We start from the raw sequence: 72,089 nt of genomic DNA, 5'->3' as shown, positions 1-72,089 counted from the left end.
CATATGGAGACATTGAGTTTCTCACCTCTTTTAGAGTTAATCGTGGTTAGCTATATTGTTCTCTGAGTCAATACAACAGTTGGCTCCCAAAATGGATATTAACATCTCCCAGAGTTACATATATTTTAATAGAGGTCACTTACCATCCCTTTATCTTTTAATGATTCAGAATTGGGACCCAATAGTCTCTACTGTGCTAGTCATAATTAATGTGTAATCGTAGGTTTAAAGTTAAAATTATGAATGTGTGAACTATTATGATGTCACAAATTATGGTTCTGCATACTGAATCATCACCTATATTAAATACGAATGAAATGTAGACAGAGAGACACATCCGCATGATACATTTGGCAGAAAAGCAGAGAATACTGATAAAACCACCACCATGAGGATGGGGAAAGTTCCTCTTAGAGTGTGAGTTTAAAATGCAATTTTAAATACTTGACTGAGAAAAGTTTAAGTAGCAAAGTGAAGAAGCAATTGTATTCAGTGTCTTCATCTGGCAAACTGGAATAACTAACTGCTATCCAGAAAGATCAGATTTTTTGCCCGCGGTCTCATAATTATTAGAGGCAGAAGCAGAATTAGACCTCAGGCCACCATGCTGTCTCCTGTGTTCAGTTTCATTTTCTTTTTTTTTTTTTTTTTTTTTTTTTTTGAGACGGAGTCTCGCTCTGTCGCCCAGACTGGAGTGCAGTGGCGCGATCTCGGCTCACTGCAAGCTCCGCCTCCCGGGTTCACGCCATTCTCCTGCCTCAGCCTCCGGAGTAGCTGGGACTACAGGCGCCCGCCACCACGCCCGGCTAATTTCTTTTTGTATTTTTAGTAGAGACGGGGTTTCACCGTGTTAGCCAGGATGGTCTCGATCTCCTGACCTCGTGATCCGCCCGCCTCGGCCTCCCAAAGTGCTGGGATTACAGGCTTGAGCCACCGCGCCCGGCCCAGTTTCATTTTCAAAACAGGATTGCCAAATTGTAAACTACAATACCACATTCCCACGGAAGGACTGTAAACCCAGTACTTTTGGCTGTTTTGGGGACACAAAGTGCAAGATAGCTGTTGTCTCTATTTTCTGTTTCCCTTTGAGAAAAGGCCAGGATGAGCATCCAGGTTTTCCAGAGGGAGCAGAAATACAGTGATATGTCTGAGAGGCAATATCCCCCCAACTCCTGACACTCAACAGCAAGTATAGTCTGTTAGACGTTGGCGATAAGAAAAAAAGTAGCAATCCATTGAGATAGGAAAGAGGTTATCCCCAGTTTGTCCTTGTTTCTCCTTCCTTCATAAAGATATAAAACATACCTGATCTACTTTATTTTTTGAGACAGGGTCTTGCCCTGTTATCCAGGCTAGAATGCAGTGGTGCCATCATAGCTCACTTCAGCCTCCAACTCCAGGGCTCAAGTGATCCTCCTGCCTCAGCCTCCCAAATGGGACTACAGGTGTATGCCACCCTGGTCAGCTAATTTTTATTTTTATTTTTTGTATAGCCAGGGCCTCCCTATGCTAGTCTCAAGTGATCCTCCTGCCTTGGCCTCCCAAATATGCCACCATGCCCAGGTGTATGGACTACAGGTGTATGCCCCCATGCCCAACTGATTTATTTTTATTTTTATTTTTTGTGTAGCCAGGGCCTCCTTATGCTAGTCTCAAGTGATCCTCCTGCCTTGGCCTCCTTAAACACTGGGATTATAGGTGTGAGGCCACTGTGCCCAGCCCTGATCTACATTTTTTTGAGCTCAAGCTGGGACATGATTTAAGTTTAAACTGATATCATTGCTTTGTTTGACTCAATTTCCTATGATGGTAGGTGAAAACAATAATTATGTGAACTCATAGGCATTTCTGAAAATATACAAGGCCTTGTGAGCTAGAGTTCAATTCTCATTTCTGGCTGCATGTTCCATTGTTATTAATAGAACTCATCATGCTCTGCCATGTCATTAAGTGATAAGTGGCATTAAATAATATGAAACTTGGAATTCCAATTTATGATGTTAGCCAATTCTTTTGCCTAAACAAATAAAAAATAATAAAAATCAATGATTATCTTCTGATCACACTTAAGGAATTTTAAAAGATCAAATCTAATGAAAACAAAGAGAAATACCTTGATGTGATTTAACCAAGAGAATGAAAAGGAAAACAATGTAATAATGTTTATCAAGCATATGGATGATTCTTGGGAGAAAAAAAGGTGATCAACACAATAAAAGTTTATCAGACATATATATTTCTTGACAGTAAGGGTTACTCAGTAGAGAAATGGCTGGACCATCTAATGTATACATTTTCTTTCTATTTGTTTGGCCAACTATTTACTATAAAACAACTTCCTATTTGGAAAGGATTGGTGAGGGCGTAAATAATAACGGGCCTTTATTTAGTAAAACTCCAATGTAAAAGATCATAAGAGCATCAATTTTCAAGCTGTGTTTCTGGATTTCAGAGTAGTTTCATCTATAGAACAAAGACTCGATGACAGATATTGAAATGAGATTCTTTGAATATTGGGCTATAAGGAAGTGCAATGTGGAGGAGGGTGTGGGATGCTTGTTTGCTGCAAGAGTGCTCTCCTTAGCACACTTGAGGCCAGGACAAACCAAACGCAATCCATAACTCAGTTGATAAATGGAGGGGTGTATTAATCCATTTTCATACTGTTATAAAGAACTGCCTGGTTATTTATAAAGGAAAGTGGTTTAACTGACTCACAGTTCAGCACGGCTTAGGGAGGTGTCAGGAAACTTACAATCATGGCAGAAGGTGAAGGAGAAGGCAGGAAGAAGTGCTGAGCGAAGGGGGAAGAGCCCATTATAAAACCATCTGATCTCATGAGAACTCACTCACTATCATGAGAACAGCATGGGGGAAACTGCCCCCTTGATTCAATCACCTCCACCTGGTCTCTCCCTTGATGCATGAGGATTATGGGGATTACAATTCAAGATGAGATTTGGGTGGAGACACAAAGCCTAACCGTATCAAGGGGGCACCACGTCCCCATTTCTCTCTATTAGTTATAACACTCAGGTATATTCATGAAGTCATGCAGACTTAAAGCCTTGCATATCATTTCAGAAACATATGTCCACAGTCTTTGGAAAGGAATTAAGAAGAACTAACATTTGCTGAGGACTTGCATCTACATAACACTCTACTGGGATCCTTCGTATACTTCAGATACACACATCAACCCTAGAAGGCAGGTATTACTATGATTCCCCATTTTTCTTGTGGAAAAGCTAATGTAGAGAGAGGTCACTTAACTTTACTGAGTTTGTAAGTAGCAGAGCTGAGATCTAAATGCAAATGTGAAACCTCCAGAGCATGTGTTTTTCTCACTACTCTTTGCTTCCTGTCTTACTATGTTTGCTTGAAAGGAAATATTTTTAACTAAGGGCAAAATGGCAAGCATTTAGTTGAACTACCGCTGGTGAGTTTTAAAGAGGATTTCTACATACGGTATTACAATTTTACTGAATTTCTTGGTTAGCGTGTTTAATATTCAGCTCCACAGAACTGAGGTATGCTTGTGGATTAATTATTTTTATGCAGTGGTGAATATTTTTAGAATCAAACTGTTATAATAGCTAAATTCAGGCATGTCCATATGCACTCAAGCGCACGCACACACACACATAGAACAGATTAAGAGACCTAATTTTATTGAAGGAAGCATCAATATTTATGCTTGGCAAAGTGTATAGACAGAAATTTTCAATTAAGTAGGCAGAATAAAATAGCAAAACTGAAGTTGAATCTAAACTAGTTTGAATGTTTAAGAATCAATGGAGTTAATAACATAGTTAACCGAAGATTGGGGATAAAAATCCTCTCTGTTTCACTTGGATGGAAAAACCTCCCAGCCCCCTTTTTCCACCTTGTGGAGCTGCATATTGATGATGGTATTATTGTGCCAATCAGGTTTTGGTTTGTGTCCTTAAGACACACACATATGTGACTTGTTTAAAGCAAATCACAATGAGAAAAGCACAATTTGGTAACATTGGTTTGACCATTCTTTCCACTGTCGATATTTCTGTCTCTTAATGCCTTGAGTCTATCTTTTTCTGGTTCCTGATTTTGGCTTCTGCTTAAGGATTAGCCCTCAAAATAACCTAGAATATGAGCCTAGAATCTTTCCACAGTGCCTAGCTCCCTTTAAACTGACTGGCTCATTCCACACAAAATCCTGCTATTAGTCGATTGAAAAGCTACCACTATCCGAAGTTCATTTCTGAATAAACAACAGTCCAAAACAGGAGTCCAGGCCATTTATCCATATCTTATCTCATTACTCTTCCTTATCATTTTTTTTGTAGACCTTCTCATCTTGATTCCAGTCATTCACCGCTGCTTTCCACCTTGTACTGGGGATAAGCAATCTAATATTTTATTTTGCTATAAATTGACAAATTATAACTGTATATATTTATGGGATAAAATGTGATGTCATGATATATGTATACAATTTGGAATTATTAAATCAAGTATATTAACATAGTTATAACCTCAAATATTTATCTTTGTTTGTGGAGAGAACATTTCAAGTTTACTCCCTTAGCAATTTTCAAGAATACATTATTGTGACCTACAGTCATCATTCTGTGCCATAAATCTCAAAAAATGTATTCTTCCTGTCTAACTGAATTGCTATACTCTTTGACCAACATCTCCCCATTACCCACACCCCCAGTATCTGGTAACTACCAATGTATTCTTTGTTTCTTTAAGTTCAATTGTTTTGGATTCCACGTGTAAGTGAAATCCTACAATATTTGTTTTTCTGTGCCTGGCTTATTTTACTTAGCATAATATCCTCCAGGTTCATCAGTGTTGTCAGAAATGACAAAATTTCTTTTGATTTTAAAAAGATAAGTTGTATTCCATTGTGTATATATACCACATTTTCTTTGTCCATTCATCTGCTGATGGACACCTAGGTTGATTCCATACCTTGGATATAGTGAATAGTGCTGCAATGAACATGGTAGTGCAAATATTTCTTTGAAATATTTATTCCAAATCCTTCGGGTATATAACCAGGAGAGGGACTGATGGCTCGTATGGCAGTTTTACTTTTTGTTTTTTGATGAACCTTCACACCATTTTCCACAATGATTGTACCAATTTACATTCTCACCAACAGTTTACAAGAGTTCCCTTTTCTCCGCATCCTCACCAACACTAATATTTTGTCTTTTGCTATAGTTGCCATTCTGACTAATATAAGGTAATATCTCATTGTGTTTTTAATTGGCTTGTCCCAATGTTTAGTGGTGCTGAGCATTTTTTCATATATTTGCTGGCCATTTGTATGTCTTATTTTGAGAAATGTCCATTTAAGTTCTTAGGTCATTTTTAAGTCAGTTTGTTCTCTTGCTGTTGAATTGTCTGAGTTCCTTATGTATTTTAGATATTAACTCTTTATCAGATCTTAACACACACACACACACACACACACAGAGAGAGAGAGAGAGAGAGAGACAGAGAGAGAGAGAGAATAGATCAAGGGACCTAATTTTATTGAAAGAAGCATCAATATTTATGCTTGGAAAAGTGTATAGACAGAAATTTTCGATTAAATTATTAACATCTGATAAACAGTTACTATAATTTTCATTGCCTACCTCGATAGAAGTAGCAGACACAGAATAACAATTATGTTTTTATTTCTCAATATATCCATATGTAGCTTCATTTTTTCTTTCTCTTGTCTAAATAAGCAGTACAATTTGGGTTCTTGTACCTGATGATATCAAGCACTATTTTATTTTTTTCTTTTTTCAAAATTTTATTTTAGGTTTGGGGTGCATGTGCATGTTTATTTTATAGGTACATTGCATGTTGCAGGTGTTCGGTGTGCAGATTGTTTTATCACCCAAGTAATAAGCATAGTACCCGATAGGTAATTTTTTGGTCCTCACCCTCCTCCTCTGTCCTCAAGTAGGTCCTCTGTCCTCAAGTAGGTATTTTTTTGGTCCTCCTCCACCCTCTGTCCTCAAGTAGGTCCTGTTGTCTGTTGTTCGCTGCCTTGTGTCCATCTGTACACAATGTTTAGCCCCCACTTATAAGTGAGATCATGCAGAATTTTGTTTTCTGTTCCTGTGTTAGTTTGCTTTGGATAATGGCCTCCAGGTCCATCTGTGTTCCTGCAAAGGACATGATCTCATTATTTTTTATGGCTACATAATATTCCATGGTGTACATATATGTACCTCATTTTCATCATTCAGTCTACCATTGATAGGCATTTAGGTTGATTCCATATCTTTGCTATTGTGAATAGAGCACTGTTTTAGAGCATGAATTTAAGTATCTGCCTATAGTTTGACTCAAGGAAATTCTGGGCAAGAGGTACCTCATACCACATTTAAAGCCTGTTGGACTTACCAACCTAGCTTATCTTTTGCCAAGCTTCCATCTAGGATTAATTTGGGTGCTCTGTCTGACCGCATCATTTGGATCACGAACAGTATGTACTACTTTCTTCATAACTAAAGAAGTGACTTTGTGTATGTCATGCTTTGCAGGCACTCAGGGTACTCTTATTTATGTAATTTTCATTGCTTACCCTATAGATGTAGAAAATACAGATTAGTAATTACATTTTTGTCTCTCAATATATCCATGTGAAGCTGCTTTTAAAGAATAAGCACTTCATATTTATTTACTTTCTCCTAACAGCAAAAGATTAGAAACTTCTGGGAATCCAAGGATGTGACTCAGTCAGCTACAGTAATGTGGCCAGTATTGCACGTTTCCAATGGGTTCCAATGCAGTTACTCAGATACTAGGAGAAGGATGAGATAAAATTAATTGAATAAACATTATACAGGAAATATATTATAATTGGTGTTAGCATTTTCTTTTCAGGGTAAAGGAAGCACCTAAAATTTTTCTAAAGTAATTTTCTTGTTTGTTTGGTTTTTGTTTTTTTAATGTTAACTCAATCTTAAATGTAAGCTGGAAACATATAGAATTGAAAACCCATTAGAAATTATTACATCCTTGGCTATTTTATTATTAATCAGTAAGAGGATTAAAAAAGTTTACCATCTATTACCTGACTAGACAACCAGTGGGAAAATAAAATTGCATCAAAATGTAATGTTGAATAATTGACATGTGTAGGCTGGTGAGGACTTTACTCACATGCCCTGCAATTATACCTTCATTATATCCCACTGATTCAAAGGATAAATCTCAGTGTAGTAGCAGCATTACACAAATAAGGTGGAATGTCACAGGTGAAATTAGGCCAATTAAGCCCATATAATTCTGAGACTAGTTAAATTTGTTCATACCAGATTGCTTGGTTAGTGTAAATCATATTTACCTGTTCATCTGATTATGATTTTACATTGTGTTTAGTCTTATCTAAATGAGTGGAAGTTAGGCTATGGACAAAAAGATACTGACCTTATTATTTTAGTTATTCCTAGCACTAGTTTTAAGGGCTTGTCCATTGACCAGGCTATAAGTTTTATCCCTGCTCCCTCATCAGAAATTGTGTCCATTGGCCAGGTGTGCTGGCTCATGCCTGTAATCCCAGCACTTTGGGAGACCGATGTGGGTGGATCACCTGAGGTCAGGAGTTCGAGACCAGCCTGGCCAACATGGTGAAACCCCGGCTTTACTGAAAATACAAACATTAGCCAGGCATGGTGGCACATGCCTGTAATAGCAGCCACTCAGGAGTCTGAGGCAGGAGAATCACTCGACCCCAAGAGGCAGAGGCTGCAGTGAGCTGAGATTGGGCCACTGCATTCCAGCCTGGGCAACAAGAGTGAGACACTGTCTCAATTAAACAAACAAACAAACAAACAAATGTGTCCATTGAAGCTAATGTTGTATAGAGTATCCTCTACCTGGGCCATCCTTCCTGTCACTCTTCCCTGACTCACTGCTACTCATCTTGTTTGTTTTGTTTTGTTTTTTCTTTGAGATGAGTCTCACTATGTCGCCCAGGCTGGAGTCGCCCAGGTTGGAGTGCAGTGGTGCGATCTCGGCTCAACGAAAGCTCCGCCTCCCGGGTTCACGTCATTCTCCTGCCTCAGCTTCCCGAGTAGCTGGGACTACAGGCGCCTGCCTCCACACCTGGCTATTTTTTTGTATTTTTAGTAGAGACAGGTTTTCACCGTGTTAGACAGGATGGTCTCGATTTCCTGACCTTGTGATCCACCCGCCTCAGCCTCCCAAAGTGCTGAGATTATAGGCGTGAGCCACTGCACCCAGCCACTGCTACTCATCTTTTAGGCCTAGAAAAAACCTTTCATTTCTGCTCCTTTCATGCTGCACCCCTCTGAGGTCCAGGTTAGATGACTCGAAAGGAATGTATGACAGCCAACAGTAGCGTAGCATGATTACGTTAGTCCCTCTCGGTCCTACACACAAGTGCTTTGACTGATGGACCCAGATGTCCGTAGGTGGGTCTTATCAAGGATAAAGAAGCACTTACCAACTTTTAAAACTCTTTTTATATACTCTTGTTTGTTTATTTTTAGTAAGTGAAACATTGCAGTTATTTATCTTAAAAAATTAATCTTCGATTTATAACTATTCATCTGTATATACTACATTTAAATAACTGGCTTAAACCCTTGGGCAGCTGCTCACGTGAATACATGGTTCAGGTTTCCCTTTCATGTAAATCACCCTATATTGTGTTTTACACTGTATTAGTCTGTTTGCATCACTGTAAAGGAATACCTGAGGCTATGCAATTTATAAAGAAAAGTTTAATTGGCTCATGTTTCTACAGGTTGCACAGGAAGTGCAGTGCCAGCATTTGCTTCTGGTAAGGCCTCAGGAAGCTTATAATCATGACAGCAGGTATATCATATGCTGAGAGCAGGAGCAAGAGAGAGAGAGGAGAGGCACCACACACGTTTAAACAACCAGATCTCAAATAAACCAACTGAGCAAGAACTCACGTATCACCCAGGGGATGGTGCTAAACCATTAATTAAGGATCCACTCCCATGATCCAATCAGCTTCCACCAGGCCCCACCTCCAACATAGAGAATTATATTTCAACACGAGATTTGGCGAGGACGAACATCCAAACCATATCATACACAAAGTCACACACCAGTGTGCTTACTTATCATTTATACCTGCCTTTGTTTATCATGTAAACTTCTTGAGGGCAGCCAAAGTGCCCTCACTAAGTCACAAAATAACTGAAACAAGGTTTGGCATACAGTAGATGTTCAGTGTTATAAGATGATTGAATGCAAAATGGCTAGCATTTCTTGGATGGTTTTTGTATGTAACATCATGCTAAGCACTATCCCATGCAGTTATGAGGTACTTTCTATAATTATTCACATTTTACAGATTAGGATACCATGAACCATAGATTCAAAATGTATAAGTTCACAGAGCAAGTAGGTAGCTCAGTGGGGATATGACCTATCAATATAATGCTCTAATCTCAAAGCCCTTGACTTTAAATATTATGAACAATGCCTCTGATATTTGAATTTCCCCCTCTAAGGAAAATGGAGACCTGGGACACTATAGCAAAGATTGGGCCTGTTGCCTCAGGAATCTTGGATAGGCTATCACTTTTCCTGAGGCTACAGCGTAAGAAACCATGGAGATGCTATCAAAGAAACGTTACCCTATGGACAAATGATGATGGAGATTGGCAGACTATCCCACTCAGCCATCAGACTGAAGGGGGTAGGCAAAGGGTAACTCCAAACACAAGACCATGCCAAGGGAACTGGTGAAGAGCAAGACGGGTCCAAACAGAGGGTTGAAGCCAGAGTATTGAGGGATCACTGAACTAGAAAGAGTGGCCGTGGCAGGGTGTGTTTTTGTAAAGATGCCAATCAGCTCAGACAGCTGAACAAGCATCCATCCATCCAGACTCATTTATTGAAAACCATCTCTTGATCAGCCACTGAAGATACAGAGCTACATAAGCCATAGATCCTGGAGCAATGGAGAAGGAGCTTCTATATATTTGCACAAACTTTGGTGCACAGTGGATGGTCACACTACCCTGCATCCATGGCTGCCTATCAGTAATTGATGCTAATAGCAGAGTCTCTCACTGAGCACTTAATATGTGGTAGGCACTGTTCTAAGAGCTTCTCATGCTTTAAAATCAATCCTCACAATAACTATTTGAGATAGGTATGAGTAGCATCATCATTTTCCAGATGAGGGAATGGTGGCATAGAGAAGTAAAGGGATTTGTCCAAGAACACACATGTAGTCAAGGTCAGAGCTGGGGCTGAAAACTGGGCAGTGTGACTCGAGTGTTTGAGCTCTTAATTTCCACATGCATTAACTCTCTGTCAATTATTCCCTAAGTTTCCTTTAATCCAATGACCTTTATTCATTCATCACATTTTTACTGAGAACATACTACATACCTAGCACTTGGCTGGATGCTAAGAATGTAGCAGTGAAGAAGATAGGCAAGGCTGTAACACCAATATAAAAGGACTGTAAACTGACCCATGATATTAGAGAAGGTAATGATACCCCACCTGCCCCCTGCATGACCCCAACAATGTCCCTTCTCTATTGGTAAAAGCTGCACCTGCTGCCCAGTAAAAGGCAATACTGAAGAGAAACTCCATCCACTTTCATGACTCAGACTAACTGGTAGGACTTTGGCTCTAGTTCCTTCTGTGCTGGGATTGGCTAACATACATACGTATATAATGACACATAATTCAGTCACTGTGTAAAATGGGATTCATACTGGAATATCTGATCTCTGGAACCAAAACATTTAACTCGACAGCAAGCATATTAATTGATAATCTGTGGTTTCACTATTGCCCTTAGACAAAAAAAAAAAAAAATGGCCTTTCTTGTTTAAACTAAAGATCATCAGTCTGCACCTCCTTAAGGCAGTCTGGGTCAGAGTCAGTATAAGACTAGATGGTGCACTTTAAAAGAAAAACATATGTCTACTTGAATTTGTATTTTGATACATTATTATGATAAATACTTAGCGTTGTTGAGTAGTTTCATAACATTAAAGCTGAGCTGATTAAAACATTTAGAGAACAAGGTAAATGGGTGTACAAACTGTTCTTGCTTTCAGGTTCAATGGTGAATAACTGAAAATTCAATTTTTAAGGATAACAATAGGAGGGAAGAAAGCACTACCTTTTGAAAAACAGATTTCAGCTGGACCATTCTATAGTGGAATGAATACAGGCTATTATCTTAAAAAAATGTATTTTACTTATCTCAGAATCAGATTCTATATTGCACCTCTCTGTACTTTGACTCATCTTAATCCCCATCCTGCCTCTTTTATTCTGGTTTTAATATCATTTTTAATATCAATTTTATTGGCTTTGGTATTAAGAAGCACAAATGCTAGAAATCAGTATCATATTTTGGATTAGCCAAAGTGAGGTACCTTTGAATTCAAATGCACAGATTTTGACATGGAGCTCAGGACAGGGGCCCCGGGAAATTTTTTTTTTTTTTTTTTTTTTTTTTTTGAGACAGAGTCTCGCCCTGTTGCCCAGGCTGGAGTGCAGTGGCCGGATCTCAGCTCACTGCAAGCTCTGCCTCCCAGGTTTACACCATTCTCCTGCCTCAGCCTCCCGAGTAGCTGGGACTACAGGTGCCTGCCACCTCGCCCGGCTAGTTTTTTGTATTTTTTTCGTAGAGACGGGGTTTCACTGGGTTAGACAGGATGGTCTCGATCTCCTGACCTCGTGATCCACCCGTCTCGGCCTCCAAAAGTGCTGGGATTACAGGCTTGAGCCACCGCGCCCAGACAAATTTTATATTATCCATTCAACACACATTTATGACAGGCCAGGCCTTGTGCTGTGGGTTGGGATACAAAGTTCAATAATATGTATTCCCTGGCTCAACAAACTTGCAGTCTAATGGGCAAGTAAGACACAATCAGATGACTGTAAGATGGGGTGAATCCTGAGAGATATCTGGAGCTGGGTTAGTTCCAGCAGGAGTGTTCGTCTGTGGCTGAGGTCCCCAGATGAGGACCATCACAAAACCATCCAGATAGGAGCCATAGGTTAAAGTAGTGGTAGTTAACGGGACCGGCTTTGGCATAAGCCAGATCAGTACGAAGGCTCTGTTCTAGGAAGTAGAAGCTATGAGGCCTTGGGCAAGTAATTAAATGTTCGAAGCATCTATTTCTGGAACTACTGAAGACTTTCATGCAGAGGAAGGATATACTCATATATCTGCTTTAGGGAGATTTCTTGAGCATCTGCATGGAGAGTAGAGGGTTGGAGGAGGCAAGCCTGGAGGCAGGAACAGAGAAGAGAGACCCGAGCTCTGTTGAGGAAATCAATGCCTCCAAATGCAGGCTCTTTTATATGCATTGCCCAGCATCTGGCACTGCTGGTGCTGACAATGATTCACCATATACAGTACTTACTTCAGGTTTGGCAAGTATCCAGGACAAGCGAGGAAATCTATTCCTCCTCTCTGCCCAGCACACAGGGCCCATTCAGTATCAGTTCTTTAGACTACGGCTGGGCTTCTTGCCCTCCAATCCCCGAGCTCCACCAGCCCTCGGGAAACGACAGGCCCTGGGAATCAGAGAGACAGTGCCCTTCCTCATCACGCTCAGCTGCCCTACTGTCTAGGAGATCATGAATTGTCCTGGAGGCAGCACTGCTTTCAGTGCATTTGCTAGGAGGGTCTCCTGGATGTAAACTCTGTCTGGCCCTAGCCCCCCAACAGGATGTGGGCAGCCTGCATCTCCGCCGGACTGGAGTCAAAATGCCAAAGCACAGCACCTTTGAGCTCCATGCCTCCAGGAGGGCTTGTCCCTGCGCGCTGGGATGGTGCTTGTTTGCAAGGTAGATTTTAAAGCAGTTTGCACTTCTACTGCTCTGTCTTTGGAGTTGCTCTTCAATAACAGTAACAACCAAAATAACGCCTATGCCTTTTTGTCTATTGAGGCCATTGAGGAATGCTTCCATAAAGAAACCTGTTTAACTTTTCTTAAACCAGCTTCTTCAATGTATTTGGCATTGAACTCTTTTCCCATACCTCTGATAATAGCTCTATTGAAATGACTTGAATAAATGCTGTAGTAATTAATCTAGGAGGGGTAGGAGGGATTCAGAAAGTGTGGTGTGAGGTGTGATGGAGAAGGCCTGGTTTGGGGTCAGCTTTGTACATTACCATCCATGTGACTGGACAAGTTAGTTAACTGTCTAAGCCTCTGTTTTCTTTTCTGTAAAACTGAGATAACACTCAGCCAGACACGGTGGCTCACGCCTGTAATCCCAGCGCTTTGGGAGGCCGAGGCAGGTGGATCACCTGAGGTCAGGAGTTCGAGACCAGCCTGGCTGACATGGTGAAACCCCGTTTCTACTAAAAATACACAAAATTAGGTGGGCGTGGTGGTGTGCACCTGTAATCCCAGCTACTCAGGAGGCTGAGGCAGGAGAATCACTTGAACCCGAGAGGCGGAGGTTGCAGTGAGCCGAGATCTCACCATTGCATTCCAGCTTGGGCAACAAGCGTGAAACTCCATCTCAAAAGAAAACAAACAGACAAAAAACTAAGATAACACTCGATTTGAGGATTGTCATGAGGAATATCTGAGATATACTACATAGATCTTCTGGTATATAACAAATAATTGGTAGTTATTATTCTGCAGTATGGGCAAGCATGAATCTGGGCTTCCAGGAATTACTTCTTCTAGTACAATTGTATTCACCCATTAAGGTTTTAGCTGCAAAACCTGCAATTGACCCAAATATGATCTATTTGCAACAGAACAACAGTAGGTTTATTTCAGGAGTTAGGGTAGAGGCAGAATATGGAATGGGGCTAAGTGGAAACTTGAATCTGTGCTTTCTAATAATGAACAATGCAGGCATACCTTCTAGAAAAGATCCCTAGTCTTCAAGTCCGGGATATTAATAATTAACAAATTTTGTCTGTTCATTGTTATTTCTGTTTTACTACTTACATAGGACAATAAGGCACTGGACATAAGCTATGAAGACATTTTGAATAAGGAAAGCAGTGTGATCTGGGGGGTCCTTTACATGCCTAAAACTTTTACCCACCTGCTGGCTGTTGCTAGAAATGACATATCACAAAGCTCGTTTTTCCATAGTTAGCTATAAAACTGCTGCATAGATGATGGATGGATGAATGGATGCACGGATGGATGGATGGCTAGATTCTGCACAAAGTTCCAGTGCTGTTACCTTGATAAATTGTCCCTTCGCAGACAACATTCCTTTTCTTGTGCGAAGATACCTATTTTGTAGCCTCCAACTCGTCTCTTTCCCCAGCTACAGGTCCCCAGTTTCTGCTGCTGTTGCCTACATGTCAGTCTCAGTCTCCCAGTCCTCTGACACTCTGAGTGCCTCACCGTTTTAAGCAGGTTCTTTATCCACAAATATCTCTGCTAGGGAAAGTCTAATTCACAGCTCATACTTTTCATCAGAGCTGTCAAATACATGCCATAGACACTGGACTCTCAGACACTCCTATTCCACTGGCCCTTGCCATTCTTTTGGAGTTCAGAGGTTAAAGGACAGGAAAGCTCCTAGTTCTGTGAGTGGGAGGGGAGTTAAGAGTGGGAACAAACGTCAGCAGATGACACTCCCTGACATCGCTTCCCCTTTCTCAGAAGTGGTGTTTTGTTGGTTGCTTTCCCACAGCTGAACTTGTCATAATGGAGCTCTGTTCTCCCAGGGCTTGTTAATTGCAGCATCGCTGGGTTAAAGAAAAAAAAAAAAGCAAGCCTTCAAGAATGTAGGGAATCTTGTCTTAATTCATTCTGATACCTAGTCCCTTACTGCAGTGTCAGTTTTCAATCTTATTTTTGATATACCAAAAATTATCAATTCAATGTCATACTGACATACTCAGATTTCCAATATTTAAATAAACCTTTATGCTAATTAAGTGTAAATTACATTAGCTATATCGGGTTACAGCACTGCGTATCATCCAACAGTTACATAATCTTTTGAATTCTGTCAAAACAGCGTTAGCTTTTTTTTCTTTTTTCAGGGGAATCTCTGTTAATATCTTGTGAATATCTAGGCCCCTCAGTGAAATTTTTTGACAACTAATTTTCTAGAGAAGCAAATACCAGTTATACTTGGAGTTGGCTTTGATCCTTTGATCTGGTGATGATGTGGGTGTGACAGTGGGGGAGGAAAAAGACTGAGTATAGTTCACTTGATGATTTATATAGCTCCTTTCACAGGATTAGAGTGAGAATCCTAAAGAAAACAGTATTGTTTGAAGCCATAATAATTAGGAGGTTTCTTTTTAGCTGGACTAAATTCCAAAGCTATCCCAGTGGCTTGGAAGTCAGAGAGTCCATTTCATTCTGTGCTTAAGAAGCATTCCTCTGAAGGAGTCCTGCTGATTCTGGGGATTAAGGAAGAACTTCCTGGTGGTAATTAATTAATTGCATGTAACACTTTAATTTAAAATGAGTCTCTCCAGTTTCAGAATAAATAAAATCCTCTAAACTGTGAAAGTAAAATTAAATGCTGATGGCCATATTGCCAACCCTGTCTGGGCATACAAGTGGATTTCTTTAGGACTCTCAGTACCAGCGCTGCCAGGACCATGGCCTGTACACTTAAGAGAATTCAGCTAAGTCCAAGAACAGACACTGATCTTTTAAACCAGGCTTTAATGCTCACCATGTGGATTGCCAAGGTTCCAGTTAGGGGAGGGATGGAGCTTGGCAGATCCATTACCAATAGCAGGACTCAGCCCATGTTGTCCTCTTCTAAACCAAAGACAGGCCAGCAGCATTTGCTTCTTTATCAGGTGAATTCTCTCAAGGACCTCAGGGCCTCTGTGGGGAGCAGAGGTCACTACAGGGTAGCAGACAGAGCATTTTCATGCTATGAATCTTAACCATTTGGTATGCAAGCTCATTTGTGCATTCTTATTATTCCTGTGAACTAAATGCTCCCAGAAAGCGAAGTTCCCCTTGTCTATTTCCAGGCCCGCACAAGTGCTGCTTACAAGGCGGGGTGGGGGGGGCGGTCCTCCATCTACTAACTCCTAACCATGCTGCAGCTCTGAGGCCTTTCCTGAGCCTACTAGACAGAATACAAAATTTCATTGGAATTTACTCACCTTTAAGAGGTGTCAAGAACAAGCACCTTGCTCTATTTTTCTGGCCCCAATCTTGGTCCATTTGCAGACTTTTATCTGGGCTTTTGGTCTGTGGTAGATGAGGACATGCCAGTTCTGCTTCTAGACTGTGCTATAAGCCCTCCTGTCTTACAACACTGCCTGCACCCACAGAAGTATTGTAAAAGTCTCCATAGCAGGGTACTGGTTAACTAAGGAAAGTACTTGAAGCTTTTCTGTCCTTTCTCCAGTGACTGCTTCCCCAAGGTTTCAGACTTTCTGATAATGCCATCATAGTTGTCCTTTCTTTCTTTTCCTGCTTGGGCTTGATTCTTTAACTTCAGCCTCTTCTCCATGATTCTCGGAAAATGCCACAGGATGTGGTGAGTGTAGATGCGTCAAGGCTTTAGTCTGCCCAACCACAGCAAGAAGAGGCTGCCCTGAAGCACCCACCGCAGACCTCTGTTATAATATAATACAATTCATGGAAAAAGATTGGACAATTTTTTGTCCAATCCCTTACCATGGCTCAGTGCTTTCTGATGGTCACTGGATCCCATCACATACTAAGCGCTAGGCCCAACCCTGCGCTGACCAGCAATTAGGGTATGGCTCTTTCTTCCTCAGCACACACATGACTCTTGGCTTCTACTCAGCCAGGTAACTCTCATCCAGGCTGGAATTACAGAACTACCTGGTGGTTCTGTAATTGCAAGTGGCTTAGTAGCCCTCGCTCTCAACAGAGCAACTCCTCAAGGGTGGATGAAACCCTTAGTCATGCTGTTCCTCCCTATAATGTCTAGAACATGAAGGCATTTCAATAGTTTCTGAATGAATTGACTCTGTTGTAGCTGTCCATCGTGGCAAAACTCCAGGACAGAGTAAGTAGCCAAGAGGCAGGAGGGGAGAGTCAATGTAAAAGGCAGGCTTATGTCTCTGAGAATCTATCTGTGGAAAGAGTGCCTCAAAATGGTCTTTAAACATGCAGCATTATGGATTTAACATTATGAAACCTTCCCTTAGAAGTTTGCCTTGGTTAGTATCATCGGCTTCATTCAAATGTGGAAACCCCACATAGTCATCCTAAGTAAAAAAACTGTTGTGAAATTTCTATCTTTGTAAAGACATTGGGTCTGGTTATTAAGTGGTAGGGAAGAGAGAAAGGCATCCTTAGAGGTCAAGTGAGGATTCAGCTTCTTTCTGGGTGTATTATCTCTTCTTCCCCAATAAGACCACCCTCCTTAGTTGCTAGATAGGCGTTGTTTTGACACATGCAGCCTAATAACCTAATAAAGGCAACCAGTATAGTTGTATTTGCTTGTTATTTTTAATGAAACTTTGTTGTATGCAGATGGTAGTAAGTATCTTTGGGCTCAGAGCCAAATTTTTGGTCTTGCTTCAGTGGAAATTCGTAACGAATGAAGTGCTCAATTATTAGCTGTCCTTCTTAGCTCATCATAGAAAACTTTAAACTGGGGTATCCATAGTCATCTGATAAAAGAACCTTTTATCGAGCAGCTTATGCTGTGGAAACAAACAAAAAAAAATCTAAAATCTAAATGACTTATAATAGCCAAGTTTGATCTCCTGCTCATGCCTCACATCTACTGTGGGGTGTCTACACACATCTTTCTTTCTTTTTTTTTTTTTTTTTTTTTGTTTTTTGAGACGGAGTCTTGTTTTGTCACCAGGCTAGAGTACAGTGGTGTGATCTCTGATGATCACTGCAATCTCCGCCTCCTGGGTTCAAGTGATTCTCCTGTCTCAGCCTCCCAGGTAGCTGGGACTACAGGCACACGCCACCAGGCCCAGATAATTTTTGTATTTTTAGTAGAGATGGGGTTTCACCGTGTTAGCCAGGATGGTCTCAATCTCTTAACCTTGTGATCCACCCGCCTCGGCCTCCCAAAGTGCTGGGATTACAGGCCTGAGCCACTGCGCCCAGCCCACCCATCTTTCTTACCCGTACTGATGGAGCTGTGCCTCACAAGAACATGACTATTCTTGTGGCAGAAGGAAAAGAAAGGCAGTGGCAAACAGTATACTGCTTTCAGGGCTTCTGTTCGGTTGTGGTATGGATCACTTCTGCTTATTATTTACTGTCCAAACTAAGCTTTGTAGCTACGCCCGGCGGGGCAGGACACGATGTACAACCCTTTCTATGATGGGCACAAATATTTAAACAATAATATAATCTTCCAGAGGCCTCTTCCTGCAGGCTCCCTCTTGGCACATTTCTTCCAAAAAGGCCCAAGCTAATTTTGCATTTGTATCATGGTATTTGAATTATAAGTGGATCCTCTGTGGCACTCAGACAGTAGTTTCTGGACAAGCTCTAGGGCCTCTTATGTCAGAGAGACTCCCTAACATGTATCAGAAGCCCTCTGGGAATCTGGGGCATAGAAGACAAGTTGTTTAGAGCTCATTAACAAGGCCTCCTTCTCCCATAGCAGGGCAAAAGAGAACAGAGTTGCCTTCCAAAAGTTTGCTACATCCATATAGTTAGCACGGTCATCAGCAGGCATGACATATATTTTATACTATAAACATTAATCTTTTTTTTCTTCAACTTTTGTTTTAAATTCTGGGGTGTATGTGCAGGACGTGCAGGTTTATTACATAGGTAAATACGTGCCATGGTGGTTTGCTGCACAGATCAACCCATCACCTAGGTATTAAGCCCAGCATCCATTAGTTGTTCTTCTTGAAGCTCTCCCTTCCTCCACCCTGACAGGTCCCAGGATGTGTTGTACCCCCACTGTGTCCATGTGTTCTCACCATTTAGCTGCTACTTATAAGTGAAAACATTCGGTGTTTGGTTTTCTGTTCCTGCATTAGCTTTCTGACAATAACAGCTTTCAGCATCATCCATGTCCCTGCAAAGGACATGATCTCCTTTCTGCTTATGGCCGCATAGTATTCCATGGTGTATATGTACCACATTTTCTTTATCCAGTCTATCATTGATGGGCATTTGGGTTGATTCCATGTCTTTGCTATTGTGAACAGTGCTGCAATGAACATACGTGTGCATTTATTTTTATAATATAATGATTTACGTTCCTTTTGGTATATACCCAGTAGTGGGATTGCTGGGTCAAATGGTATTTCTGCTACTAGATCTTTGAGGAATTGCCATACTGTCTTCCATGATGGTTGAACTAACTTACACTCCCATCACCAGTGTAAAAGCATTCCTTTTCCTCCACAGCCTCACCAGCATCTCTTGTTTCTTGACTTACAGTAATTGCCATTTTAACTGGTGTGAGATGGGATCTCATTGTGGGTTTGATGTGCAATTCTCTAATGATCAGTGGTGTTGAGCTTTTTTTCATGTTTCTTGGCCACATGAATGCCCTCTTTTGAGAAGTGTCTGTTCATGTCCTTTGCCCAGTTTTTAATGATTTTTTTTTCTTGAAAATTCACTTAAGTTCCTTGTAAACTCTAGATATTAGACCTTTGTGAGATGGATAGATGGCAAAAATTTTATCCCATTCTGTAAGTTGTCAGTTTGCTCTGATGATAGTTTCTCTTGCTGTGCAGAAGCTCTTTAGTTTAATTAGATTCCATTCATCAATTATTTGCTTTAGTTGCCATTGTTTTTGGTGATTTTGTCATGAAATTTTGGCCCATGACTATGTCCTGATGGTATTGCCTAGATTTTCTTCTAGGGCTTTTGTAGTTTTGGGTTTTACATTTAAGTCTGTAATCCATCTTGAGTTAATTTTTGTATAAGGTGTAAGGAAGGGGTCCAGTTCCATTTTTCTGCATATAGCTAACCAGTTCTCCCTGCACCATTTATTAAATGGACACTAAGCTTTTAAAATATATTTGTATACTTGCTTTTGCCTTCATCATATGCTATTATCCCATTTTATCACCCTATTTTATGGTCACATGCTATTATCCCATTTTATCACCCTATTTTATGGTCACATAGCATTCTACATTCTCTTTCTTAAACATAATGTCCCTTATAATTACTTTTACAATATTTGTCTCCCTTGATTTATTCATGTGCACCCACCTCTAGGCTAGCCTGGTCCATTCCTAACTGTACTCATTCCACACTCTTTTATGGCAACCTAGGTCTTGAGATAGCATTGCTCATCTCTTTTGATGATGAGCTGGAATGCTGAGTCCCAGCTTTAGGATACATTTATGGGATCAATTCTATTATGTATTCTCTACACCAGGTTTCTAGTATCTCATTTTGCTCTCTTTTATCCTCTTTCTTATTCCTGGGGACTTATAAATTTCCCCCTTTACAGAAGCTGGGCATAGAGCCTTCAGACTCATAAAACATGAAGCCAAAGTTTAAGTTTGGGTGGGGTTGGAGAGAGCCTAGAACTTACTTCTGGACTTGCCAGGCCTGGCTCTTCTAGCCAATTAGAGACTGCTCAATATTTCCAGTCTCAGGGATAAGCCTTGTGTGCTAGAGAAAGAATGTCTCTACACAGGTAGGCAGGTGATACTTCTCACTGGCAACCCATGAAGTGTTTGCCTTTTGGGGAATGGGGACTGATCACAGCTAGCCAATTGCATTTCTGGCATGCTAACGAATTTAAAGGTAAACCAGAAAAAATGCCATGATATTTTATATACATTATTTAAAATGATTATTCTACAGCATGATGGGTGTCATGTACTCACTGATCTGTTTTTCTTACCTAACTGTCAAAACTCTAGTTTGAGGAATCGTATCAAACTTACTTTAGTTCACAAAGAAAGGCTGTTGCTATGGGTGTTGGGAAAAAAAGCATTGCTGGGATGCTGATGACAATCCTTTTATATACAAAACCAATATCCACAAAATAGATGAGGACCTAATCACAGAAAGACTTCATAGAACAATTAACTGATTTCTAGCCCATATATAATGCCATCAAATACACACAGGCATCCACATGCGTGTGCACACAGACACATACACACACACACACACACACACACACACAAGAGGGTTACTGCTAATTGGAAGGTGGCTTGTTTGAGCCGGAATTCCTAAAGATGGGGATGGCAGCAAAGAGACCAAACAGCACCTTTCCTTCTGACAAGACAGCAGTTTTCTCATCTATAACCTGAGGATAATTATCGTACCTATTTCATAATTATTATTAAGGATGCAATGTGATAATGCATGTACAGTGTTTCACATAGGGCAGAGCACATACGAAGTTGTCAAAAATGTTAACAATCTGCATTGCTATTATAAAGCTGTTACTCCATTTTTTTTAATTTTCATTTTACTTTGTTTTATTTATTTATTTATTTGAAACGGAGTTTTGCTCTTTCACCCAGGCTGGAGTGCAGTGGCACGGTCTTGGCTCACAGTATAACCTCTTCGCCCTAGGTTCAAGCAATTCTGCTGTATCAGCCTCCCGAGTAGCTGGGATTATAGACGCCCACCACCATGCCCAGCTAATTTTTGTATTTTTAGTAGAGACGGGGTTTTGCCATGCTGGCCAGGCTGGTCTCGAACTCCTGACCTCATGTGATCCACCCGCCCTTGGCCTCCCAAAGTGCTGGGATTACAGGCGTGACCCACTGCACCCGGCCCCAAACAATTGTTAAAAGTGAAGTCAGAGCTATGCTTTATATGCCAAGGTGATGTTCTGGACGCTCCTCAGTTGAGTGTGCAATTAGCATTGATTATGCAGAACTTGGATTGGATCCTTTAACCCAGTTCTAGGTACCTTCCTCGGGCCACTGTGTACACCCATCATTGAGCTAACTTCCCAGGGCTCCCACTACTGCCTGCAGCCCAGAAGGGCAATGGAGTAAAGTTAAACCCATTAAACTCCTATATAGCCCAAATTCTATTTTAATAGCATCCCCTATTTGTTGAGTGCACTTCTATGTACCTTGAATCATTCCTGGTTGCTAACATACATGACCTTATTTAATTCACAGAACAACTCTAAAGGTAGGCACTGCCATTGGCACAATTTTACAGTATAAGAAAGTGAAACCCAGAAAGACTAAGCACTTGCCTAGTGCAACCCAGTAAACTATGAAGTGGCAGGGCTGACAATCTAACTTAAGCTTGTCTGGGATCAAAGCATGAGGTCTAATATCCCAGACATGAGACTATTGTAATATTAGCCATAACTGTACAAAATACCTTTTTATTTCTCATTTTTATATTTCCCTAGGAGTCTTATATCTATTATGACCTCAAATAAAAGGCGGAAAATCTCTTTTAAAGCTAAAATGATTATAAGTAACTTTTCCTTACATGCTTAAAGATTTATTAAGGCACTTTTATTAAAATTTCATGTTTAGGATTAATCTGTTCAATTTATAGTACTTGATAAATTAGTTTGATACGCTTAGCCACATCTTCTTTAGCATCTACTAAAACTAAAATTTTAGTTTAAGAGCAGAGAATGGCTGGGTGCGGTGGCTCACGCCTGTAATCCCAGCACTTTGGGAGGCTGAGGCAGGTGGATCACAAGGTCAGGAGATCGAGACAATCCTGGCCAACATGGTGAAACCCTGTCTCTACTAAAAATACAAAAATTAGCTGGGCATGGTGGCACATGTGCCTGTTGTCCCAGCTACTCAGGAGGCTAAGGCAGGAGAACCACTTGAACCCAGGAGGCAGAGGTTGCAGTGAGCTAAGATTGCGCCACTGCACTCCAGCCTGGTGACAGAGCAAGACTCCCTCTAAAAAAAATAAATAAATAAGCAGAGAACACAGACAAAAATGAGACTTCAAAATAAAATGACTCCATCCAGAGATCTGTATATAGCGCTAAAATTTCTGAATGTCTCAACAATTTGATTCCTATTGCATAGATATTAGCTTGAACGTAAAATATCTATAAACTCAACTTGAATCATACATTTAATGCTTTTTTTTTATGGCTGGCTGAATTGGAGTCTTCTCCTTCTCTTCACCATAGCCTTGGTTTCACTGACACTGACATGACACTAATTGTGAGGCTAGGTTTATCTTGGTAATTTGTACGTACATGTGACTGCTGAGGTGGTATTAGCGATGTACCCACATACTAGATCTAGCAATTTGTGAAGAAAGCCTCGCAGAGCTAAACTACTATGGAGTTTTGGGTTAGATTATGCTGAATATGTTTCCTGGCCTGGCTACATACTAGCTGTGTGATTCTAAAGATATAATTTAATCTTAGTGATCCTTCACTTCCTCACCTGTAAAATAGAGCTGATGATACTTCCTTCCCACTTTCATCAAAAATAGGAAAAATTGCTGATTCCACTGATTCCAAACAACCCTGAGGTCTTTTATAACAATAGAAATGAAAATAAAGTAGACCGTTTCCAATGCATTGTGTAGAAAGGACTTTTCAAGAAAGTGTAAACATATATATGTGTGTGAATGTATATACATGTAAACACACACATACATACATACGTACAGTGAGTCCTTAGTTAACGTCATCCATAGGTTCTTGGAAACTACTTCTTAAAGCAAAATGCCAGGCTGTATAATGAAACCAATTTTATCATAGGCTGATATAAACAAGAGTTAAGGTCCTATGGCATTTAGTATATAGTTTCGCTTAACATCAATTTCCAAGAACCTGTTGACAACATTAGTGAGTACTTAATGTATATACACACGTGCACAAATACAGATACATATATACTTGCACTTGTACATTGGGACACTTATTCATTAATTCATTGTTAAGGTACATATGAAGGGGGGTAACTAAAATTGATCTACTATAATGGCTGAAATGAGATTCTTAGCTTTTTCATGCCTCTGCTCAATAAACAAATGACTCTCCATTATTTACAATTACGTTAGAACTTCTGTTTACTACACGGTTATTTTTATGTTAAATTTTTGTGTTAGTTTTTGGCACTTTAACATAAATGATCTTATTCAAGTCTCATAACAACCCTGGAATGTAAGTGGTATTACTGTCATTTTTAAAAGTGGCTTTGAGATAAACAATAAACAGTATATTTTTAAGTGTGCAATCTGATAAGTTTTAACATATGTATATTCCCAGAAAACCATGAGTACAATCAAGTCAATAAACATAACCATCACCCATAGAAGTTTCCTTATACCCCTTTGTAATCACTCGTCCATCCTCCCTTGCCATTGCTCTATCTCAGACAACCACTGATACTGATCTCCCTTTTGCCACTACAGATTAGTTTACATTTTCTAGAGTTTTATACAAATGGAATACTGTAATATGTGGTATTATGTGGTAATATGTGTCTAGCATTTTTCACTTAGCATAATGTTTTCAAGATTCTTCCATGTTGTAGCATGTATTGTTACCTCGTTTCTTTTCATTCCAGAAAAGTTCTACTGTATAAATGTTGATGGATATTTGAGTTGTTTCCACTTTTTGGCTATCATAAATAATGTTCTTATTGTTGCAGGACTTTTCCTTAGTTCAGCTAAAGACAGAGTTCTTTGTCCCATAGCCATGAAAATTCAGCCTTGCAGACAAATTGAATGGTGAGTAAGACAGGATTTCATTGGGTGAAAAGGAAGAAAAGGGGGAAACAGGGACTCTCCCAAGGCCAGAGTCCCTGCTAGAGCACTTCCTGCTTGCAGCTTGAATCCCAGGTTCCACACAGGAAGAGGAGGGGCCAGGCTCCTCCCTGCTGCAAACTTCCTGGACTTCCTGAGGCCCCACCTCAGTGGGCACGCTGGTTGGAGTTTCTTCAGGGATCCCCTCCCACCTGGCTTCTCATCGCCCCCTCTAAGGAAGTACATCTAACTGCCATTAGAATAAGGAAACCTTGCATCTGACCTGCATTTCAGCAATAATCTTTATGGCTGCTTTTAATTCTCAAAAACTAAAGTCATGTAAACTGAAAGGTACCACGGCTTTTACTTTTCTTAAAAAAAAAAAAAGCTTGATCCAAGTGCTTTTCTTTCTTTAGGCCAAATTAATTAGAGCTCTTTCAACAGACATTACACACAGTACACACACAGGCAGAAGAAAACCCAGTCTCCGGGTAGGTCCCTTTAAGAGACAGGGCTAGGAAAACGCAGATATCAAACCTGAGAGGGCTCCTCCCCTCAGGCACGGTTGCTAAACAAAGCCTTGCCAAGTGGTTACTGGGCCGTGCCCCCAGGATGTAAAGCAAGATAGGGGCTTGCAGCCCAAACCATACAGATATGCAAAGCACACCAGATTGGCCACCACCCAAGATTAGCCCCACAAATCCTTTTTCACAACCAAAACTTTACAAAGAGTACAAGCAATGACAGTTGGGGGGCCTGGCCCAGTAAAAACGTCTTCTAAAAGGAAAAAAAAAAGAAAAAGAAAAACTTTTAAGGTTGACTGACATGGTGGAGAAGAGGGAAGAAAAGAAACAGTTTAAAAATGCCCGGGGAAGAATCTCTTATTCTTATGCAACTGCTTCCTCCACCAGGGAGAAAAGTCTAAGCTTAATTACTGTTCGCTGGAGTAAAACTCCTTGGCTGGGGAAGGGGAAGGCTGTGGCAGCTTGTGGCTGGGAACCAGCCAGCCAGCCAGCTGTGTAGGATCCTTGGGCCATGCATCCCAGCCCCAGCACAGAGGAGGGAGCAGCTGGGCACTAGTGGGTGGTGTCAAGTCCAAATTTCTTAGAGTATATCTTTTCAAAAACCTATTTAAGGTAATGGTGAGCTCCTTTAGGATAGGTATGTTTCTCAGATTTAGTTTGGGTAGACCCTTAGTCAGACTGCTTGATTCCTATGCCAGCTCCACCCCTTACTGATTGTATAACACTAACTAAGCAAGATTCTCTTTCTCTTCTTCAATTTCTCACCTCTAAAAATGGGGATAATAATAATGATAGCTACCTCATGGGATTGCTTGGTGATTAAATAAATTAATAGTCATAAGATCATTTGCCCAATTCCTAGAATATACAAAGAGTTCAATAAAGGCTAGTTATTATTAATACTACTGTTGCTACAATTTGCACCCAGTGCAGAGCTGGGTTCTTGACAGATGTGAAAGCAACCGTCCTTAGTAATCAAACCAATAGGTTGCTCTAGTTCCAGGAGGAATATTTGATTCATGTCTCAAAATAATGTGCCACTGTGTATATAGAAATGAATAAGGAAGGGGCTTTCCTACCTTTGGGACGTTCAGTCTATTGTGGTGGTTCTTAACCTTCTGGAGTTTTGAGCAGTAGATGAAAGTTATGCGCCTTCTGTCTAGGAAGGTTCCCATGCGCAAAGAACTTTGTAACTCATTTCAATGATGGGCTGTCTTCTTGAGAAGGTGTGAGAACCAGCATTTAGTACACATTTCTTCTATGGTGGGCCTACTGCTAGGCACTTTGTACCTAGCTCATTTAGTCCTCATAATAATCTTACAAAGGAAGATCTATCACTTCCAATCATAGAGAAGAAAACTGAAATTCACAGAACGAAGAAATATTTTCAAGGTCATGTAGTAGTGGTGACGCTTGCTCTATTTCCAAAGCCATTTCTCTTCTGTCACCTTTTCCACTACTTATTTTTTAATTATACATTTAAGAACCGTTAAGGGTGAAATTACTTCAAAACTCCTACCAGTTTTCAGTCTACATTCTAGCAATTTAGCATAAATGGAGGAGTCAATGGGCAGATGATTCCAGCTTGCTGTAGTATAAGCCAGTAAGCCATATACTTATGATTCTGTTGTTGAAGTTTCTTCTGTTTCCCCTTCCTCTTGATCACTTAGAAGGATGTCATTTTAAAGGATGTCAATTTCAACACGGTTCTTGCACCCAACTTGAAACATTAGTTATTGACTGGTTGTGAGAAACGTATCCATTGTATAAATGAGCCTATTCACTTTGATGCCTAAATTGTCTTTGAATCACATGGTGCTCAAGTCACTCAACCTGAATACAAGGATGTTTCATAATGTGCTTGTCAATGTTACCTTGCTCCCAGAGCTCCCAAGATGGTGGCAGTCTGCTTCCAAGATGGCGGTGGGCCACTTCCAAGATGGTGGCAAGCCTCATGTTCTCTGACCTGGGGTTCTTGGCCTCATGGATTCCAAGGAATGGAATCTTGGGCCATGTGGTGAGTGTTATAGCTCTATTAGAAGCCATGGGTCATGGAAGAGAACTGTGGAACCCAGTGACTAGTGTTCAGCTTGATTAGGACGAGCCTGGGCACTTAGCTGTGCAGGAACAATGGCAAGCCTTTAGCCTGATCCAAACAGCAATAGGCACCTCGCTGGATCAGGAGCATAGCAGACACCCTGCCGGATCCCGAGAGATGGAAGTCAGCGGCGGGTCTGTGACTGTAGCAAACACCAGTGGTGGATGGCGAGCGAAAGCTCAGTTCTAGCCGTAACAAACATGGACCAAAAGAGAGTGCAGTTGCAAGATTTAATAGAGTGAAGACAGAGCTCCCATACAAACGGAGGGGACCCAAAAAGGGTAGCCCTTGCTGGCTGGAATGCCTGGGTTTATATCCCAATCATTGTCCCTCCCACTGTGCTCTCAGGCAATAGATGATTGACTATTTCTTTATCTCCTGTTTTTGCCTTGCTCTTAGGCAATAGATGATTGGCTATTTCTTTACCTTCTGTTTTTGCCTAATTAGAGTTTGAGTGAGCTCTCTTTACTATCTGATTGGTCGGGTGTGAGCTAAATTGCAAGCCTGTGTTTAAAGGTGGAAGCAGTCACCTTCCCAGCTAGGCTTAGGGATTCTTAGTTGGCCTAGGAAATCCAGCTAGTCCTGTCTCTCATTAATACAAGTTGCAGGGTGTAAAGAGTGTTTTGCAATTTCTAACCCCCCCAATTTGCTAAGCATTGAACTTATAACAGCTTTTAAGGTAGAAGACTTACCGTACTACTTTCCCGAGTGGACTTTAAGTCTTGCTGGGGAATACACCTTAGTTCCGGAAGCCCAGGATTAGTTTAGGTGTTGAAGACAGGGCAGCACTCTTCAGGCCTGAGAGTGATTTGGGAGCTGTGGGGCACGGGAGCTTTATCGCTGGCAGAATCCTCAGAGGAGACTCCTGTTGTGTCGGGGGCTGGAATCTAGAAAACAAAAAGATACTTTGTCAGCGGCTGTTGTATCTCAAAACTCAGCAGAAAGGCCTGGCAATAACCATGGTGTGGTGATGTGTCAGGTGGGAAAGGAGGGCAAGGTTGGTGGAGATGTACAAAAACCTCTCCAGTCCTCCTGCTCACTCCTACTTCCTTGACTCAGACATCGGCTTTCTCTTATTTCAGATGCAAGATCATTTCTTTCCGCCTACTGTAAGGTGTGTGAATTGGCGGAAATAGATATAAGAGACTGCATATGCTTTTATTGGCTAATTATATTAAGGACAAGAGAAAATGCTTTCTGGGCTTCATCTCACTGTGTATTTAATTCTCCTTTTCAGTGTGCCACAGGGATCCCATTTTCAGGACCAGTCATCCTCCTTCTTCACACATAGAAAGTAAAAGGGGTAATTATCCCCCAGGAACACTTTAATTGTACCAATTAACCTGACCACATTTTGCAATCAAAACCAAGGAGAGAAGAGGATTTAAAGTGATCAAACACCATTTTATGGACTGGAGATAAGTAATAGGTGAGGCAAGGCGTTTACTATAAAGGATGGACTCTGAAATCACATAGGCTTGCACTAAGGGATTTTTCTACCACTGACCACTGTTACCGAGAAGAAACATGACATGGTAGGACCATTTAATTCCACCATCACTGCACCTCTCTGTAATAATATAGCACCTAGTCACAATGATCTGTGCTCGTTTCAGCTGTCTGTCAAAACATTCTGTAAATTACTGTTTAATGGCTTTCTCAGGTGGGCAGAAAGACAGGTCTGAATTTGAGCCCTTCTTCCAACACTACAGTGCACGACATATACCACTGGACAAGTAACTAAACTTTTCTGCACCTCACTACCCTTAGCTGTGTGTCAAGCACTTAACAAACATCATCTCATTCAATCTTCCCAATTCTAGGAGATGGATGTTTTCCCACATTTGTAGATGCTAGAGGCTCAGTGAAATCAAGTTTACATTGTAGCTTGCTGGTGAGTCACAGAGTTCATTTGTTCTTTTCTTTCATTCCTTTTTTAAACCCTCTAACAGTTACTGAGGTTCTCTTATGTTCCAGGCATCCAGCTAAATATTAAAGGCATAGTGGTGAACCTGATGGATATAGTCTATATTCCCATGGAGCTTAAATAGAACTCAGCTCTGATTGCAGAGCCCATGTCCTATTAATGCTACCATATAATTCTGCCTTCCTCATGATGTTGTTTGGCTCAAACGAATGAATGGATGCAAAAGTGTTATAGTCTTTAAGGGAGTTACATTACATCTGTGATGGATACACACACACATATATTTTACTACAGACTTTTAGAGCCTTTATAAACTTGCTAAAATACCATTTAGACTTGTCTAAAGTAACTATATAACTAAAAATTGGTTCATCTGGGTCAAAATCAGTTTTTTGTCTTGATAAAATGTTATAGAAAGTGTATAGGCAAATCTACAGATTCAGAAAGTAGATTAGTTGGTCGCCTGGGGTTAGAGATGGGAACAAGGAGTTACTATAAATGGGCATGAGTTTCTTTTTGGAGAATGGAATTGTTCTAAAGTTGGATTGTGGTGATAGTTGCACAACTCTGAAAATGTACTAAAAGTTGTTGAATTGGACACATAAAATGAATACATTTTGTGGTATATAAATTATACCACAAATAAAGATGTTACAACAAAAACACAAAGTAAATTAATAAAGGCCTATGATTTAGTCCTGATGAGAAAATGTAGTGAGTTCAAGTATTTCTGGGCTTATTAAGAAAGAGACAGGATCATGAGAGGCACACAAGCTTTGTTGGGCAGCATATGGATAAGATTGCATGGGACTTGGGACATGGGACAGGAAGTCACTCCCAGCAGGAGACCTTCCAGAGATAAAGTCATGGGCCACCACTCTGTAGAGGAATCAGTCAAGGGACACTCTGGGGGAGAGGCAAGTTGAAGAGGGGGGTTATATACTCGGTGATGTTGCTCAGCAGCACCGTAGTCTCTGAATCAAAGGGCTCTGAAGAAGAGCAGTGGTTTGGGATCTTTACAGCTACAATATTTGTCTTACGTATGGCTAGCAGACATTGGGTGAAATTTTACGAGGATATGTAGAATAAATAGGCTCTAAATGGTTAAAAATATGTTTATGTTGGGCTATATTTAAAGCAATTTAAAGGTGTATAAGAAACAGCATGGGACTATTTTCAGCAAATACACAGGAGCCATCTCTGCCTTATTTAAACAACAGGAAAATATCATGAATTTGCCATATCACTTAGCTCACAGTAAGTGGTCAATCTCAAAATTGCAGTGGTTAAGGGCATCAGATCTGAAGTCAGCCCAGATGGGTCGTATACTAGTTATTTAATCATAATAAGCTACTTTGCATGTCTCACTTGCCTTATCTATAAAACAAGAAAATGTGAATCTTTATATGACAAGGCCGTGAAGACTATATCTATTAGCACATATAAAATAAGACATTTATTGCCATGTCCTGCATGTAGGAAACACTCAACAGTTAGCAGCTCCTATTATTATTCCAGAAACTTAAATAGCAACCAGTTTAATAAAACTCAGAAAGATCAGTAGTTTTGATTAATAAAATGTCTACACTATTTCTAGTCAGTAGAATTGTTTAATCAGCATTGCTGTCAAAATAGCTGTCTCCGTAGAAATGCCAACATCTCGCCATCAGCAGAGTATGCGAAGTGTATTGGCACCAATCCATTCCCATATTCTCCCTGGGAACCATCGCACAAACACCCAGGGGTGCGTGACCCAGGCAGGCTGTTTCACTGATCTAATCATTAGACTCTGTATCTGGTGATAGAATCTGCCTCATTGGATCACTTTGAGGGTGATAAACTAACACATGCAAAAGGTCCCAGTTCACTTACTATTAGGAAATTCAGGCTCAGAGACATTAAATAGCATATTCAAGATCACATGGATAGTAAAAACTAGAACTAAGATTTTTTTTTTTTTTTTGACAGAATCTCACTGTGTTGCCCAGGCTGGAGTGTAGTGTGCGATCTTGGCTCAATGCAACCTCTGCCTCCCAGGTTCAAGCAATTCTCCTGCCTCAGCCTCCCAAGTAGCTGGGACTACAGGCGCCCGCCACCACACCCGGCTAATTGTTGTTTGTATTTTTAAGAGACGGGGTTTCACTATGTTGGCCAGGCTGATCTTGAACTGCTGACCTCGTGATCCGCCTGCCTCAGCCTCCGAAAGTGCAGGGATTACAGGCGTGAGCCACCGTGCTCAGCCTAGACCTAAGTTTTGAGTACGGTTTCCCTGATTCTAGAACTTGTATTTATGTGTTCATAAACATTATGCTCCACAACTTACAGTGTGTGGACCTGGAAGCAAGTATAACCTCTCTTATCCTTAATATTTTCATTTTTAAAATATAGGAGTTAAGAGTACCTCTGCATAGGACTGTTAAGATAATTAGAGATATATAAAACACTCAGGATAGTGTGTGGCATGTAGGAGATCAACAAATGTCATCAAGTGTTCTATTGATATAGTTATTTTTGCCTAGGACACTTTCACTTTAAAATGTAACTCTTAGAATTAGGTTACAACTCTTGGGAGGAAAATGCAGTAAGGAGGGACTCCAGCCCAGGATTTACTTGATTCTCCGTTTCAGTAAATATCAGCTCCATTCTTTTGTTACTCAGTTTATAAACCTTGGAGTCATTCTTGACTCCTCCCTTTCTCATATCCCGCTTTCACTCTATCAAGAAATTCATTTGGTACTGTCTTCAAATTAAGTCCAGAATCTGACTCCTTTCCATCACCTCCACAACCACCACCCTAGCCCAGACCGAAATAATCTCTCGACTGGTCTACTGCAGCATCCTCTCACCTGCCCTCCAGGCTCCTCTGACCTTGCCCTGTTCAGTCTATCTTCAATACAGCGACCAAAGTGACCCTGTTACAGTCTACATCAGGTCATGTTACTCTTCTGCTCTCCTGCTGTTTTCTGCATTTCTCCCTAGCTAGCTGCATAGATATACCTCTCAATTTCTGTATTAGTAATCTACTACTGCTGGACAAATTACCACAAAGACAGTGGCTTGAAACAATACCTACTTATTTCACAGCTTTATGGAATACTATGCAGCTATAAAAAGGAATGAGATCAAGCCAGGCGCAGTGGCTCATGCCTGTAATCTCAGCACTTTGGGAGGCTGAGGCGGGTGGATCATGAGGTCAGGAGTTCGAGACCAGCCTGGCCAGCATGGTGAAACCCCGCCTCTACTAAAAATACAAAAAATTAGCCAGGTATGGTAGCACATGCCTGTAATCCCAGCTACTCGGGAAGCTGAGGCTTGAACCCAGGAAGCAGAGGTTCCAGTGAGCTGAGATTGCGCCACTGCACTCCAGCCTGGGCAACAGGGCGAGACTCTGTCTCAAATAAATAAATAAATAAATAAATAGAATGGGATCATGTTTTTTGCAGGGACATGGATGGAGCTGGAAGCCATTATCCTCAGCAAACTAATGCAGGAACAGAAAACGAAACACCACGTGTTCTCACTTATAAGTGGGAGCTGAACAATGAGAACACACGGACACAGGGAGGGAAACAACACACACTGAGGCCTGTTGGCTGGTGGGGGGAGGGGGAGGGAGAGCATTAGGAAAAATAGCTAATGCATTCTGGGCTCAATACCTAGGTGATAGGTTGATAGGGGCAGCAAACCACCATGGCACACGTTTACCTATGTAACAAACCTGCACATCCTGCACATGTACCCCAGAAATAAAAATAAAAATAAAGTTTACCATCTGCAACCCAGAAGAGGGCCCTCACAAGAACTCAAATATGCTGGCACCCCTATCTCAGACTTTCGACTGCTACAACTGTGATAAATAAATTTTAGTTGTTCAAAAGCCACCCAGTCTATACTACTTTGTTATAGCAGCTCAAACTGACTAAGGTAAATGTCATTGTTATCACATGATAGCAAGGGTAAAAACTATCAACATGACTTATCACTGTTGACATTGACTCTGATTACTTGGCTGAGCTTGTATTTGTCAGATTTCTCCACTACAAAATTATTCCTTCCCCCACCTTTTTATACTGTACTCTGGAAGGAAGTTAACTATGCACAATCCACACTCAAGGAGTGGGAAGTTATGTGAAATCTCCTTGAGAGCAGAGTGTTCACATGAATTGTTTGGAATATTTATGTACAGGAGATTTGCCTGTTCTCCCCCATTGATTTTGATTTTAGGTTTTCTACCAAAACTAACTTATTTTTTATTCAGTTGTATATTTATATCACTATGGCCTGATCCATATATATGTATATATATATTTGGCTATATTTTAATGATGCTATATTTTGTTGCTCAAATAATTTTTCTAGGTTTGGTGAACAGGAGTTCTTATATTTGGCTCCTATCCCCATTTGACATGTCCTATCCTTTGTAGGTTTTTATTTCTTTAACATTTTATTACTTTCTGCTACAGGACTCCCCATTCTCTTGTATGTTTTCTGCCCCAGGCCCACAGTCAGCTATTTCTTCAATGAGCCCTGGTTCCTTTTATTAGAGAATGGTGTTAGAAACCAAGATCTTGGAACGAGGTGTGCTCATTGATGGTGCCATTACTTTGGGGCCGTCTTAGCTAACAGGACAAGGAAATCTAGGTTGAGGATCTGTAATCCAAAAATCCAAAATTCCATATGCTCAAAGATCTGCTACTTTTTGAGTGCCAACATGATACTCAAAGGAAATGCTCATTCGTGCATTTTAGATTTTGGATTTTTAAATTAGGGATGCTCAACTGGTAAGTAAAATGTAGATATTCCAAAATCTGAAAAACTCTAAATGTTGAAACCCTTTGGTCCCAAGCATTTTGCATAAGTGATACTCCATATGTATATGTGTATATAGCTATTTCTATATGTAATTATCTATGTATTTATTAAGTTAAACATGAGTTCACACTGATGTTTTCAATTGTAATCTACTACCACATATTCATTCTAGGTCTTCCTCTTGCTTATCTTCATGTTCCTACTGCAACACTGAGAAACCTGGCACCCATCATCTGCCATCTATTTATTTAATTGCTCAATTTCAGTATTCACTTATAGTGTTTTCAGAATTGTTAATCCATACCTCTGTTGGAAACAATCTTATCAATTAGAGTACAGTGTTTATGTGTAGTTTAATTTGGCTTTGGTATTCAAGACCACACTCATTTTCAAAGTTAATTAGGTCAACATGCCTACTTCCTCTACTCATTTCAGTGAGGTTATTTCATACGTTTGTAATGCAATGAAATTCTCCTCTCACATTCTGCATTCCATCCTGGGACACCCGACCACTTACTTTTTTTAAAACTTGCATACATTAAGAATAATTCTTTGTACTGTAAACTTGTATGGGTTTTGACAAATGCATAATGTCATGTATCCACCAGTACAGTATTAAATCAAAAGTTCACCTCCCTAAAAATTCCCTATGCTTCTTCTGTCTAATCCTCTCTTCCCCACCTCTGGGTTCTGACAGCAGCTCAACCTTTTGTCCTAGAGTTTTCCCCTTTACAGAATGCCATATATTTGGAATTATACAGCGTGAAGCTTTTTCAGATAGGTTTCTTTAACTTAGCAATAGAGATTTGCAATTCATCCATGTCTTTTTGTGGTTTGATAGCTCATTTTGTAATACTAAATAGTATTCCATTGTATGGATGTACTACAAATGTTTAACCATTCACCTATTGTAGAGCACCTTAGTTGTGTTCACATTTTGGTGACTACAAATAAAGCCATTATAAACACTTGCGTGCAATTTTTGGCATGGGTGTAAGTTTTAAAATTAGCTGGTTGAATACATAGGAGTGCGATTTTTGTGGTAACTCTATGTTTAGCTTTGTAAGAAACTGCCAGATTTTATCCAACATTGCTAAACCATTTTGCTTTACCAACAGTAATGAGCGAGAGTTCCAGTGGCTTTTTTTTTTAACTATTAATATTTTGTTTATTTATGCTGATAAGGATGTGATGATAATTATTCTTGCTTTAGTTTACAATTACCTAATGGAAAATGACATTGAGCATTTTTATATGATTATTTGCTATCTGTATATCTGAGGGTTTGTGTTCAGAAGTCTTGCTCATTTTTAAATTAGTTTTTTATCTATCTTATTGAGTTTTAAGAGTTCTTTGTATATTTTGGATTCAAAATGTTTATTAAATGTGTGTTTTGCAAGTATATTCTACCAGTTGTTCCTTGCCTTTCCATTCTCTTAAAAGCAGCTTTTGCAAAGAAGAGGTTTTAAGCTTTAATAAAGCTCAACTTACTGTTGTTGTTTTTTTTTCATGGATTGTCCTTTTTGTGTCGGATATAAAAAGTCAGTGCCAAACCTAAAGTAACCTACATTTTCCCCCTATGTTTTCTTACAGAAATTTTATTGTTTCCATTTTGTATCTATGTGAGCAATACATTATGAATCAATTTTTGCAAAAGCTTCATAGACTGTGTCTAGGTTTGTTTATTTATTTTTCACATATGGGTGTACAATTTATTTAAAGAATATTTTTACTGTTTACTTTCCTCTATTCTTTTGTCAAAGATCAGTTAGCTATATTTGAGTGAGTCCATTCCTGCACTGTTTATTCTGTTCTCTTCATCTATGTATTGTTTTGGCAATACCACTTTGCCTTGTTTATTGTATCTTTATAGTAAGTCATGAAGTTGGTTAGTGTCAGTCTGCCAAGTTGGTTGTTCAAATTCAGTGTTTCTTGTCTTTTCTGGGTCTTTTTCCTTTCCATATAAATTTCAGAATCAGTTTCTCTCTTCCCACAAAATAGCTTGCCATACATTTGATTGATATTGCATTGAATCTACATAAATCAAGCTGGGAATAATTGGCATATTGACCATATGGAGTCCTGCAATCCAAGGGCACAGACTATCTCTCCATGTATTTAGATATTTCATTTCTTTCATCAGACTCTCATAGTTTTCACCATATAGATACAGAATATATTTTGTTAGATTTATACCTAAGTATTTCATTTTTTGATGCTAATGTAAATGATACTGCATTTTAATTTCAAATTCTGTATATTTGGGGGTGATATACAGGAAAACAATATATATTTGTATATTAATATTATATCTGTGACTTTCTTATGTTTAGTTATTAGTTGCAGGAGTTTTTGTTGATTTTTGGAATTTTCTACAGGGACAATTATGTTATCTGCGAATGCATTCCCACACTATATACATTTTGTTTCTTTTCCTTGTATTATTGCACTCACTGATACTTCCAGTATGATTTTCAATAGGAGTGGTGCGAAGGAACATTCTTGCCTTGTTCCCAATCTTCAGGAAATAGCGTCCAATTTCTTACCATTAAGTATAATGTTAACTTTAGGCTTTCATGGTTCTTTATCATGTTAAGGAAAATCTCCTCTGTTTACAGTTTGCCGAGAGTTTTTATGTTGAATGTGTGATAGATTCTTCTCAAATGCTGCTTAGGTTACAACTGAATGACCATATGGTTTTATTTTTAAGTTTATTGATACAGCGGATCATGTTAATTGATTTTCACATGTTGAACCAATTTTGCTTACCTGGAATAAATCCCAACTTCTCATAATATATAATTATTTTTATATAGCATTGGATTCAATCTGATGATTTTTTGAGAATATTTACATCTATGCTTATGAGAAGTATTTGTCCATCGTTTTTCTTTTTTGCAATATCTTTATATGAATTTGGTATTAGTGAAATGCTGCATAAAATGAATTAGTAATTTTTATCTCTGATTCTATTTTTTGGAAGAAATACTGAACTTTTTTTCTCATTTATTTAGTTAGTTTTTTGCTTAAATGTTTGGTAGACTTCACCAGTGAGAACATCTGGGTCTGGAGCTTTGTTTTTTGGAAGTTTATTAATTATTGACTCAGTTACTTTTATAGATACAGACCTAGTCAGATTTTCTGTGTCTTTTTTATGGATTTTGATAGTTTATGTATTTCAAAGAATTTGTCTATTTCATATGTGTATTAAATGTGTGGGAATGGAATTGTTTGTACTATGATGGGATCAGTAGTAATGATGCCTCTTTCATTTATAATACTAGTAACTTGTTTCTTCTCTCTCTCTTTTTTATTTTGAGACAGAATCTCACTCTGTCGACCCAGGCTGGAGTGCAGTGGCACGATCTCAGCTCACTGCAACCTCCACCTCCCGGGTTCAAGCGATGCTGGTGCCTCAGCCTCCCAAGTAGCTGGGACTATAGGAGCGCACCACCACACCCGGCTAAGTATTTTGTATTTTCAGTAGAGACGGAGTTTTGCTATGCTGGCCAGGCTGTACTTGAACTCCTGACCTCAAGTGATCCACTCGCCTCAGCCTCCCAAAGTGTTGGGATTACAGGCGTGAGCCACTGCGCCCAGCTTTTCTCTCACCTTTTGTTGGTTAGCCTGGTTACGGTTTTATTTGTTGAATTGATCTTTATAAAGAACCAGCTTTGGGTTTTGTTGATTTTAATTATTGATTTCTGTTTTCTGTTTTATTGATTTCTTCTCTAATTTGGGTCATTTCTTTTATTCTGCTTGCTTGAGGCTAAAATTGCTCTTCTTTCTTTACTGATTTTAGATTTCTTATTTTCTAATACATGTATTCAATGCTGCAAGTCTCCCTCTGAGGACAGCTTTCACTGCATCCACTACATTTCCTAAAGTTGCAGTTACATTTTCATTTAGTTCAAATAATTTTAATTTCTCTTGAGACTTCTTCTTTGATGCATATATCATTTAGAAAAATGTTACTTTTCAAATGTATAAAGATTTTCCATCTATTTTTCTGGTATTGATATCTGGTTAAATTCCATTGTTATCTGATAACATATTTTGTACGATTTCTGTTCTTTAGCATTAGTTAAGGTATGTTTTATGGCCTGTGATATAGCCTATAGTGGTTCTTAAATCATTAACCTGACCGAACCTCAATATTAATTTTCTGTTTTTTCTTTCTTTCCTTCCTTCTTTCTTCTTTCTTCTTCTTCTTCTTTTTTTTTTTTTTTTTTTTTTTTGACAGTCTCACTTCATCACCCAGGCTAGAGTGCAGTGGCTCAGTCTCAGCTTACAACTTCTGCATCCCAGATTCAACCATTCTTGTGCCTCAGTCTCCCAAAGTAGCTGGAATTACAGGTGTGCACCACCACACCCAGTTAATTTTCTTTTCTTGTATTTTAGTAGAGATAGGGTTTAGCCATGTTGGCCAGGCTGCTCTCAAACTCCTGACCTCAAGTGATCCACCCAAATTGCTGGGATTACAGGCATGAGCCACCGTGCCAGGACCAATATTACTTTTCTTCAGGGCCCATCATTCACCCCCAACAGAACACATTATAAATGAATAATTATTGCCTTATGTTAATTGAAACACAGATATAAAGAGGTAAGGCCCTGTTCTGGGTTCTTGTTTAGGACAGTAAACATACACTAATTGGCCTCCACAGCAATTGTGTTTAGCATGAGGAACAGGTAATAAACATAAATAAATAAATGACACAGTGTGTCTGCAGGTGATAAGTGCTATAGATGAACAAAAGTAGATATGACATGTAAAGAACTTGGAAATTATCATTCCTGTCATCGTAGTAAAAATACATCTGAATACACTGAAAATCACCTTTTCTTGGATCAATCAGATAATTGAGGTTACAGAGCAAATACCATCCTGAAATCTGCAGAGGCAGGCAAATATAATGAATTCTAGCCAATATCTTATTGCCTTAAGTAGAAGCCACAAAAACCATATGCTGGTAGAAACACACCTGACACCTGTGAAGAATTTTGGAAGTTAAGTGTGGTCTGGTTTGAGGGTGAGAACTGATAGGGTGGCATTTTTAAGTGGAGCCCCATCCTTTTTTGGGGGACCCCCATCAGATTATCACAAATAAGAGCCAACAATTGCCTCCTCCTGATTCTGGCAGGGAGAGAGAAAGATAACCTTTGTGAAGTAATCCCAGAATATTCTGTGTCAATAGGTTTACTCTTCAAGGGAAAGACTTTGCCAGAATTTTAGTTCTGTGAAAGCACATTTACTTGACCCTAGCTACCTCTAGCCTTTCTGGCTTACCTACGGGGAGGAAAATAAAGGTAAAAAACAATTGTGAAGGTCACAGTCCAGAAGAAACCAAAGCAGCTAGAAGAAGAGGAAGAGGGAACATGATGTTTAACCTACCCTTAGGCTTTCTTATATAGTGAGAAGAAAGCATCAAAAAAAAAAAAAAATCAAAGTGGAGGCCTGTTTTCTGACTCATCCTGTTGCAAGAGACAGGAATCAGAAGAGAGAGCTGTGCATGTGAGTATCATCTTTCAATGCCCAGTGATCCCATCAAATGGTAAACCTGGACAAACAGATATCATGGAAATTAACCTATTCGGGTAAGTATTCTCTCCTTTTCAGGAGGTATAGAAAGGTGATGAGAGCAACAGAATCTTGTACTTACAATCGGTGTCATGGTATGGGCATTCTCAATGTTTGGGGAAAGGGGGCACACAGGATGGCTGGGTAGTTCAGGAAAGCCTGTCAAGAAGGAATGCTTTAGCCTAGTCTTCAAGGCTGAGAGGAACTTGATAAAGAATGGGAAGGAGGACAGAAGGACATTCTGGCCAGAGCAAGGCTCATAAAAACAGACTTGGAGGGAAGAGAGAAAAAGGCCTATTTAGTAGATTGTAAGGAATTCAATGCAACTGGAATATTGAATGCCATGACGGGAGTGGAGGAGATCAGAAAATGAAATTGAAGCCGGGGGCATGGGCCAAATAATATAGAATATTGTATGTATGGCAGAAGAACTCAGACTTTACTAACAGTAGTGAAAAAACCATTCAACGGGAATAGCATCATCAGATTTATATTTTAAGAAGATGATTTAGGTTAATGTATGGAGAATGGATTGTAGGAGGTGATAGTGGGTGTCATGATGATATCCCAGTTACCCTGATTTGATCATTACACAGTCTTTGCATGTATCAAATATCACATGTACCCCAGAAATATGGACAACCATGAAGTATCAACAACAACAACAAATATCAGGAACACCAAATAGAAGTTCCAGTGCCTTGCATTAATCTAAATGAGGAATGATAATGGCCTGAACATCATTATGGCAATGATGTGTACCAGACTGGGTGAATTTGGGAAATAACTAAGAAGTAGAATCTGTTGGTATTGATTAGATGAGGTAGGTGGAGGGGAGAAGAGGGACTCAGTGATGATCCCAGGAATATATATCCCCAGCCAGATATATATCTCCAATACCAACAGTACCTTTGAAAAATGGTGAATTGACCAGGCGTAGTGGCTCATGCTGGTAATCCCAGCACTTTGGGATGCTGAGGTGGGCGGATCCTGAGGTCAAGAGATTGAGACCATCCTGGCCAACATGGTGAAACCCCACCTCTACTGAAAATACAAAAATTAGCTGGCATGGTGGCAGGTGCCTGTAGTCCCAGCTACTCGGGACACTGAGGCAGGAGAATCGCTTGAACCTGGGAGGCAGAGCTTGCAGTGAGCCGAGATCGCGCCATTGCATTCCAGCCTGGCAACAGAGCGAGATTCTATCACGAAAGAAAAAAAAAAAAAGAAAAAAGAAAGAAAAGAAAAGAAAAATGGTGTCTTTTAGTAGCTTCTCAAAAGTTTTATGCCATGAAGTTTATTGTTTAAAGATATATTCCATCTTTTTTTTTTTTTTTTTTTGAGACGGAGTCTCGCTCTGTTGCGCACACCACCATGCCCAGCTAATTTTTGTATTTTTAGTAGAGACAGGGTTTTGCCATATTGGCCAGGCTGTTCTTAAACTCCTGACCTCAGGTGATCCGCCCGCCTCTGCCTCCCAAAGTGTTGGGATTACAGGCATGAGCCACAGCACCTGGTCTCAATGCCTTTTTTTCTCAACAGATTCTAATATTGTAACTCCATTTATGTGGATTGAGGTCAGTTACATTGTGGGAGGGCATTGATAAAGGGTTTTCAACTTGAAAATTGGGAAACTCTTTGTTGTAGGTTGAATTTTGTTCCTCAAAAAGAGGTGTTGAAGTTCTAATCTGCAGTATCTGTTAATATGACATTATTAGGAAATAGGGTCTTTGTAATAAACTCAAGGTGAGATTATACTCAACTTCAGTGGGTCCTAATCCAGCAAGACTGACATCTGTTATAAGAAGAGGAGAAGGGGGGGCGCGGAGCAAGATGGCCGAATAGGAACAGCTCCAGTCTCCAACTCCCAGCGCGAGCAACACAGAAGACCGGTGATTTCTGCATTTTCTTTTTTTTTTTTTTTTTTTTTTTTGAGACGGAGTCTCGCTCTGTCACCCAGGCTGGAGTGCAGTGGCGTGATCTCGGCTCACTGCAAGTTCCGCCTCCCGGGTTCACGCCATTCTCCCGCCTCAGCCTCCGAGTAGCTGGGACTACAGGCGCCCGCCACCACGCCCGGCTAGTTTTATGTATTTTTAGTAGAGACAGGGTTTCACCATGTTAGCCAGGATGGTCTCTATCTCCTGACCTCGTGATCCACCCGCCTCGGCCTCCCAAAGTGCTGGGATTACAGGCTTGAGCCACCGCGCCCGGCCGATTTCTGCATTTTCAACTGAGGTACTGGGTTCATCTCACTGGGGAGTGCCGGACGATCGGTGCTGGTCAGCTGCTGCAGCCCGACCAGCGAGAGCTGAAGCAGGGCGAGGCATTGCCTCACCTGGGAAGCGCAAGGGGGAAGGGAATCCCTTTTCCTAGCCAGGGGAACTGAGACACACAACACCTGGAAAATCGGGTAACTCCCACCCCAATACTGCGCTTTAAGCAAACAGGCACACCAGGAGATCATATCCCACACCTGGCCGGGAGGGTCCCACACCCACGGAGCCTCCCTCATTGCTAGCACAGCAGTCTGTGATCTACCGGCAAGGCAGCAGCGAGGCTGGGGGAGGGGCGCCCGCCATTGCTGAGGCTTAAGTAGGTAAACAAAGCTGCTGGGAAGCTCGAACTGGGTGGAGCTCACAGCAGCTCAAGGAAACCTGCCTGTCTCTGTAGACTCCACCTCTGGGGACAGAGCAATAACAAACACAGCCGAAACCTCAGCAGACGCAAACGACTCTGTCTGACAGCTTTGAAGAGAGCAGTGGATCTCCCAACACAGAGGTTGAGATCTGAGAAGGGACAGACTCCCTGCTCAAGTGGGTCCCTGACCCCTGAGTAGCCTAAATGGGAGACATCCCCCACTAGGGGCAGTCTGACACCCCACACCTCACAGGGTGGAGTACACCTCTGAGAGGAAGCTTCCAAAGCAAGAATCAGACAGGTACACTCACTGTTCAGAAATATTCTATCTTCTGCAGCCTCTGCTGCTGATACCCAGGCAAACAGGGTCTGGAGTGGACCTCAAGCAATCTCCAACAGACCTACAGCTGAGGGTCCTGACTGTTAGAAGGAAAACTATCAAACAGGAAGGACACCTACACCAAAACCCCATCAGTACATCACCATCATCAAAGACCAGAGGCAGATAAAACCACAAAGATGGGGAAAAAGCAGGGCAGAAAAGCTGGAAATTCAAAAAATAAGAGCGCATCTCCCCCGACAAAGGAGCGCAGCTCATCGCCAGCAACGGATCAAAGCTGGACGGAGAATGACTTTGACGAGATGAGAGAAGAAGGCTTCAGTCCATCAAATTTCTCAGAGCTAAAGGAGGAATTACGTACCCAGCGCAAAGAAACTAAAAATCTTGAAAAAAAAGTGGAAGAATTGATGGCTAGAGTAATTAATGCAGAGAAGGTCCTAAACGAAATGAAAGAGATGAAAACCATGGCACGAGAAATACGTGACAAATGCACAAGCTTCAGTAACCGACTCGATCAACTGGAAGAAAGAGTATCTGCGATTGAGGATCAAATGAATGAAATGAAGCGAGAAGAGAAACCAAAAGAAAAAAGAAGAAAAAGAAATGAACAAAGCCTGCAAGAAGTATGGGATTATGTAAAAAGACCAAATCTACGTCTGATTGGGGTGCCTGAAAGTGAGGGGGAAAATGGAACCAAGTTGGAAAACACTCTTCAGGATATCATCCAGGAGAACTTCCCCAACCTAGTAGGGCAGGCCAACATTCAAATCCAGGAAATACACAGAACGCCACAAAGATACTCCTCGAGAAGAGCAACTCCAAGACACATAATTGCCAGATTCACCAAAGTTGAAATGAAGGAAAAAATCTTAAGGGCAGCCAGAGAGAAAGGTCGGGTTACCCACAAAGGGAAGCCCATCAAACTAACAGCAGATCTCTCGGCAGAAACTCTCCAAGCCAGAAGAGAGTGGGGGCCAATATTCAACATTCTTAAAGCAAAGAATTTTCAACCCAGAATTTCATATCCAGCCAAACTAAGTTTCATTAGTGAAGGAGAAATAAAATCCTTTACAGATAAGCAAATGCTTAGAGATTTTGTCACCACTAGGCCTGCCTTACAAGAGACCCTGAAGGAAGCACTAAACATGGAAAGGAACAACCGGTACCAGCCATTGCAAAAACATGCCAAAATGTAAAGACCATCGAGGCTAGGAAGAAACTGCATCAACTAACGAGCAAAATAACCAGTTAATATCATAATGGCAGGATCAAGTTCACACATAACAATCTTAACCTTAAATGTAAATGGACTAAATGCTCCAATTAAAAGACACAGACTGGCAAACTGGATAAAGAGTCAAGACCCATCAGTCTGCTGTATTCAGGAGACCCATCTCACACGCAGAGACATACATAGGCTCAAAATAAAGGGATGGAGGAAGATTTACCAAGCAAATGGAGAACAAAAAAAAGCAGGGGTTGCAATACTAGTCTCTGATAAAACAGACTTTAAACCATCAAAGATCAAAAGAGACAAAGAAGGCCATTACATAATGGTAAAGGGATCAATTCAACAGGAAGAGCTAACTATCCTAAATATATATGCACCCAATACAGGAGCACCCAGATTCATAAAGCAAGTCCTTAGAGACTTACAAAGAGACTTAGACTCCCATACAATAATAATGGGAGACTTCAACACTCCACTGTCAACATTAGACAGATCAACGAGACAGAAAGTTAACAAGGATATCCAGGAATTGAACTCATCTCTGCAGCAAGCAGACCTAATAGACATCTATAGAACTCTCCACCCCAAATCAACAGAATATACATTCTTCTCAGCACCACATCGTACTTACTCCAAAATCGACCACGTAATTGGAAGTAAAGCACTCCTCAGCAAATGTACAAGAACAGAAATTATAACAAACTGTCTCTCAGACCACAGTGCAATCAAACTAGAACTCAGGACTAAGAAACTCAATCAAAACCGCTCAACTACATGGAAACTGAACAACCTGCTCCTGAATGACTACTGGATACATAACGAAATGAAGGCAGAAATAAAGATGTTCTTTGAAACCAATGAGAACAAAGATACAACATACCAGAATCTCTGGGACACATTTAAAGCAGTGTGTAGAGGGAAATTTATAGCACTAAATGCCCACAAGATAAAGCAGGAAAGATCTAAAATTGACACTCTAACATCACAATTAAAAGAACTAGAGAAGCAAGAGCAAACACATTCGAAAGCTAGCAGAAGGCAAGAAATAACTAAGATCAGAGCAGAACTGAAGGAGATAGAGACACAAAAAACTCTCCAAAAAATCAATGAATCCAGGAGTTGGTTTTTTGAAAAGATCAACAAAATTGACAGACCACTAGCAAGACTAATAAAGAAGAAAAGAGAGAAGAATCAAATCGACGCAATTAAAAATGATAAAGGGGATATCACCACCGACCCCACAGAAATACAAACTACCATCAGAGAATACTATAAACACCTCTACGCAAACAAACTGGAAAATCTAGAAGAAATGGATCATTTCCTGGACACTTACACTCTTCCAAGACTAAACCAGGAAGAAGTTGAATCCCTGAATAGACCAATAGCAGGCTCTGAAATTGAGGCAATAATTAATAGCCTACCAACCAAAAAAAGTCCAGGACCAGATGGATTCACAGCTGAATTCTACCAGAGGTACAAGGAGGAGTTGGTACCATTCCTTCTGAAACTATTCCAATCAATAGAAAAAGAGGGAATCCTCCCTAACTCATTTTATGAGGCCAACATCATCCTGATACCAAAGCCTGGCAGAGACACAACAAAAAAAGAGAATTTTAGACCAATATCCCTGATGAACATCGATGCAAAAATCCTCAATAAAATACTGGCAAACCGGATTCAGCAACACATCAAAAAGCTTATCCACCATGATCAAGTGGGCTTCATCCCTGGGATGCAAGGCTGGTTCAACATTCGCAAATCAATAAACATAATCCAGCATATAAACAGAACCAAAGACAAGAACCACATGATTATCTCAATAGATGCAGAAAAGGCTTTTGACAAAATTCAAGAGCCCTTCATGCTAAAAACGCTCAATAAATTCGGTATTGATGGAACGTACCTCAAAATAATAACAGCTATTTATGACAAACCGACAGCCAATATCATACTGAATGGGCAAAAACTGGAAAAATTCCCTTTGAAAACTGGCACAAGACAGGGATGCCCTCTCTCACCACTCCTATTCAACATAGTGTTGGAAGTTCTGGCTAGGGCAATTAGGCAAGAGAAAGAAATCAAGGGTATTCAGTTAGGAAAAGAAGAAGTCAAACTGTCCCTGTTTGCAGATGACATGATTGTATATTTAGAAAACTCCATTGTCTCAGCCCAAAATCTCCTTAAGCTGATAAGCAACTTCAGCAAAGTCTCAGGATACAAAATTAATGTGCAAAAATCACAAGCATTCTTATACACCAGTAACAGACAAACAGAGAGCCAAATCAGGAATGAACTTCCATTCACAATTGCTTCAAAGAGAATAAAATACCTAGGAATCCAACTTACAAGGGATGTAAAGGACCTCTTCAAGGAGAACTACAAACCACTGCTTAGTGAAATAAAAGAGGACACAAACAAATGGAAGAACATACCATGCTCATGGATAGAAAGAATCAATATCGTGAAAATGGCCATACTGCCCAAGGTAATTTATAGATTCAATGCCATCCCCATCAAGCTACCAATGAGTTTCTTCACAGAATTGGAAAAAACTGCTTTAAAGTTCATATGGAACCAAAAAAGAGCCCGCATCTCCAAGACAATCCTAAGTCAAAAGAACAAAGCTGGAGGCATCACGCTACCTGACTTCAAACTATACTACAAGGCTACAGTAACCAAAACAGCATGGTACTGGTACCAAAACAGAGATATAGACCAATGGAACAGAACAGAGTCCTCAGAAATAATACCACACATCTACAGCCATCTGATCTTTGACAAACCTGAGAGAAACAAGAAATGGGGAAAGGATTCCCTATTTAATAAATGGTGCTGGGAAAATTGGCTAGCCATAAGTAGAAAGCTGAAACTGGATCCTTTCCTTACTCCTTATACGAAAATTAATTCAAGATGGATTAGAGACTTAAATGTTAGACCTAATACCATAAAAATCCTAGAGGAAAACCTAGGTAGTACCATTCAGGACATAGGCATGGGCAAAGACTTCACGTCTAAAACACCAAAAGCAACGGCAGCAAAAGCCAAAATTGACAAATGGGATCTCATTAAATTAAAGAGCTTCTGCACAGCAAAAGAAACTACCATCAGAGTGAACAGGCAACCTACAGAATGGGAGAAAATTTTTGCAATCTACTCATCTGACAAAGGGCTAATATCCAGAACCTACAAAGAACTCAAACAAATTGACAAGAAAAAAACAAACAACCCCATCAAAAAGTGGGCAAAGGATATGAACAGACATTTCTCAAAAGAAGACGTTCATACAGCCAACAGACACATGAAAAAATGCTCATCATCACTGGCCATCAGAGAAATGCAAATCAAAACCACAATGAGATACCATCTCACACCAGTTAGAATGGCGATCATTAAAAAGTCAGGAAACAACAGGTGCTGGAGAGGATGTGGAGAAATAGGAACACTTTTACACTGTTGGTGGGATTGTAAACTAGTTCAACCATTATGGAAAACAGGATGGTGATTCCTCAAGGATCTAGAACTAGATGTACCATATGACCCAGCCATCCCATTACTGGGTATATACCCAAAGGATTATAAATTATGCTGCTATAAAGACACATGCACACGTATGTTTATTGCAGCACTATTCACAATAGCAAAGACTTGGAATCAACCCAAATGTCCATCAGTGACAGATTGGATTAAGAAAATGTGGCACATATACACCATGGAATACTATGCAGCCATCAAAAAGGATGAGTTTGCGTCCTTTGTAGGGACATGGATGCAGCTGGAAACCATCATTCTTTGCAAACTATCACAAGAACAGAAAACCAAACACCGCATGTTCCCACTCATAGGTGGGAACTGAACAATAAGATCACTTGGACTCAGGAAGGGGAACATCACACACAGGGGCCTATCATGGGGAGGGGGGAGCGGGGAGGGATTGCATTGGGAGTTATACCTGATGTAAATGATGAGTTGATGGGTGCAGCACACCAACATGGCACAAGTATACATATGTAACAAACCTGCACGTTATGCACATGTACCCTACAACTTAAAGTATAATAATAATAAATAAATTTAAAAAAAAAAAAGAGCTAATTTGCATAGAAAACTAAAAAAAAAAAAAAAAAAAAAAGAAGAGGAGAAGGAATACACAGGGAAACCATGTGACTACCGAGGCAGAGACTGGAGCCTTGCATCTACAAGTCAAGGAATGTCCAGGACTGCTGACAACACGAGAACCTAGGAGAAAGACACAGAACAGATTCCACCCTTGAGACTTCAGAGAGAGTGTGGTCCTGGTGATACCTTGATTCTAGACTTCTTTACCCCAGAACTGCGACACAATGTATTTCTGTTGTTTTAAGTCACCTAATTAGAGGAACTTTATTATAGCAGCCATTGCAAACTAACATACTGCTCTTCTGCAAACAGTTGATGTTGAGGACTGCCAGCAGCCTATAGGAGAAAACTCTCTGAATAAATGTTGTCATTATGTGCTGGTTTTTTGCCTTATTTTTGTTCACTTGGATGCTATTGTTTTCAGCATAGTGCTCTCACCTATACTGTGTACTGAATGGAGTTTAACTAATATCCTCTGTCCTTCTGCCCCCTTCACTGTCTATTTCTCTGACCCCATTATACCTACTCCTCTCTCTTCAATGATGGAGTGCTCCACATAGCATTTGCAGATTAGGTTTGTTTTAGAGAATGAAAGTGGATGAGGTAAAGTAGTGATTACTTTTATAAGCTGTCCTATATTTCCTTTTTATTTCTGAACTCGGTTTGCTTTTATTGCAAACATCAAAGATTGTTTCCCCACTGGTTCTTTTCTTCCAAATTGAGCTCCATATATCATTTCATCTGCATCCTAACTGGATATTTGGGCTTCTTTTCCTGTACCAGGCAAAGATTAAAGCAGAAGTTAATATTGAGGAAAGACAACAGAGAACCATGAAGTACAGTATTTCAGTGGCATAAAATAAATACAATTATTCCCCTTGGCAATTCTCTTCCAGTTAGATACACAGGTAATCTCCTCACTTTATTGTTCAGTATAGTCAAGTGTATGGCTTCTTAAATGTTAATGTGATACTCCCTTTAAATCTTGCTCTTTCAACTACATCATACTCTGTTATTAAACTTTGGAGTTAGGAGAGATCTTAGAAGTCAGTGAGCTCAGTGAAGATGCTGGAAATGCTGAGATCTGCACAGTCTCACAGAATTAACTGGTGGTAGAATTGAGCCTTCAACCCAGGCCCCCTGTGCCCTAGTCCAGCATTCTTTCAGCCAAATCTCTCTCCTTTTTAGATAAGAGGTTAGTTTGCTTTCAGAAAGTGATATTGTTGTTCCTTTTGGAGGCAAGTGCACTCTAGTTCAATGTCTGATCCCTTTGAATGTAGACAGGGTAGAACTTCCCTGCAGAGTCACCTACTCCAGTTCTCTCTTTCTGCAACTACAGCTGCAAAACTCACCTTCCCATCAATAGAATGAAAGCGTCTGATGATAAGATAGCTAAGTCACAATACAATTTCCAAATTAAACAATGTAAATTTCTTAGTTTTGATCATTGTACTATGGCTATATAACAGGTTAACATTAGGGGAAGTTGGGTGAGAGACATGAAGGAACTCTATAAATTTTTATACTTTTCTCTATGTCTAAATTGGGTTCAAATTAAAAACATTTTAAACATCAAATAAATGGGCATTTGAAATGTATCAATGGCTTTCATAACCAATCTTATTCCTGAAAATGTGTGTGTGTTCCTCAGGACATTCTTTGTATAGTAAATGCTGACTTTATACTGTTGTAGCATAGTAAGTTCGCTAAGTCTCTTATCATCTCGTGAAAATTGCATTTTGCTAAAAGCTATTATAGGACAGACTGTGTGCTCGGTGGCTGTCATTTGCACAAAGTAAAGATATTGTATGAGAGACAAAGAGTACTATGGAGGGCAATACAATGATTGAACAATCATCTATTGGAAAGACCATAGCACCCCATTTCTTCTGAGAAAAGAATAAAGTTAGCCAACTCGAGTCCAAAACTGGTAGACTCTTCTCACCAAGCTCATTCCTATATAATCAATAGTTAAGTGTCTACAATTTGGAAACTTCTGTGCATGTTGGGTAGACAGGCAAGCAAATAGGTGGCTATTATATACTTTAATAAGTGTTATGGTAGAGGGAATCCCATGGCTCTATTAATGCACAATGGATGAGAACTTCTAACTTTGCCTTTGGGGTAAACATGTTAGGGAGAACATCCTGAAGTAGAGACTACCCAGGGCTGAATCTTTAAGGAGAACAGGAGGTAGCCAAGCACAGAAGGAAAGGACTATAGAGAGGCCTTCCAAGCAAAGAGAGGAACATAATCACAAGTATAAGAAAAGTTCAGCAAGTTTGGTCAAGTAGTTCATTACAGTTGGATCATGAGATGTACATGTATGTGAAGGAGTACTGGGGCAAGGCCTTTCATTTTGAATCATTTGAGGAGAGAGAAGCAACCTGACCTACTTTTGTTTCAGAAGGATCTCTCTGGCTGCAGAATGGAAAGTGGATTGGAGGTGAACTAGAAAGGAAACAGAGAAGCTAATGAGAAAATTATTGCAATAGACCAGATGAAAGAGGAGGGTGGCTTGAAGCAGGGTGGTAGCAGTAAGGGTGATCAGAAGTGTACTGTTCAAAGATATATTTAGGTGATACATTTGAAAGAACTTGATGCTTTATTTGATGTTGGAGTTCACTGAGAGTGACAGATGATGTTCAAATTTTTTGCTTTTTCATAATGAGCCAGCTTCAGCTTCTTTCTTATCATTTTCTCCACCTCCTTGTTTAATTGAAAAGGACACTTCTGGCCGGGCGCGGTGGCTCAAGCCTGTAATCCCAGCACTTTGGGAGGCCGAGACGGGCGGATCACGAGGTCAGGAGATCGAGACCATCCTGGCTAACCTGGTGAAACCCCGTCTCTACTAAAAAATACAAAAAACTAGCCGGGCGAGGTGGCGGGCGCCTGTAGTCCCAGCTACTCGGGAGGCTGAGGCAGGAGAATGGCGTAAACCCGGGAGGCGGAGCTTGCAGTGAGCTGAGATCTGGCCACTGCACTCCAGCCTGGGCGACAGAGCGAGACTCCGTCTCAAAAAAAAAAAAAAAGAAAAGGACACTTCTTTCCCTGAGGACTTCTTACATGAAGTGGCAGAGTAAAGGGAACTACATGTGCTCCCAAATACAGTTTATGGGATGCCAAAATGGCATAGGTCAAAAAAACGTTTCTTACCATTTTGTATTCAGTTATAATCACTGAGTTTTCAAAAAATGGAATAAACATACTCGGGTTTCACTATGAATTTATTATTTTCTAGGAAAAATCCTAGTATGGAATAAGGAGAAAAAGTGCAAACAGATTACACTGCCTCCTGAACATCAATTACTCTTGCTATATCACTGCTCAAGTAGTGGACCTGAAAGTAGTGACAATGTCACTACTGCTTTCCATAGCCTCTTGTAGAATATTATTCCTCTATGCTGTGGGTAAATCCCTGTGCTATTTTGAAAGGTCTATCATCCAGCTTTAAAATTATTTCCCTCTCCAAATTTCTATCAACTACCCTACTCATTCATCCATGACTTTGGCTCATGGTTCACAGTTTTCCTCTCTACCCAAAGTCCCTCCATTATCCTAAGATGACGTCAGTGCCTATGTGGATGGCCCAATCTACATATCCTGGCCTCCTAGTTCCAATGACCCTCATGTCCGGGCTTTTTCAGTTAGCCCTCCCACAGCTACACCCTGGACCTGATCATTATTCATAACTGCTGCACTTCCAAAATCTCTCATTCCAGTAGCCCATTCTATTAGCACAACTACCTGTCCTTTCAGTTTTATAGTGCAACTAGTAGCATGACTGTTATTTAATCTCTTGAGGCTACCCAAAGTACTTACCCTCTATTTTCTTCTCATCAATCAATACTCCCTTATCAACTTCCCCTTTTAACCAGTCTATTTCCATAGTTAACCATTTCAATAACATCTTTGTCAATGCCCCAAAAGCCTTACATTATTTGTCTTTTCATTGCCAAGGAAAACTCAATATTTTGCAAAAACCCAACCTCACACATTAATCCGACTGGCTAACTTCTCTGTGCTGATAGTCAGCTGAATTCTCTAAAAATTATGATTCAACAGAGCAGATGACTTAAATATGAATTCATGATTATGAACTTCAATGGGGCCCTCGATTCTTCGTGAAAAACATATCATATTTGTATGGTCAATCTGATTTCTCTATATCCACAAAGGCTACTTCAAAACTTTTTTTCACATCTGAACCCTGCCTTATATCACGTTTTGTAGATGAACTTTTTTTTCCCCTGTTTTACCAAGGAAAAGAAAGTTACAGAAGGGAACTTCTGTGTCCCCCTATCATATGCATGTCTGCCTGTACCTGAACTCTACTCATTTTTATCTTCCTTCATTTTTGTCATAATATAGGACCTGCATATCCTTCACGCTGAGGCCAGACACCCAACTCAAGCTTCAGGCAGCATAATCTCCCACTCTTTCAAGACCTTTGTATTCAGGAAACTTTAATTATTGTTTGCTCCTTCTCTTTATTATTTTCAACCTTTATCTCTCAAATAAGTGATTTGCCTCAGCTTTTATACACGCTTAGTTCTTTTTCATTGAAAGAAAAATAAATATCCACTTAATGCCCACTCTTCTTCCCTGTACAGCCAGACTTATAGATAGGTTGCTTATACTCACTGCTTCTAGTTCTTCCCCTCTTCTTCACACCTCAGCCAAACACAAATCAACTGGTATCCCATCAGACTGTCATCAATATTTACCCTCTTGACCATCCCATCTTCTTTAAAAAAAAAAAATCAACAACTTGCCTTAGTTTTTAAAACATACCCTTTTATTTCGTTTCCGTTTCCCCCCTCACACCCATTCACTGATTTCTTGGAAGGTACATTCTTTTCCTCTATCTACATACCAATGCCAAGCTTCCGCCTCCCCGGCGTTTTTGCTGAGTGGCGGCAGCAAGTGGTAAGAAACGAAGCCATAAATAGATGGAGCATCTTGCATCATTGTATTTGGAATTCCTTAATGCTTTCAATGAAAGAGTTCAGTGGGAAAAAATTCTACCTCAGACTTCTCACGGTCCATACCCTAGGTCAATGGCTTTCAAACTATGCCTGCAAAGTCCTGGACTTTTGGAAATCTGATTCAGGGACCACTGTGGGGTGAAAAAGAAGAAGGCTAAGCTAATGGAACGGCATGTTGCTTGCTTTTTCAATAAGCCCAGCTCCATTTTTATCTGGTTTATATTATTGGATTATCATATAATATTTCATTTAAAAATGTGGTTATACTCAACCAAATAGACCTAACGGACCTCTATAGAACTCTCAACTTCCAAACAACAGAATATACATTCTTCTCATTGCCACATGGCACATACTCTAAAATCAACCACATAATCAGACATAAAACAATCCTCAGCAAAGTCAAAAAAGCAGAAATCATACCAGCCACAATCTCGGACCACAGTGCTGTAAAAGTAGAAATCAACACTAAGAAAATCTCCTAAAACCATACAATTACATAAAAATTAAATAACCTGCTTCTGAATGACTTTTGGGTAGATACTGAAATTAAGGCAGAAATCAAGAATTTCTTTAAAACTATTGAGAAAAACAATGTAATATACTAGAATTTCTGGAACACAGCTAAGGCAGTGTTAAGAGAGAAGTTTATAGCCCTAATTACCCACATCAAAAAGTTAAAAATTCTCAAATTAATGACCTAACTGGAGAAACCAGAGATGCAAGAGCGAACCAATTCTAAGGCTAGCAGAAGATAAGAAGTAACCAAAATCAAAGCTGAAATGAAGAAAATTGAGACATGAAAAACCTTGCAAAGTATCAATGAATCCAGAAGTTAGTTCTTTGAAAAAATTAATAAGATAGATACACCACTAGCTAGAATAATGAAAGAAAAAAGGGAGAAGACTCAAATAAACACAATCAGAAATGGCAAAGGGGACATTAAAACTGACCTCACAGAAATACAAAAATCCCTCAGAGACTGCTATGAACATCTCTGTGTAAATAACCTAGAAAATCTTGAGTAAATGAATCAACTCCACATACAGCCTTGCAAGGCTGAGCCAGAAGAAATTGAATGCTTCAACAGACAGTTTAATTCTAAAATTGAATTAGTAATAAAAAGCCTACCAACCGAATAAAAGCCCAGGACCAGAGGGATTAGCAGCCAAATTCTAACAGATACGTGAAGGAGAGCTGATACATTTCCTACTGCAACTATTCCAAAAACTTGAGGAGGAGGGTGTCCTCATCAACTCATTCTATGAGACCTGCAATATCCTGATACTGAAACTTCGCAGACACACCACAAAACAGAAAATTTCGGGCCAATATCCTTGATGAACATCCTCAAAAACGTAGTGACAAAATCCTCAAAAAAAATCTAGCAAACTGAATCCAGCAGCACATCGAAAAGTTAATCCACCATAATCAAGTAGACATTATCCCTGGGATGCAAGGCTGGTTCAACATACGCAAACCAATACATGTGTTTCACCACATAAACTGAACTAAAACCAAAAACCACATGATTATGTCAAAAGATGCTGAAAATACTTTCGATAAAATTCAACATGACATCATGTTTAAAAAACCTCAATATACTAAGTGTTGAAGGAACATACTTCAAAATAATGCGAACCATCTATGACAAATCCACCGCTAACATACTGAGTGGCCAAAAGCTGGAAGAATTCCCCTTAAAAACTGGAACAAGACAATGATGCTGTCTGTCGCCATTCCTATTCAACATAATACTGGAAGTCCTAGCCAGGACAATCAGGGAAGAGAAAGAGATGAAAAGAATCCAAATAGGAAGAGAGGAAGTTAAAATACCCCTGTTTGAGATGACATTATTCTATATCTAGAAAATCCCTAAGTCTGCCTAAAAGCTCCTTGATCCAATAAAAAAAAAAAACTTCAGCCAAGTATCAGGATGTAAAATCAATGCAGAAAAGTCAGTAGCATTCCTATATACCAACAACATCCAAACTGAGAGCACAGTCAGAAATGCAATCCCATTTACAATTGCCATAAAACAAATAAAGTATCTAGGAACACAGCTAACCAGAGAGGGGAAGAAAACAGTGCTCCACGAAATCAGAGATGACACAAACAAATGGAAAAACATTTCATCTTCATGAATAAGAAGAATTGATGTTGTTAAAATGGCTATACTGCACAAGGCAATTTACACATTCAATGTTATTTCTATCAAACCGCCAATGACATTCTTCATAGAATTAGATAAACCTGTTTTAAAATGTATATAGAGCCAGAAAAAATCCCGAATAGCCAAGGCAATCCTAAGCAAAAAGAACAAAGCTGGAGGCATCATGTTACCCAACTCCAAGTTCTATTACAAGGCTACAGTAACAAAAGCAGTATGGTACTGGTACAAAAACAGACACATAGACCTATGAAACAGAATAGAGAGCCTAGAAGAAATGCTACACATCTACAGCCATCTAGTCTTCAACAAAGCTGGCAAAAATAAGCAATAGGGAAAGGACTCCCTATTCAATAAATGGTGCTAAGATGACAGACTAGTCATATGCAGAAGACTGAAACTTGACCTCTTCCTTATGATATACACACAAATCAACTCAAGATAGATTAAAGACTTAACTGTAAAACCCAAAACTATAAAATCCCTGGAAGATAATCTAGGCAATACTATTCTGGACATAGGATCTGGCCAAGATTTCATGATGAAAACACCAAAACCAATTGCAGCGAAAACAAAAATTGACCAGTGTGACCTAATTAAAGAGCTTCTGTACAGCAAAAGAAACTGACACCAGAGCAAACTGACAACTTATAGAATGGGAAGACATATTTGCAAATTATACATCTAACAGAGGTCTAATATCCAGAATCTATAAGGAACTTAAATTTACAGGCACAAAACAAACAACCTCATTAAAAAGTGGGAAAATTACGTAGAGACTTTTCAAAAACAAGACGTACAGGAGGCCTACAAGCATATGAAAAAATGGTCAACACCACTAATCACTAGTGTATTACATCATTCTCACATTGCTGTAAAGAGTTACCTGAGACTGGGTAGTTCATAAAGAAAAATGGTTTAATTGGCTCATGGTTCTGCAGGCTGTACATAAAGCATGGTGGCCTCTGCTTCTGGGGAGGCCTCAGAGAGCTTTTACTTATGATGGAAGGCAAAGTGGGAGCAGAAAATTCACATGGTAGTAATAGCAGGAGCAAAAGGTAGAGGGAGAGGGGAAGTACCACATCCTTTTAAATACCCAGATCTCGCAATAAATCACTCACCATCATGAGGGCAGTATCAAGAGGCTGGTACTAAACCATTCAAGACAAATGTTTCTCCATGTTCCAATGATTTCTCACCAGGCCCCACCTTCAACATTGGGGATTACAATTTGACATGAGGTTTGGTGGGGACAGAGATCCAAATCATATCATTTAAAGAAACGCAAATCAAAACTACAATGAGATACCATTTTACACCAGTCCGGATGGCTATTACCAAAAAGGCAAAAAACAGCAGCTGTTGGCAAGGCTGCAGAGAAAAGAGAACACTTACACACTGCTGGTGGGAATGTAAATTGGTTTAGCCATTGTGGAAAGTAGTGTGGCTCTTCCTTAAAGAATTGAAACAGAATTACCATTTGACCCAGCAATCCCTTATTGGTTATACACCCAGGGGAATATAAATCACTGTACCATAAAGACACATGCATGTCTTTGTTCATTGCAGCACTATTCACAATAGCAAAACCATGAAATAAACCTAAATGCCCATCGATGGTAGAACAAAGAAAATGTGATACATATACATTATGGAATACTATGCAACCATAAAAAAATGAGATCATGTCCCTTGCAGCCATATGGATGGAGCTGGAGGCCATCATCCTAAGCAAACTAATGTAGGAAGAGAAAACCAAATATTCTTCCTTATAAGTGGGAGCTAAACAAGAACACATGGACACAAAGAGGGGAATAACAGACACCCAGGCCTACTTAACAGTCAAGAGTGGGATGAGGGAGATCAGAAAAAATACCTATTGGGTACTACACTTATTACCTGGGTGACAAAATAATCTGCACATGAAATGTTATATAGGCAACTCAAAGTTTACCTATGTAACAAACCTGCACAGGTAACCCTGAACCTAAAATAAAATTTATAATAAAATAAGATGCTTATGGTGTCAAATTTACTAACCGTGAACTTTGTCATTTTTTTCACTGCTTCTTTTTTTTTTTTTTTTTTTTTTTTTTTTGAGATGGAGTTTTACTCTTGTTGCCCAGCCTGGAGTGCAGTGGCGCTATCTCGGCTCACTGCAACCTCCGCCTCCCAGGTTCAAGCAATTCTCCTGCCTCAGCCTCCCGAGTAGCCGTGATTACATGCGCCACCAAGCCTGGCTAATTTTGTATTTTTATTAGAGACGGGTTTTCTCCATGTTGGTTAGGCTGGTCTCGAACTCCTGACCTCAGGTGATCTGCCTGCTTCGGCCTCCCAATGTGCTGGGATTACAGGTGTGAGCCACTGCACCCAGCCTCCACTGCTTTTAAGTGTACAAGAGGTTTTTCATTCTGAGAGCCAGAGATTGGATCAATAACCACCTTCATTTTGTTCTACTTTATTTTTGCTTTAACTTAACTTGATGCATGTTATAAGAAAAGGCTCTAAATCCATAATTTTTTTTCTAGTTGGTCATCCGTGAATCCCTTTTATTTATTAAAAAACTTGCTTCCGTAAAAATGTGGTTTTTTTTTTTTCTGTACACACACACATTTATATGTACACACATACACATGCTCACACACTCACATTAAACTATTCCAAAGACCATACTAATTTTGAGACTAAGAAACCAAATGCATTAGTGTTAAGTTTCAGGTATCTCTGTGTTTTCAGTGTATAAGCCATCTTTAGTGAAAAACTAAGTGTTGTATGTGACAATTTCAGACTGTGTACAGTATGTTGTGTCAGTGTGCCTCATTTTGACTCAGAGGAAAAATACGTTCCTTTATCTGCCTGAACTTGATCTATCTTGAAATTTCTAACCTCACATCCATTTAATCTGTCATGGCATCTAAAGCCTTTTGCTGATTCTCTAAAATGGAAATTGCCAAGTAGGGATGGCAATATCTAAACAAGACTGATGAGTATACTAATTATTTCAGGCGATAGATTCTCTATAAAGAGGACTGATGGGAAACACTGTCAATGTTAGCTACCAAGAAAAGGAAAGACAGCATTTTAGCAAATAGGATGCTTAATCAGCAAGAGAAAGCCCTGTAAAGATCAGTTGAAATCTTAGGCATGAAAATGTACTTTAGTGAATGTCAAGTTGAGTATTCAGCCTGTTCTTTCCAATTTTAGTTCTATTCAAAGCACATTTATTGAGACCTAGTATATGTTAAGCATCCTGTTCCATGCCATAGGGTATACAGATGAATGAGTCATAGTTTCTACCCTTAAGGAGCTGCAATATATTATCTACAGCTCACATGTCTTTTGTACCAAATGATTAAACTCTGAAGTCTCCGCGTTACTCAGGATGAGTTGAGAATGCAGAGTACAACAGCATCAAACAAAAAATATGCCACCGCTTGGCATCCGGTTTCCAGAAAGACTGAAACAGTTGGTGGAAATTTTCTCTCAGAGGGGCTGAAGACACTCTCTGTGTTGCCACAACACTCTGAGGACAAAGATAAAATAGAAAGAATGCATCTGACAAAACCAGCACGTATCATTTAGGCATTATAGAGAATATCATGGCATTATAAAGCCAGTCGCATAAATCTGCAGAGCAGAAAGTCAGTATTTTGCATGGTTAACTGAGTCAAGGATGCTGAGAAGTCACACAGGAGAACGAAGGATCACTTACTGGATTTACTAATATTACTACTACTGCGGCTGCTGCTGATGCTGCTACTACTACTACTGGAAAGAGATAATGTTCATGGAGTTTGTACTCTGTTTCAGGTATTTTTCTAATGATTTCATTAATATCATATCATTTAATCTTTGCAGCAACTCTACAAAACAAACAAATATTATTTCTGTACTTTTATCAATGACAACCTAAATCTTGGAGGCAGGTTAACTCATCCAAAGTATATGGTGTAGCCAGAACTTATCAATTAGGCATTGATGACATAGACAAAAATGATTTGAGGGGAGGAGTAAGAACCTGAAACAGATTGGAATGGGTTACAAAGTAAATATACATGAGAATGTACAAACAAGTAACAGAGAAAACATATTTGGAGAGAAATTTGTATGAATTGTTTCTAACTAAAGAAGGGAACCTCTACTGTAATGAGAAAGAGGAAGGAAAAGACTGGAGCAGATATAGGTGGGTTTGTAATAAGAAATAGGCAGAAATTGAAGGACTTTTTGTCTGCATCTATTTCCCTTGCGAAGGAAGCAACAAGATCATTCTGCACACTAAAAATGGGGAGGTGGAGTCAGAGCTTTGGAAGAGGGTGATTATGCTTGACATAAACCTTGGAAAGAGTGGAAGCATCAGTTGAGAAAAGGAGCATAATAGGAATGTGTTAGCAGTGTTGAGGATTGATATATTTAAGGTTGGTGACCATGAATTTATTGTAAAACAAACTTGCAGTATTTTAGGATTTTCTCCTGCAGCCTTGGAATTTCTCACTGCAGGGAGAGAAAGGGTAGATATTTGAGTTTAGCTCTTTTTGGGTTTTGCCAAATAAGCACAGTGACAGATGAATAAGAAGATTAGAATAATGGCAATAGTATTATTGGTGGAATACTAATTGATGGAACACGGAACCTAAGCTAGATAAAGAGGACTCTGAAGGAAGTTGAGGACTGATCAATAGGGAGAAAGTAGAGAAGTGAATGGACTGAATGTCACAATAAGTAGGGGCTAATTTAACACAATTGGGATTCTTTAAGCTAGCTGGAAGCGTTAGAGATAGTGTTCAAGAAAGACATATTTGAATCAATGCTTTCAGTGGCAGCATAGCTTCAGGTACTGACAGAGTCCACAGTATAAATGTAAGAATGGGTAGATAAGCTGGAATGGAGAAGAAAGCTTACTTCTTTCTGGATATGCTTAACTTGGCATAAAGTCTAGGGGTTTCCATTATTTCTTTCATTATTTCCATAACTTGTGAAATGAGAATATCTATGGTTTATTGAAATGCTAATTTTTTGTTCTTGTTGTCAGAAATTTGAAAAATCAAAAGGTAGTATTTCCTTCTACACTCAAGTCTTGTGTCTTGTGACCCAGGCTGGCTCTAAGCTGGAGTAGAACACCCCCTCCCCCGTACACAGGAAGCACATTGGAAGTATCTTGGAGTGATTTTTATTTTTATTTTTATTTTTATTTTTGGTTGTCACAGGGATTACAGAGAACTACAAGCATTCAGTGACTAGTGGCCAGACAGTCGAGATGTTCTGCAATGCTGGAACAGGCTTTGGAAAAAGAAGACTCATACTATTTTCTGCACCATTTTGGAATATCCCAGCAGGCATTATTGTATGTATAAAAACTGTTAATACTTAGCTGAGTTTGAAAACAACTTCAATTTTACATAGAAACCCAAAGGATTTGCTTCACATTTTAATAACCGTTAAAATTTTTTGGAGATGCAAAATTCTGTGTAAAATAGGGAAAGTCTGTCCTTAGTTTTGTTTGGAATTTTGTCAAGAGTTGTTAACCATATCACAAACTTTAACATTAACAGGGGTTCTGCTAGACCTATTTGAAGCACCTGTATCTGAGAATTGATAAAAATAAATTTTTACTTTGAAGTCCATTCAATGGATCTAAAAGTAAAAATATTATCAAATTTGCAGAATTATGAATTGCAGTGATGTCATTGAATTTCATCAATGAATGTTGTTTTAAGAATATTATTACTATTATTGCAATACATCATTGGGTCAATTATATATAGTAGTTGTAAACATTTCATATGGAAATTTTCATTTAATTTTTTGGGTTGCCTATTTGTTTTCAATCTTATTCTGATCCTGTCCTCTGAGGTCTATTATAACCATTCTAGAACTTATCTTATTAGGTTCCTTTTCTAATATATCCTTGATTCTCTCATTGTCTATTGAAAGATATGTTATCCAAGATTTATTTATGTGTTAAAGACCATAATGTATACCTCAACATGTGATGGGATTTCAAATCAGAAGATGAGTTTTTCATGATAACTCATACCATCTTGTCCTCTATCATAATTCATAAAAATGGGGACAAACTCATTTGCAAGAATCACATGCATGTTCCTTTTCTCATCTTGAAGTGTGTAATTTGTTTGGCCATAATTATGGCCATTGCAACAATGGTTTTCTCTTTGTTTGCTCTTCTCACATAAAAATCCATCTAGCCCATTATTACTTAACCTAAAATGCGTTCACTCATTATTAATTTCTTTCCTTGAACTTATCTTTTATGATACAGTTCTGGCATTGTATTATATTTTTACCTTAATTATGTAAGTATGCAGATTTCATTTTGCGTGGCTTTCTTTTCATGGTAGTAAATTGAGTATTACAAAATATTTGTTAAAAAAGAGAACATCCAGTTTGATATGGTTGAGCTTCAAATGCTGAGCTGCCCTTCCAACTCCTTTTCTCCTGGTTAAGAATTTGTATGTTTCAATGTTAGATAATTCAAGAAATCATGCTGGACTTTAGGACATGGAAACTGATGCCTACATCAAAAGTGAGGAATGGCTTAACCTGGGATACTCAGTGGATTTGCCTAAGGATTCCAAATTGGGTTAGGTTTTAATTTTGGTAGCACATTTCATGAAGAAGTAGAAGATACATGTTTCCTGTTTCTGTGCAAATATCCAAAGGGGAGATGGCTATGTGGTATGGATGGACATTCGTAGCTTTAGCTTGGGTGCTCATTGAAGTTTCTGTGCTTAAGCTTGGCATGATAGGAAGAGAGAGCCACCTGAGTTTGAGTGAAGTAGGCTGGTCTGAGCAAGGACCATGATGCATTGGAGAACAGAGGCTCATCATTACATTTTATGTACCAATAGACCTTCTGTCTCCTGCATAATCTGAAGTTGGGGGGAGTCTCCCAAAACACTGCTGAGATTAAATTTTCTATCAATTTTAACAGATGGGTACTAAACTAGATTTATTTGATTTTAAAAAAAGAAAACTAAAAGTTACTAGCCTTGAAATGTACTGACGAAAATTCATACCAGTTGCACTTGAGCTTGATGATATTATTTTAGACATATTTTCCATCTGAGAAACTTTGAGAAACCTTTATTGAGAGACTACTGTTTCTTTGTCTTTGTAACTGCATGTTGGGAAGCAGTAGTAGCTTGTGTGACCTTCTGTCCAATCCTTTCATCGCCTGTAGAATGAATATCTTTTTATCTTTAAATCTTCACATCCACTAGCCTCTCTCTGTGAAGGCCCCAGGGGAACACCTCAAATATGAGACTCTGCTTTGCAGAAAGATTAACACATGTTACTCCGGTTTGTACACTGCAGAGGACATGGTAATATTTCTGCTGAACGAGGCACTTCAAATGGTCAAAACCCAGTGCTTTTGTGAAGTTGGTGTTTGTAAGAAAGGGGATCGAATTAGTCAGGGTCAGACAACAGTTGGAGTAAATCACCAGGGAAGACCATGCGTGGTATAGAGAGGCTATTGGGGTACATACTCTTGGGAAATAAGAAAACAGATTTTTGAGCTATGCCTACTAAACAGAGCTCCCTGGGCATATCACTTGGGAGCGACTGGATAGTGAATTAAAACGTCTGCATTTGTATTTCCCTCTGAATGACTGTTCCACAATGAGCTAATCTGAATGCTTTTGAGGATAGTTCCATGTGGCTTATTTTCTACTCAACTGAAAGCTCTCAAGCTCAAGACAAGATATTTCAATTGTGTGGCTTCAATTGTGTGAGTTGTCACAAAATGAGGTGGGGAAGAAATATTGCTCTTTAAAAGTCAGTGAACCGTGGGGATTTTACGTGAAATTGTAAAGAGTTCAAACTAGTCAAGGAAAGAAATGGCAGATGAACAACTCAAAGAGAGTTCCAGCGATGCTTGAAAGCCATAGGCATTGATCTCAAAGCGCTTTCCTTTCAGAGATGCACAGCCTAGGCCTTGGTGACTTCAATAGATGGTCAAGAAAATGTCCGTGTTATTACTCTGTTCTTTTTGCTGAATACAGTTTCCACATCCATCCTCAAGACAAGTTTATAGCTAGCTCCACACAGCACGTAAATTGCTTTGAAAAGACTCCAAATAGTTAAATGTGATCAAACAAGTGGTTACTTTAAAAAAGTACTCATTAGCATCCAGTTACCAGACAAAGCATTGACTGAATTAACTTGCTTGTTTTCAAACACCTGTTTGAAAATACACCATATGCCGACTAACTCAAATAGAAGAGAACTTTCACTTTCAGAGACAAAATCTTAGACGCTTTTTAAAAAACAAACCGTAAGTTTCAAAGTATTTTATGTCCCTTTGAGGACGACATGCTTCTGGGTATCTTTTAATGCCTATTTTATAAATGTTGCAAGAATAAATCATTGCCCCTATAGAATCTTCATTCTACTTGACTCCTAAGCGGCATTTGACGCTGTTTACTTTCCCATTTTGCGACTCTATTCTCCACTGTCCTTTGATATACTGGGTTCTTACTTTAGCTTGATGACTCTTTCTAATCATATTTATCTTCCCATCCCTGAAACGCTCGTTTATTACGCTCAGTTCTCTTTTAGACTTTTTGCCCTTCTCAGTCTGCAGTCTGTCTGGGCAATCTCATCCTCCATCAGTCAGTCTTCAATTTTCCTCTGTATGTGTGCTGTCCAACAGGGCAGTCACTAGCTCTGTGGCCATTTCCATTTAAGTTAATTAGAAGAAAATGAAATAAGAAATGTAGCTCTTCAGTCACACTAGCCACATTTCAAATGCTCAATAACCACATGTGGCCAGTAACTACTATATTGGATAGTGCAAACATAGAACAGTTTTATCATCACAAACAGTTTTATTAGAAAATTCTGCCTTTTATGCAAATGGTTCTCAAATAGGTCTCTAGTCCAGACATCTCTCCAGGACCTCAGGTCCATAATAGCTAGTGGATATTTCCACATGAATGTTCTATAGACCTTACAGACAAATTATTTCCACCAAACTGCTCCTTTCCTGGAAGTGAAACCATACCCTTGAATGCAGAGTTGAGAAATCTCATCTTTCTTCGTTTTATTTCTTTCTTTTTCCACCATGTGCTTAAAATCATCTTTACTCTTTAAAAGAGGAGGGCCATTACTATTTTGACTGTTCCCAGATGATTAATTTTAATCCTGATAGCACTTTTAAGTGAAGAAGACACCCAGTTATCATGTGTTGCATGTGACAATGTCCAAGTTGAATCCTCCCTTGCAATGACCTTGTAACTGGCATGATTCCTTCCCATTACCCCTGCCCCCAAATTAATTTCACATAGTGAATACAAAATGAGGCTAACAAAGCAATCTTTGTGAAAGGAATTCCACAGATTGCTTAATTGACACTTCCAAATCTCTCATTTATTTGGATTTCTAAATCAACAGAATTAGACTACAAATTAATTCATTAGTACAAACAATAAAAAATGAGGTCAGGATTATTAGAAGAAGAATAGACAAGCGGATGAATTGATCCATAGTCAGATGTACAGGTTGATCTCTGAAACTCAAAAAGTAGGTCAACTTTTTTCCTCTCTCTTAATTACATGCCCACATGCTTTCTTCTGTCAGGTCTGGAAATCTTGGATCTTATTTCTACACAGTGTAATTATGTTTCCATATCTGATCACGTCCAATTTTGAAGCGAAATAAACAGTAGGAACTAGTCACATTAGCAAGTGGAGCCACCAAATTACATTCATTAAGGCATTGTTCAATTATGGAGTGCAATCCTCCAGTGACCCCAGGAAAGTAAAAAATCAGTTTACAATTAAGGATCTATGATACTTAATAAATATACATAGTGTATTAGAAAGAATGTGTTATTTTCCCCTTCTATCCAAGAGAATCTTGATCTGGAAAGGGCTTGAATAAAGAATAATTACACTTTGATGAAAAGAAGTTGAATTCACCTTGATCCAAATCAGGTCAGTAATTATCCACCCTAATGCAGTATAATGATCCTTTGGATTTATAATTATAAACCTTCAGGAGAGTCTTGGTGTCATTCTAAAGTAAGAGCAAGGTAACAAGCTATGTTTCTTATTTCATTTTCTACAAAATACATCACAATTCTATACTGAATTACTAGTAAGTTTTTATTATAGTCATTTCTTGTACTTTCTAAAAATTCTCTACTCTCTAGACAATTATATAGCTCCCATTGTCAGTCTTTGCTTGTCTACCCACTTTTGAATACATTGTTCTCCACAACTCTGAAGCAAACTACTTCTTATCAAGCCAGCAAAATATCTGTGTCTTCTTAAAGTCTTTTTTGTTTTTCCTCAAATTTTTTTTCTTGAGCAAGACCTTTTTCAGAAAGGCTGAGCAAAACCCAGGAGGGGTGACTTCAGCTCAATAACTAAAATGGCCAAAGAGACCACTGTTACTCTTGTTTGTCCTGTTTGCCTATCCACTACACTGGATGACATCTCATTTGACTATTTAATTAGATTATAGAGCAGAGTTGCACATAGTCTACATGACAATGAGAGAGACTTGCACACATTCACAGACAGAGAGACAGAGATCAAAAGAGAGGCAGAGAGGGAGCGAAAGAAGGAGAAAGTACAAGAACATGACCTTTGGTATACATTATGTAACTTTGAATCAGGTATGTAACCTTGTGAGTCTCAATTTCCTTATATGTTAGAGTACATATCTCATAGGGTTGTGGAGGATTAAAAAAGAAAAATCTTTAAAATATTTAATATGGTGCCTGCTACAGAGTAACCATTCAATAGCGATAACAATCGCTCTGTTAATTACTAAATAGCTGCATAGACATATTAGGCCTATTGACATAGATAAATAGGTAAGAGTATATTATTATACCTATGTGACACACATTTGAATTATAAAGCATAAATACTGGGCAGACATGTAATGTGGGATAACAAAAACAGTGAATGGTCAGTAATTAGAAAATCAGTGTTTGAGTTTTGATTGTGATAGTCACCAGTTGTATGACCTTGGGAAAGTCACTTAACATTTGGAGCTGATGTTTCCAGCCTGCAATGTAGGAGTCACATTACTCACCCTGGACAATAAGTGTGATAATATTTGGAGATGGGTTGTTGTGTATAAAGCTCTTTATGCATATGTAAAACTTAAAGGTGTAAGATTCTGTTCATATCCTTTTACAATTGGAGAAGCAGTCCCTGAGGCAGACCCTGTCTATATGTGATTGAGAATACTCACACAGGACCCTCTTCTCTGAAACGGCCCTTTTGAGTTGCACCTGGAACCTGGGCCAGTCTTAGATTTGGAGTCTGACAACAGCCTCTGGCCCTGTGTGCCCTCAGCTTCTCAATTATGTTTACTGAGGGGCAACTGCCACAGTGGCAGACCGTGTCCAGGCATATCTCACCCTGGAGTTGGGGAAAGGAATAACGTGGGCACTGGATATGGAGATGAGAAGGGCATGGTGCAGACTTGTTGATGATGACTCTCACAGGGGATGAATACGGCAATTGTCGGAGATAACAGGCGCAATATCGAAATCATGTTTCGCTCATCATCATCTAGAACAAAAGCCTAACATACAGTAGGTGACCAGTAAATATTTGTCAAAGAATTCCAGGCCATCTCAAGGTGTGTGATCCCAACACACCAAATGATTTGGAGTCAATTGGCTCTCCATTCAGTCACAACACACTGCATATAATGGAAATTGTTTGCCTCATTTCTGGGAAAATGGCTTGTCTCAATTGTGGTTTTTACCCCACCCCCCACCCCCCGCCCCCCGCCACCGGCCCATCACAAGCAACCTTCCTTTGTACTCCCTTGCAACTTCACTTTTAAATCTCCAGTGAAATCAGGTAGAAAGCAACTTCTGGATTTTTCTTTCCCTGCTAGCTTTCAGTTGCTGATAGGGTTGCCATTTTGGATTGCTAAATGGCCTTCTAATTCCCATTTCATGCCCCGTGCTTTGTCTCTTGTTGGTTCTACGGGACTGTCAGAACCTATTTAATAACCTTGCCTATCTCCTCCTTCAGAACTCTTCGGCCAGGCTCTCTTTCCTGCTCTGTATTCTGTTCACTGCTCTGCCACCCTCACAAGCCTCAGCTGCAACTGAAGAGCCCATGTGAAATAGGGAACTCAGCTCCATGATGCATACATTTAGAAGAGAATTTCTCTCTCTTTCCTGAATCTGTGAAGTTTCGAATACCAGAAACCTGCATCTCTATTAAAGAGTTAAAAAAAAAAGAAAACGGAGTTCAACAAAATATCTGTTTAATTACTAGCCACACAAGTTACATTTGGGTAAACCTGTTTGGGGGAAGGGAGCACTGCCAGTCACGATTGCGTATATTTGGTTCTCTGGGGAAAAAAAATTATTCAGACCAACTGGAAAAGCAAACTTATTTATCATCTGATACAATTTTGAATCCTCTCCTTTCCTGTTATAGATTTTGCACTAAAAACCTTTTTCTGGACATGTTTTACTGGCCAAAAATTTAGTGATTTCTTAATGTTAATAAAGTTTTAACATGAAAAAAAAAACAGATTTTCTGAGATAGCAACTGGCAGTTTGGGGATAGAAATAATATATTCAGTAAATAAATTTCACACAGCCTGACAGAGCACTCCTACACACTATTCAGATCAATATTTGATGAGAATGTATCAAAGCAAAGTTATTGCTATGAGGAGCCACTGCTGTCTTTTGATTGAAGTTAATGAAGCAGACATATTAGTGTAAAGCACTTGCTGGATGCATTTGAAATTTGTCCTAACCACCACTAGTACTGCTAATGGAAGATGGTAATTACTGTCCACGTAATTCTGAAATAATTAGGAAAATGGGTACTTTTCGGAGTCATCCTATTAAAATGCAGGCTCGATAATAGAAAAGTTTGTGGACATGTGTTGACTTGAATCAGTGAAGATAAGAGTGACAAAGTATCTTTTTTACATTACAATTGAAATGTCTCTTCTATTACATGCTGTAAAGCTTTAAGAGCATGACAAAGTCGGAAACCTTGCCAATGACACAGTGTAGAGAAATATGCAGAAAGTAAACTGGGGTAGCAACAGAACTCCATACATTCCCACAACACTCAAAGGTACTGTAGCCATCCTGCAGCTTGAGCACCGCTCTCCCTTCATCCATAAGGAAGACACCTGATTTGGATTGGTCTCTTGGCTGTTTCCCTGAAGGCATATATAGATCACAGCGTTGACAAGGACTTCCCAGAGCTGAAGATGTTCAGGGCATTCAGCTCCATCTCTGAATAAATCAGGGCAGAGTTGGCAGTGCCAGACAGGTGTGCCCTGCTCCCAGCATCGGGCCTGGACCCGGTGGATTTGCAGTCAGTGCACTCTTCTGACTGAGACATGAGAGAATGTTAAATGTGGTATGCATGAAAGAAAAGATGAATGGCTCCGGGAAACATATTGTCAGTTGTGAGACAGAGCTCCCTCCTATTAAAGAGAAGGAGATGCTTAAAGAAAAGGATCTTGGGACAGCATTAATAATGAGGAGACAACATGAGAAGCGAACGTGGTCTCCATGGACCAGGGCATGAGCGTACTTGCCCAGTTGATTTAAAATGTCTTGAAAGTAATTTGTAATTGCAGCATGTCTGAACTAAAAAAAGAGAAAAGCCTTCCAAAGATGGGCCTGCCAGAATATGTAGTGGAAAGCAGTCTCCCTAAACTGAGATGGCTGCTTGGGAAATACCACACCCATCCAATAAAAGTATACTGCTAGTGATGACTTAGGCAAGCTCTGTCACAGATTTTCTGAAATAAAGGGTTAAATCACGCTGCAATATTCACAACCTTTTGTCAATTCTTTGCTGTTCAGAAAGTTCTTACATACATATGATCTTAATTATCTGTATGGCCATACTTGCCTGGTGGGGATTATTTTTCCTATGTTACAGATTAGAAAAGTGTGGTTCAATGAGGCAAGTAACTTGTGTAAGGACAGACCTTCTGAATCCCAGCCCAGTGCTCTGCCCACTACAGCACTTGGCGGCTGCTATGCTCTGTGTGGCCATGCTCCACACTGCTATTCTCGGCTCCTCTGGGTCAAGGGAAGCTGTCTCAGGGTGAGCCCAGCTGCCCACACCCAGTTCCTAGCAATTCCTGAGAAGGCTGGCAATCAGCATTCTCCGTAAGAACACCTCTTCTCAGAAAGAAAGAGAGATCGAGAGAGAGAACTCTCCCCAGAAAAAAACAAAAAACAAACAAACAAAACCTGTCATGAGATTCATGCTCTTGAAAAACACCACTTTCTTCTGTTTGTCCTTCCAGACTTTCAAGTGAAAGTTCAATCGTCTGAGCCTAGCATGCAAGCCCCTTCATATTTGATGCTTCTTCATACTTACCCCAGAAAGAAGCCACTATCCAGCCGGCAGGCCTATCCCCCAGCATTGGAAACCATGTTTATTTTTCACACGACACTTTCTTTTAAGCTATTCTCTCTATTTGGTAGGGCCTGCATTCACTTCTCTTTGGCCAAGTCCTGCCTACGTGTCCTGATACCAGCTCAAGTCCCACTGCCCCCACACCACTTCTACTGCAGGTTTAGCACATGGATTATAGGTCCTTTCAGTGTCTTTTTCATGCATTGAATCCTGAGTGATTGCTGACTAGAGCAGTCACAGCTGATCTGATTGCAAGTGACAGAAATTCAATTTGATCTGGCTGAAGCCAAAAGGGAAATTTACCGGAAGGCCCTTGAGGAATTTAATCTACTAAGAAAAGGTGGGAAGATCAAGGGCAGCTGGGCCTTAGGGACATTTGGAATCAGAGACTCAGAGTGCTGCTAGTGCACTGTCCCTCTCTCATCTTTGCTTCCTTTGGCATGGAACCTTCTTTCTCTCAGTTTCTCCTGGGAGACGTGATGACGAACCGTTCCTGTGCTGTATATATACTCACAGGCTTTCCACTAGAGGAGGTTTTAGATTTTCTTCTCCATTTCATTTCAGATAATTGTAGGGAAGTGCTCTGATTGACCTACTTGCTTCAGATACCTATCTCCAGAAAACTCTGGGATGGCCTGAGGTAGAATCACTTAACCTACACTCTGTCTGCAAACCTTAGGCTAAGTATCATTTCCAGAAGAGAGAAGAAATCACTGTGATCCAGGCAGCCTCCCTGGCTGCTACCACATTGACCTGTGGTCTCCCGGGAATTACTGCTTCACTTTGAAAGCACCATGTCTCCTCCCCAAAACAGTTTTGACAGCTCCTTGGGGTTGAGCCTAGGACCACATGTTATCCTGGAGTTCCCGTAGTACCTAGCATAGTGCTATAACATTTCATTCATTTACACATTATTGAGTGCCTCTTTTGTGGCAAACCTATCCACTCCAACTCTTGCCAAAAATTACTTGCAGTTCTCTAAAATCACCATGCTATTTCTTACCTCTCTGTTTTCATACATGCTATTTCTTCCATCCAGAGTATCTTCTCAATTCTTCCTCCCCTGATAGGAAATCTCATTCAACTTCCAAGACTCAGCCGAGGTGTCACCACTTCTGGAAAGCCTTTGGTGACCTCTTCCCCTTGTCTCCTCATCCCAAAGCTGAATAAAGTGCCCCTCTTCTGTGCTCTCCCAACATACTTCATGGCACTTACCACTTATCACTGTGCATTATAAACATTTCCATGTTCCCTCCTGTATGAACAACCTGTCGTTCTAGAAGTCTGGCCCCTTGTCTATCAGCATCTCTTGGGGAATTGTTAGAAATGGATATTCTTGAGCATCCCTCCAGTCTTAATAAGTCAGAGACTCTAGGGGTGGGGCCAGCCATCTGTTTTAATGAGCCTTTCAAGTATTTCTGATGCACATTCAAGTTTGAGAACTACTGAGGCAGTTACTCCCAGTGGTCATCACAGAATCTGGTTCATAGTAAGTGTTTGGTAAACTTTTGATGGATAAATCAAAAAATCAATAATTTCTCCTCCTTGTGAAGATTTTGGATGTGTTGTTTCTTATTGGTTGCTTTTCAGGCACAATCATCAGACAGATGACTAATTTCCATCCATTCATTCATTAGATCATACATTCATTTATTCATTAATTATACTATCTAGAAAACTAGGGATTTAGGGATTCCAGAGTTAAATTCATACTGTTTGCCACAACAGTCATGTGCATACCTCTCCTAACCACCAGGAATATTTTGGAAACCTTCTTTCATGGCTATAGGTCACAGCTTTATAAATATTATGTCTTTCATTGATATATTTTCCAGAGTCAAGAAGAATTCCACAGAAAATGATATTCTTGTAGCTGCTGGTATCCTTCGAGCTTTGTATGATTTTGAAAAAACTAAAAAAAAAAAAAAAAAGTTAATCCTGAATGCCTGCAAATCATATTTGCTGATAAATCCTGGATTTAAGTTGTAAACAAATTAAAGATTGAAAACTTTCCTTTGGCACACTCTTTCAAGAACCTTATTACTGTCTGCGAGCTACTTGGTTCCTTTCAGAGGGAGCAATTCTCTGTGTGCTAGACTGAGCAAGGCCTTCCTGCACCTTGGCAAAGCCCAGTGGGAGTGTGTGTGAGAGACTAAGCTGTCTCAATGGCCCAATGTTATACTTTCAGCAAGCTTTTGAGAACAAAGTCTCTGTTTTTATTGCTCTCCCTGCCAGTGATCACGGCTGGCTTCTTTCAGCGGGACATTCCATGCCTTCGCACTTAGTGCCAAAGCAGGGCATCCCCTGAGTACTCCAAGCTCCTCACAGAGCCCTGAAATGAGGACATTCTTGAGGCTACACTTTCTCCCATTCTGTACACACACACACACACACACACACACAAATTATAATCCTTTCCTGCATCCCAAAGAAGACAGTGACTACAAAGTCCCCAAGAACAAAAGTTCTTTTATCTCATATATATATAATATATAAAATATATATAATATATATAATATATAATATATAAAATATATATAATATATATAATATATAATATATAAAATATATATAATATATAATATATATAATATATAATATATAATATATAATATATATAATATATATAATATATAATATATAATATATATAATATATAGTATATAATATATAAAATAT

The sequence above is a fragment of the Macaca mulatta genome, chromosome X (genome assembly GCF_049350105.2).
Source record: "Macaca mulatta isolate MMU2019108-1 chromosome X, T2T-MMU8v2.0, whole genome shotgun sequence".
NCBI classification, from domain to species: domain Eukaryota; kingdom Metazoa; phylum Chordata; class Mammalia; order Primates; family Cercopithecidae; genus Macaca; species Macaca mulatta.
The sequence above is the reverse complement of the archived record's forward strand: the minus strand, read 5'-3'. Positions refer to the sequence as shown.